At 45.2% G+C, this 70,781-nt stretch overlaps 1 long non-coding RNA gene, 6 other non-coding genes and 2 pseudogenes across 7 annotated transcripts; 6 read left to right on the forward strand and 3 right to left on the reverse strand.

The window, feature by feature from the left end:
• The first annotated feature begins 5,565 nt into the window (after positions 1-5,565).
• Positions 5,566-5,639, forward strand: TRNAN-GUU (transfer RNA asparagine (anticodon GUU)). The gene has a single exon. It is a non-coding gene; the product is annotated as a tRNA-Asn (tRNA).
• Positions 5,640-12,854: 7,215 nt separating this feature from the next.
• LOC135276448 (U1 spliceosomal RNA) lies at positions 12,855-13,018 on the forward strand. The gene has a single exon (XR_010343989.1). It is a non-coding gene; the product is annotated as a U1 spliceosomal RNA (small nuclear RNA).
• Positions 13,019-18,445: 5,427 nt separating this feature from the next.
• LOC135276348 (coatomer subunit gamma-1-like) lies at positions 18,446-24,199 on the reverse strand (annotated as a pseudogene).
• A 406-nt stretch (positions 24,200-24,605) lies between these two features.
• Positions 24,606-24,769, forward strand: LOC135276444 (U1 spliceosomal RNA). Its single transcript, XR_010343985.1, has one exon. It is a non-coding gene; the product is annotated as a U1 spliceosomal RNA (small nuclear RNA).
• A 4,417-nt stretch (positions 24,770-29,186) lies between these two features.
• LOC110567539 (uncharacterized) lies at positions 29,187-38,490 on the forward strand. Its single transcript, XR_010343916.1, has 3 exons — positions 29,187-29,274; positions 32,770-32,921; positions 37,975-38,490. It is a non-coding gene; the product is annotated as an uncharacterized LOC110567539 (long non-coding RNA).
• Positions 29,397-29,560, forward strand: LOC135276445 (U1 spliceosomal RNA). Its single transcript, XR_010343986.1, has one exon. It is a non-coding gene; the product is annotated as a U1 spliceosomal RNA (small nuclear RNA).
• On the forward strand, positions 34,859-37,417 carry LOC135276323 (uncharacterized; annotated as a pseudogene).
• A 6,218-nt stretch (positions 38,491-44,708) lies between the features above and the next one.
• On the reverse strand, positions 44,709-44,872 carry LOC135276446 (U1 spliceosomal RNA). The gene has a single exon (XR_010343987.1). It is a non-coding gene; the product is annotated as a U1 spliceosomal RNA (small nuclear RNA).
• Positions 44,873-56,289: 11,417 nt separating this feature from the next.
• Positions 56,290-56,453, reverse strand: LOC135276447 (U1 spliceosomal RNA). The gene has a single exon (XR_010343988.1). It is a non-coding gene; the product is annotated as a U1 spliceosomal RNA (small nuclear RNA).
• Positions 56,454-70,781: the final 14,328 nt, after the last annotated feature.

Here is a 70,781-nt window from a genome sequence, read left to right on the forward strand (position 1 = left end):
ATCAGGGCTAAACAGTGACTGGATATTTTGTCTAGATCAGCCATGGGTATTGGCAAATGTGACAAGTATATTATTTCTAAAGCTTCCACACTACAGAACACACTAGAGCTTACTTCCCATGTTAAAAGACAACCTGGAGGAGTGGTTGTTACATCTCAGGCCAAGCATTAATCCCTCTGGGATTACAACCTAGCTCCCGAAGTTGCCAAGCTGTTGCTTAGACAAATTCTTTAATCTCTGTCATACCTAAATTATTGCCAGGTCCCCACAATTTGCACCTGGCTGCTATATCTCTATGAAGACTAGAATTACCTGTGAGTAAGAGTCTAAAATAAGCCTTCTAAATCAATTCAGATCTGCCTCACATACTTTTTGGTTTACAATTGGTAACCATGAAGGGATTCTGAGTGGAGGTGCCCTGACCTTTGACAAATCTCCAGTCGGTGCTTGGTACCAGCCTGAGCCATCTTTATTGCTCAAACCAATAGGACAATTTGCTGAGGCCTCAGAGATCCCCACCTCCACAGAATTCCTGATTTCCTAAAACTTGGTTGAGATCTAAGGTTTATCTTGCCAAACAACTCATTTTCTGGAGTTTTATTTGCTTCCAACAGTGAAGGCAAGTTTTCCTGCTTCCATGATGGTGGAGAGCAGGCAATTCCTTTCTGGAGTTGCAGCTCACTTCTTTTTTATTTTTTTCTTTTTTGCACACACACCCCTCAGCTCACTTCTCACAGAGAAGGAGAGTTTGAGTTTTTTCCTGCTTCTAGGATGGTACAGAGCAGTCTTCAGCCTGGTCCCCATTCCTAGGTAAATAACCAAATCTGTGTTTTGTCCTGGAAATTCTCCTAGATGACTCAAGTTAATATTAAAAACCAACTGATCATAATTTCCCCTTATCACTAGGGCGCTCGGCAATCATATGAATCGTGTGATCACTGATTTTCCTAACTTTTTGGCTGGTTTGATTTTTGTTGTTTCCTTCTTCTTTTCCATTGGGTTTTACCAGTTCTATCTGAGTTGATCAAATCCAAAAAAAAAAGTTCCAAATTATGGGGAACAAGGCCTCTGAATTGGATAAATCTGTGCAAAAAAATTATTTAAAAGTAAAAATTACATAGCTGAAGTGTAGAAACTGGGTGATTAAAAAATGATAAAAATATTTTTAAAAATTTAAATTAAAATTAAAAAAAGAGGGAGAGCTGGGGAAAAAAAGCCGCCATCAAGAAAATAAAGCTTTTGACTACCTAAGGGTCTTTATTTATATCACAAGGCCAGTTTTGCTAGCCAAACCAAGCTAAAAGAGCAGTGGCTGTCACCTCATACCCAAGGCTACAGCTCAGTAGCTCAGGTTCTGCCCTTTTCCCACCATGACAACCTGGGTTTGCTTCCCAGATCAATTTCTTTCCAACTGATATTTGGGTTGCTTTTGAAATACCAGCTATTTGTCCCAGTTAAAATATAGTAATGAGAGTTAAAAAGATTTTTAATATGTATATTTCAATATATGTATATATATATAAAATATATTATATGAACACATATTTATATATGTTACTAGATATTAAAATATATATTTATTTAAAAGTCATTAATACTCTTTTGTCTTCTTGGACATTGTTGTTTGAGAAAATGTCCTTTTTCTTCTCAGCTGACTGAATTCTGTTTTCTCCGTTTACTTCTGTCTGTCTCTCCTTTCCCTGGCCACCCTCTGCTGCATGAGGGACCTGAAATAGTTTCTAACAGCCTGGGATTTCTTAATGGAAATGGAGGGATTGCCAGACTTTTTCTTTGTGTAGAAACCTCTGTTCTTCTTATGGAATCCCAAGAGTGTAAACAGAAAAGTTCCTCTCAGATCTGAAACTGCTTGCTTTTGTATTGTGCTACCTATTTTTTCTTTCTTTTTTTTCTTTTTTTTTTACCAAGTATTGACTAAAATAGTTATTACACAAAGGATACTCTTGGGGTGTTTAAGATAAGAAATGGTGTTGTTTAGACACTTAGAGAAATGTCTTTGAAACAAAATGCACTCTAAAATAATTATGTGGCCTAGCCCAGGATAATTCTATCTTTTGAAGACCTAGGATTCAGTGTGGGCTTTGCCAAGAGCTCAGATCTAATTAAAAGATAGAGACTAAATTTGGAACTATCCAAATAAAATCGGTCTACTTATGCAATCCTAGGATAGATTTCTATAATGTTCTGTTTGATTTGGCATCCGTTTTTAATCTCCCTCTAGTACACCAGACTCTTTCTCATTATACTTTGACATCTAAATTTTGCTATCTGATGCTTCACCTAAGGGTTGTTCCTTTAATATATAAAATAGGACTCTCTAGCTGACAACTGCCTAGAGCAATGAAACAGGTGATCAAAAAATTGGAAGTCTAAAATAGAAGGAAAAAGAAGAGTTCTTATTACTGTATGAGATCTACTTCTATCAGCATGTCTAATACATTATATAGTTATTTGTCTTATGTATGTTTCACTACTAAGAATATATTTAAAAACTCGATTTAATTGACTTAAAGGGAAAAAAAGCACTTAAATACACTATCAGACAAAATAGACTTGAACACAAACGCTTTTACAAGTTCATGTGATGTAAGTAAATCTTTAGTAAATAAACTGGTTTTAAAATGATTGGTAAAATAGAATCAGAAATGGCTTCAGAATTGACAGCATACATTTTCATTTAAATTTACCAGTCAAGTGGTTTTATATTTATCTCTGCTATGTAATATATAAGGTACCAAAATTTAAAATGAGGATTATAAAGCTATGAATGTGACCCAAAATAGAATTATCTTTGTTTGTGTAATTTTTTATAAATAAGGTGATTAATATTGTTTCTTTAATGGAAATAGCTAAGTCTTGAGTTATTGGTCCAAACAAACAAACAACAACTTATCTAATCTTAAGGGTTGTGTTTTTGTTTTTTATTTTTTTTATTTTTTGGTTTGGTTTGGTTTTGTATTGTAAGGCAGGGTTTTGAAGGGGTGGTCTTGAATTCCTGGGCTCAAGGGGTCCATCCACCTCAGCCTCAGCCTCTCAAAGTGCTGGCATTATGAGGTATGAGTCACCATGCCCAGAGTAACCTCAAGGTTCTTACTTAGGAAAATCTGAAATTCACAGATAATAAAAATGGTTAATAGGGAAATAACTTTAACTATCAGCCAGGCATGGTGACTCACACCTGTAATCCCAGCACTTTGGGAGTTTGAGGCAGGTGGATCATGCAGTCAGGAGTTCAAGACAAGCCTGGCTAACATGGTGAAAGCCCTACTCTACTAAATATACAAAAATTGGCCAGGCATGGTGGTGGGCACCGGTGATCTCGGTTACTCAGAGGCTGAGGCAGGAGAATCAGTTGAACCCAGGAGGCACAGGTTGCAGTAAGCCAGGACCGAACAATTTCACTCCAGCCTGGGGGATAGAGTGAGACCATGACTCAAAAAAAAGAAAAGAAAAAAGAAAAGAAAAAGAAAACATACAGGGGCCGGGTGAGGTGGCTCAAGCCTGTAATCCCAGCACTTTAGGAGGCCGAAGAGGGTGGATCACAAGGTCAAGAGATTGAGACCATCCTGGTCAACATGGTGAAACCCCATCTCTACTAAAAATACAAAAAAATTAGCTGGGCATAGTGGCGCATACCTGTAATCCCAGCTACTCAGGAGGCTGAGGCAGGAGAATCGCCCGAACCCAGGAGGCGGAGGTTGCGGTGAGCCGAGATTGCGCCATTGCACTCTAGCATGGGTAACAAGAGTGAAACTCCATCTCAAAAAAAAAAAAAAAAAAAAAGAAAGAAAGAAAAAGAAAACATGCAAAAGCTAAAATAATTTACCAACCCTCACTGCAAGAAATCTTAAAAGAGTCCTCCAGGCAAAGAAAAGGATACCAGGTAAAAATGTGGGCCTATACAAAGAAGTGAATATTGGAAATGGCATTTAGAAAGCATGCACTACACGTTTTCTTATTTAAATTAGATTAGATCAGATTAGACTAAATTAAATTAGAATTTAAATCATCTGAAAAATATTTGACATAATAAATAAAAGTAATAATAATGAATTACAAACTTATAACGGGTAAAATAAAAATACACGATAACACTAAGGTAAAGGTCAGCAAGGGAGGTGTCATGTCACTTGAAAGCTGACTGTGATCAATTAAAGATGTATCCCAGAAACCCTAAAGCAGTCACTGAAATAAGGAAACAGTTATAGCTAATAAAGCAACAAAGGAAGAAAATGGAATGACATAAAACCATGTGATCACTCTGCTGGGACAACCGCTCTCCAGGCCTCTATCCTAGAGAAACACACAGTGGCCAGTGAGAAGTGAACAAGAACGATGACTGCAGCATTGTTTGTAATCCTAAAGTAATAGAACCATCGGAATTTCAAAGATATATGAAAAAGGGTTTTATTTATTTGACAAACAGACAATTGAACAAACAATGGAAGCGAGTCCTTTGCCAAAAGGAACGCTGAGGGTCACGATGAGGCTGCTCCTCAAAAGATTTCAGCGTTCCCAGACGCCTAATTTTCGCCTAGTTCTTCTGGAAGATCTTATTCTTGAGGAGCAATAGGTCCTCGCGTTTGGGGGTTCTTTCAGGTTCTCTCTCCATTTCCTCATTCTGCTACAATTAAAACAAAACAAAATAAAAAAAAAGTCCCCCCAAAACCAAAAAAACAATTCTCACTTCCAGAAGATCCCGCCTGTGCCTCTGCAGGAGCCTTTTAGGGGGTCTGGATGTCTGGTTCACCCTCCCCGGCTTCTTTTCCTGCTTTTGTTTTTCCCTTCCCTGGCTCCCGCCCTCCCGCCCCGACCCCACCACCGTCCAGCTGCGCCCCCGCGGCTCCACGGCGCGGCTCCACAGAAAGTGCATTGGAGCCCCTGCCCGCTGCCGCCTGCGCGGTGTCGAGAAATCAACCTAAATAAACCCTTTGTGAAAATAACTTTCCCATCGAAAAATTCCTCATGATTTCCATTCTCAAGGTTCTTCAAAGAGCTAAAAGCTAAAGGCGACGATGGATTCATTCGACAAGTCCTAGTCGTGCGCCCTGCTGAGTGCCAGACCCTGCTCCCCATGAGGGGACCCACGAGCGACCTTCAGCCCCATGCCTGCTCTGGTGGAGCCCCCGTGCCGGACACAGGATCCAAAGATGGCAGCGGAAGCTCCGCAGCACCCCGAAAGCGACTGGGCAGGGTGGGCACAGGCTCCCTCACTGGGTGAAGGCGGCACAAAGAACCGGAGGAGCCATCCAGGGAGCCCACCGGGCGTTCAGCTTGCCTTGGGCCTCTAGGGGGCTCAGGCGGGGTCGGACCAGGGAGATTCCGGGGGCTTCCGAAACAGGCGAGGGGCAGCGTGGGCGAAGGCCATTAATGTGTCCTCTGGCTCCAGAATCTCCCAAAGCGCAGGTGTCCAACGTGACCGCTCTAATCTCTGGTCTTCCAAGGCCTTGCTCAATCGTCCTGCCGACGGGCTCTGAGGATGGACTAGATGGAGGAAGTTTAGTGAGTGCTCCCTACCTATAGTGCCCAGTAGAGACAGCAGCACCTGTCTCTGTGGCGCAGTGGGTTAGCGCGTTTGGCAGTTAACCAAAAGGTTGGTGGTTCGAGCCCACCCAGGGACTCTAGTTTGGAAATTTTAAAGCATTCACAAACTGCCAATCACTAGATAAGTGGGCACGATTTTATCTTCCGGAAGTCCTAAGGCACTAATTCATGACTGATTCACGTCAAAGCCCAGCCCACCTCCCCGACCAGATTCTTAACCAGATAGCTTCTGAAATGCCAGACTTACACCTGTGCAACTCAGGAATCCTGAAACAGAGAGGTAGGAACCCATTTCTGGTGTGATAAAATTCTAATTCAGTCCGTTATTCACTTAAACGAGTAATTTATGTGCCTTTAGTTTTTCACTTTTTACCAATAGGAGACCAGTAGTATCCCCAGAATGTGCCTGGATCTGATATTTCTGTAGTGTAGAGAACTGGATGCGCCAATGACACATTATAGAGTTTATATAATGCTTCTCATTTGAGTACATTCTGCAAATGTCTCTTTCATGGGAGCAGTACCAAATAATACCACAATATTATCTATAAAAGGAAATGTCTATAAAAGGAAAAATGTGCAGATGTGCAATTGAGCTTTACGCCTCTCCCTGGGACCCATGTTCACACTGATAGAGCAATCGCTCTTTCAATTATAGGCAACTGTAATCTCAGCTACTCGGGAGGCTGAGGAAGGGGAATTATTTGAACCTGGGAGATGGAGGCTGCAGTGGGCTGAGCTTGCACCACTACACTCCAGCCTGGGCAACAGAGCGAGACTCCATCTCAAAAAAAAAAAGAGTTTTTGAGATGAGGTTGGTTTCAGTTTTAGGATTACAATGAACCCTGCAGTCACCATCCTTGTACACCTGTCTGTGGTCATTGTGGTCGCGTCTTCACCGCAGGTATTTCTATAGTGTAAAGAACTGGATGCGCGATTGCTGCATTATAGTGTTTATCTCATGCTTCTAATGTGAGGACGCTCTGAGAATGTATCTTTCACGGGAGCAGTACCGAATAATATTCCCATATGAATATTTCTAACAGGAAAAATGTGCATATGTGCAATTAAGTTTCATGCCTCTCCCTGGGACTCATGTTCATAAAACGGTGGCATGAGCAATCATCTGAGGGTGGCATTTGTGGCCTTCTGACATCAAACGCTGAAGCAGAGGACATGAAAACCCTCACTCTACATCCTCTGTAGGCTGGCCAGATTCATTCCTAGGTTGGCGATCTCTTATCAGGAAGGAAAGCTGGTTGCTTGTTCTATCAAAACCACAAAAGGGAGGGAAAGCATCAGGCTGTTAGCTGGTAACAGTGGCGAAGCAAGTCTTTTCGAAGGGCTGGTTTGTTAACCCTTAGGAGAAACAAGCCTAATTGTTACCAGATGGTGCCGTGAAGTTCCAGGTTCTTGGTGTCCCAAACAAAGAACTACACATGACACACACAAAGCAGCAAAGCAAAGCAAAGTTTATTAAGCACAGCAATGCTCTCATAGAGGGGAGAATGGCCTGACCTCAGGGAGATGAGAACAGTATTAGTTTGGTGTACACTGGGTCTTTTTATGTGTGTTTTTTCCTTCTCTTCACAAGGACAGCTAATCTTTAGCCCGTATTTGCCTTTTGACTGATAGGTAGATTGCTTAGCTACTTTGGCCCTTGCACGCTTGCCCATTGCCTCCATCCCATAATTGTAAGTACATGCATGTATGCAGTCCATATGTATGAGCTTAAATGAGCTTATTATCATATGGGGTCATGTTAAGGATACTTTTTCTCTCTAATGTACATGCCTAGCTCTGAGGAGCTGCCCCTTTACTGGTTTGGATCTTGCCAGCCATGGGGTCTTCGCTTGCTTTTTTTTTTTTTGAGATAGAGTCTTGCTCTGTCACCCCATCTAGAGTGCAGTGATGCTATCTTGGCTCACTGCAAATTCTGCCTCCCAGGTTCAAGCAATTCTGTCTCAGCTTTCTGAGTAGCTGGGAGTACAGGCATGTACCCCTACACCCAGCTCATTTTTTTATGTTTTTAGTAGACATGAGGTTTCACCATGTTGGTCAGGCTGGTTTTGAACTCCTGACGTCAGGGGATTTGACTGCCTCCATTTCCCAAAGTGCTGGGATTGCAGGTGTGAGCCGCTGGGCCCGGCCTTGCTGGCTTTTTAAATCTTACTTTTGGTTTTGGCTGCTCGACTTCTGCCTCTCATGTTGCTTCTTGTCCACACGTCCCTTTACCTTGCTTGTTTTTGCTTTTGCTCACCCTGCCTTTTATCCAACTTCCAATTCCCTCTGCTGTTCTCCTGCCTCACAATGGCAGTTAGTGAGGGAGGGGTTTTAAGGGGGCACGTGCAATGTGCAACCTCTGATCCTGTTACAGCCAGAAACTCAGTTTTCAAGGTTTCTCTGCCATCCTGTCAGCCAAGAGGGAGTCTGTTTGAAAGGCTTAAAGCTTATTTTTAGTTCTCAATCCTCACAAGAGAAGGCTGGATTAATGCAGATTCTCTGCAGGTGTAAATTTCCCCTACAAAAGAATTTTCACTGGGAGCATGGCTCATGCCTGTAATCCCATCACTTTGGGAGGCCAAGGTGGGTGGATCACCTGAGGTTGGGAGTTTGAGACCAGCCTGACAAACATGGAGAAACCCTGTCTCTACTAAAAATACAAAATTAGCTGGGTATGGTGGTACATGCCTGTAATCCCAGCTACACAGAAGGCTGAGGCAGGAGAATTGCTTCAACCTGGGAGGCGAAGGTTGCAGTGAGCTGAGATTGCACCATTGCACTCCAGCCTGGGCAAAAAGAGTGAAACTCCATCACGCACACACAAACAGACACACACACACACACACAAAGAGAGCTTGGCAGGGTTACTTCTGTTTGCTGGCTCTCTGACAGCCACCTTGAAATATGCCAAAGAAATATATTCTGGGGTAAAATATTTTTATTTTCTTCATCTATCTACAGCCTCACCATGCTGACAGCCTCCATTCCAAGCTTACCTGAATGCTTTCTTTTTAAAAAGCTTTCCCACTCTTCTGGTTGCCTTCAAGTCTCTGCCAAAATGCAAGTAACCATGGCTGACTCCTTGCTATAGCAAGCTCAGAATATGTAGCCTTTGCTTTTTTTATTATTATTATTTTGTTCATCTTTGTTCTTTTGCAGAAGCTTCAGTGTAGAGCTGACAAGGACACCATCTTTGACAAAACCTCAGTTTCTTCTGGGCCCTTTTCTCTATTAGTTCCTGGACTGCCAAGTCCAGTTTTAGAAAAGAATCCTGTTGAGCCAAGTTTAGCAAAAAGCTTCTGAACCACCTTTGATAGTTAATCAAGTTCCTCTTGGTAATTTTCCACCCACTGACTTTATTATCTTGCCGGTTGGCCATAAAGTTTCAGGTTTTCTTGCTTTTTTCTTTTTTTTTCCGTTAAACTTTTTTAATGGATCTCAAAATTCTGTGACAAAATTTGGTTAAGTTGTATCCATTAAAAAGTACTGATTTTAAAAACTAATGACTTAAAACTGCCACACCCAAAAAAGCAAACCAAAGTGGTCCACAAAACATTCTCCTTTCCTTCTGAAGGTTTTATGATGCATTGTTATCATTAACCAGTCTTTTACTACTAAACTTAAATGACCAATTGAAAGAGAGTTGAGCTCAGTTCTCTGCTGGTCTCTCTTGCCTACTGTAGTACATACATTAAAATCTGCCTCATGTGTTTAACAAGCATCCAGTGTAGTCCCTCTGAAATGACTTTGAAAATTATGACAGTAAGAGAAATCTGACATGGCTGACTCCATCTTGGTTCTTGCCTCACAGGCTAACTATCTTCACTCATTCCTTTGCATTTTCTCCTAAGCTACTTTTGGGAAAAACTGAGTTTATAGTTTAAATTAGGAGTCCCCAATACCCAGGGCCACAGACAGGTACCCGTCCCTGGGACTGTTAGGAACCCAGCTGAACAGCAGGAGGTGGGTCGCAGGCTTTCAAGCATTACTACCTGAGCTCTGCCTCTTGTCAGATCAGCATCGGCATCAGATTCTTATAGGAGCTCAAACCCTATTGAGAACTGTGCATGTAAAGGATATAAGTTGCATGCTCCTTTTGAGACTCTAATTAATGCCTGATGACCTGAGGTGGAACAGTTTATCCAGAAACCATCCCCCACCACCTTCCGCAGAAAAATATTGTCTTCCATCAAACCAGTCCCTGGTGGCAAAAAGGCTGGGAACAGCCAAAAAGACTGGTTTAAATGATAACTTCCCCAAAATGAAATTACCCCTGTGAAATTAATGAAAGGCCACCAAGTTAGGAGGATGAAAGGGGCCTGAATTCTACTAAGATGTAGGCCTCGTTAGCTAATTTCTAGCCATTATTCCAGAGCTCACAACATTTGCAGCTTCCCCAATTACTACTGGGAAGAAAATCACTATTGTAGAACCTAAGGTTGGCCTCTTGAGATATCTTTCCAGGCTTTTGCATTTCTGACTAGTGGATGTCACCATTTGGCCCAAAAGTCAACCAGTCCCTCAGGCCCCACCCAGAAGCTGACTCAGTGCAAGAGGGCCATTTTCCATGCCCCTGAGATTTCATCCCCAACAATCAGAGACACCCAAACCCTAGACCCCTCCCCACCAAACTATTTTTGAAAAACCCCTTACCTCTGAGCCTTCAGTAAGATTGATTTGAATAATAACTCTGTCTCTCACATGTCATGGCTGGCCTGTGTCATTTAAACTTTTTACTGCAATTCCATGGTCTCCATGAATTGATTTTGTTTGTATAGTGGGCAGGAAGAACCCCTTCAGGTGGTCATATCTGCAGGTTGGTGCCAGTTCATTCCACGAAGCCTGGTCTGATACCCAGAAAATATTTCTCCGCTACTACCTGGACAATGTGTCTCCCTGTCAGTATCCAGGGAATGGGCCTGGATCAAGTATTTAGTATTCAGCAGTTGCTACACTGTCACCTAATCCCTCATTTTCAATATTTTGCCATGCCTTCCAGTGGCCTAACTGGACACCATGCCACGGAATCTGTGCTTTATGGTCTCTAAAGGAGAACTCACCACTCGATGTTTTGTGATTTGAGCAATGGAATAGAATCTGATACTGGTGGGCTGGGGGAGGTCCCTGAACACTGGTGGGATCTCGATCCCAGCTGTGGTGTCCAGGCTGTTGACACCATCTCAAGAAGGAAGTCAAAGATGAGTCAGTAAATAGTTAAAAAAGAGATTTAAAAAATGATGATTATAGCTTAAAAGAGAGAGAAAGGCTGAGAGCGGTGGCTCACAACTATAATCCCAGCACTTTGGGAGGCTGAGATGGGTGGATCACGAGGTCAAGAGATCGAGACCATCCTGGTCAACATGGTGAAACCTCGTCTCTACTAAAAATACAAAAATTAGCTGGGTGTGGTGGTGTACGCCTGTAGTCCCAGCTACTCGGGAGGCTGAGGCAGGAGAATTGCTTGAACCCAGGAGACGGAGGTTGCGGTGAGCCGAGATCACGCCATTGCACTCCAGCCTGGGTAAAAAGAGCGAAACTCCATCTCAAGAAAAAATAAATAAATAAAAGGAGAGAGAGAGAAAAAAGTAAGCATTTATTTAACAAATTCTGTACTTATTAACTGGTGACCATTTTCAAATGTATCAGATAAGAATCATCTAGAGAATTTGACAAAATGCAGGTTCCTGAGCTCTGCATATAACTCACTGAAACGAAATTTGTACAAGTGTGGCCTAGAAATAAAAATCTGTAACCAAAAAAAAAAAAGAAGAAGAGATTTACTGCAAAGCAAAAAGTACACACTCAAGAAAGGGGAGTTTGGGCAAACCCAAGAGAGAGGACAATGGGGTCTGGGGTTTCATCTAGATGGTTTCTTTAACCACGGAGTGGAATAGTCATGAAAATTCCTGGGTAAACATGGAGATGTCTTGGCAGTGATGCCACCCATTTTTATATGAAATATTGGTGGTCTCAGAACTGTCCTGGCACTGGTGGGTGTGTGATTTGGTATGTTAATGAGCATGTAGTGAGGTCCTAGGTGAAATCTACGTCAAATCCAGCACCACATGGGGTCCAGTCAGTCTCAGCCAGCTTGGTCTACACCCTAGTTTTGCAACGTCTTATCAGCCCATAGCCTCAAGTCATGTAAATCTGCTGCCTAGAATTCGTTATCCTGTGACCACTCTGTACTATTCCTGTCTCAGATCTACTTGTAAATATTCAAACGGTCTTTGACTTGGGCGTTCCAACCTTGCTTAGTTCACAGTATTTCCTGCGTTATCATCCAATGTAAGGAAAGATGATCCAGGCATTTGTTAAACACCTCACACAAGATATATCCCAGGTATTTGTGCCAAATGTGGATTATTTTGCTTTTGTCTTTGCAGAATATAAAATACGAACATGAGGTCAGCGCTGAGGTCTGGAGAAGACTATGCAGGAGATGACGTAGTCCAGCGCCATGCGTGAGAATGTCCAGTCATCTCTACTCGGGCAGCATATTTTTCTACAATTCTGAATTTGGAGAAAAAAATCTACAAGATTCATGAAACTGAACAACTGTCTTTACAACATTACTAGCGATAAAACCATTTTCACTGGTTTATGTTACTGGGAGGACTGTAGCATTCCGCCAAGACAGGTGAGACTGCGACTCTGACCTGGACGGCTGGTGTGCAGTCATCTGAGTCGCCTCTCTATTTTCATAAATATGGTTTCTCTCTGATACTGAATGGCTTCCAATTTCAAGGGGAATGCTACATCACAAGGATAAGGATGGGGAGACAACTGGTTTATTTTGTAATCCTAAACTTTCTAGTCTGCGAATTAAAAGCCATTATGTGAAGAAGGGTGCACAGGCTCCAGTTGACCGCTGAAAGGGTGCTCGGCAACACAGGATAAGGACGCGCTTCCTTGGGAGAGAAAAGACGCGGGGGACGGAGGGAGGGAGAGAGAGGCCGACGTCACTTCCGCCTCCAGCTCCAACAGCAGGTTGGTCGGCTGAGTGGTGGAGGAGCAGATAGGGACTGGAAAAGGCACTGTCGGTGACATCACGGATAGGGTGATTTCTATGTAGATGAGGCAGCACAGGGGCTGCTGCTTGGCCACCTGCCACTTCCCGAAGAAGAGTTCCCCGCTGTAGGAGCGAGTCCAGGACCACTGGTCAGACCTGAGAGTCCCAGCTCTGTGTCAGGGCTAGGAGGGCTGGAAGTGCCGTGTCCTCGACAAGTCACCATGTTTGTAAAGGGTGAGACATATGAGGCTGTGTCAGGGCAGAAGCATGTAAAGTCATACTTACCTGGCAGGGGAGATACCTTGATCACGAAGGTGGTTTTCCCAGGGCGAGGCTTATCCATTGCACTCCGGATGTGCTGACCCCTGCGATTTCCCCAAATGTGGGAAACTCGACTGCATAATTTGTGGTAGTGGGGGACTGCGTTCGCGCTTTCCCCTGGTCTTTCGCAGTTTGCAAAGAACAGACAGGCAACTATTCAAAGGCGTGCATGTTTTCCCGGAAGGATTATGTGACCGTTCATAGTTAGACTTAGCTTTTACGTAACTAGCTCTGGACAAAAACAAAGAAATCAAACTTGTGTTTTTTCTTTCCCCCTTTTTCGTTACAGGACGATACCTGGAAAGCAAGTACTCTTTTTCTTCACTACAATTGACTCTTTGCTGCCATCCGGGGTCTCCCAACTCAATCACCTCTATTTGCCTCTGGCAGAGCTGGGAGTTTTGGGATGCGCTGTTTATGCACAGATTGCTCTATGGACCTCGAGGCCAGCCTTCGAGTTCCAGGTTGGTCAGCCATGATTGCAACGCTGCACTCTAGCCCAGATAACAGAGGAAGAGGAAGACTCTGTGCCTTAGTATTATTATTTTGATACTTACGATAATTTATTTATTTATTTATTTTGAGACAGAGTCTTGCTCCGTAGCCCAGACGAGGGTGCATGGCATGATGTCAGTTCACTGCAAGTTCAGATCCCAGATTCAAGCCATTTTCCTGCCTCAGCCTCCAGAGTAGCTGGGATTATAGGCACATGTCACCATGTACAACTAATTTTTATATTTTTAGTAGAGAGAGCGTTTGACCATATTTGCCAGGCCGGTCCCAAACTCCTGACCTCAAATGATATGCCTGGCTTGGCCTCCCAAAAGCCTGGGATTATAGGCACGAATCACCTCACCCAGCATATTTATGCTTTAAATGTGATGTTTCATAGGGAAAAATTTTCTTGTTGAATTTCTAACATGAAAAAATAATAGATTGAACTGTAAATTAAATTAATGGTCTTGAGAGTTTGGTACAACAAAAGAAATCAAGTTGATAGCAGAGAGGAATTTGATGCTTTAGAAAAATTTAAATAATGTAAATAATATATAAAGACATCAAAAAGTTCATTACATTATTTTTTAAAAATCAGTGTGACTCTTTTGACAAATTAGAATGGTTTAATAATCTTTGTCATGCTGGGTGCAGTGGCTCATGCCTGTAATCACAGCACTTTTGGAGGCCGAGTGGGGTGGATCACGAGGTCAGGTGTTTGAGACCAGCCTGGCCAACATGGTGAAACCCCATCTCTACTAAAAATACAAAAGTTAGCTGGGAATGGTGGCACACGCCTGTAGTCCTGCTGCTTGGCAGGCTGAGGCAGGAGAATCGCTTGAACCCAGGAGGCAGCGGTTACAGCAAGCCAAGTGTGCACCACTGCACTCCAGCCTGGTGGCAGAGCAAGACTCCATTAAAAAAAAAAAAAAAAAAAAAAAAAACCCTTCCCAAAATGAACTCCTGAGAAGATAAAGAGGTTGTATACACAAGAAACAGTGTTATGTTGAAGATTTATAAGAGCATTGTGACCTGGCAAAGGACAAAGAGTTTTCACCACCTGCTTGGGCTCTTGCTGCAGCCCATAAGCCTGTCATTGTCAGACCTCTTCACCTAAACACCTCCTTCTTCCTCCCTTCCCTAACATACAAGGAGCCTGAAATCCATGTTAACTTAGGTTGATTCTTTAGGATGTTAGTTCACCATTTGCTCTGTTTGGTGGCTCTCTGGAATAAAGTCATCTTCCCTGCGCCTAAACCTTGTCTCCCCACCTCAACCCCCTTTCTTCCTCCATTCCCTAATGTACAAGGAGCCTGAAATTCATATTAAGTTGATTCTTTAGGATGTTAGTTCACCATCTGCTCAGTTTGGCGGCTCTCTGGAATACAGTCACCTTCACTGCCCCTACACCTTGTCTCTCGACTTATTGGCTGTAATGCAGCAAGAGATATGAGCTTTGGACTCAGTTACAAATGAAGTAGGTAATATCTTTAGAAGGGAATTAATTTTTATGATTCTACAAACCAGAAGACTCTACTATTCCACTTAGGATGCCTGGGTAAATATTTTTAGATATCATCTAATATATAACACTATCATTCTCTATTATATGGCAGCTCAATTTATAATTTCAAGATACATACTTTATTAAAAAATTCATGACGAATATGAAAAGGAGTTGACAATTTTGATTGCCTTTGGTTTTCTCTTACTTCATTGATTTACTGGGTGAATGCCATTGCTTGCTGGGTTCACATAGATTTCTGTGTCTTGTAGGTATGCCACTGGTGCTGTGGGAATTCTTATGTGTTCTCTTAACTCTTGGGAATTTTGTGAGTGTTCACTCAAGCCCTCTGTTTTTTTAATATTTTGACATTTTAAAATAATATACCTTGTTGTTGTGCACTCATAGCTTCTCAAACACTCTCAAATGGCCACCTTCATTCTTGGTTACATATTGATGTTTTTATTTGGTACTAGCTTTTTAATCAGAGCTACCATCAAAAGGCAAGTTTGCAAAGATAGATGTCATGAAAGCAATGTGCATAACGTAATGCTGGTGAATTTTAATTCATATTTCTGTAAAATTGACTGGTTTTTTTTTTTTGTTTTTTTTTTGAGTTGGAGTCTCACTGTGTCACCCAATCTGGAGTGCAGTGACACTATCTTGGCTCCCTGCAACCTCTGCCTTGTGGGTTCATGTCATACTCCTGCCTCAGCTTCTTGAGTAGCTGGGATTACAGGTACATGCCACCTTGCCCTGCTAATTTTTTTTTTTTTTTTGTATTTTTAGTAGAGATGGGGTTTCACCATGTTGGTCAGGCTGGTCTCAAATTCCTGACCTTGTGATTCAGGCAGCTGGGCCTCCCAAAGCACTGGTGTTACAGGTGTGAGCCACCGCACCCAGCTAAACTTGACTTAAGAAAAAACCCCACATTCCCAAATTTTGGCAGTATGAGAGCACTGGAATCTCCTACTTATTTCCAGCGGAAGTATAAATAAGTTCAAAAACTTTGGAAAGTTGGTTGGCAGTACCCTGTAATGACAAAGCACCAGGTAGGCACTGGTGGTTTCACTTTATGTAGCATGCCTTCTTGAACATTTGAACTTAGCTTTTCATCTGTGATGAACTCCTGTTAGTTCTTAAACCTGAAGAAAAGAAGTGATCTGCTCCCACTGACCCATTCAGGTGCTCCAAGTGACCCGGGACTCTGCAGAGGTAACAGGGTCACTATTCACTACGTTAAGGCTGCCTCATAGGGCGCTCTTCATCAGGAGAATATCTTCATGAACCCCCTTTCCTGCTCTTCTGGGATGGTATATGTGAGACGGGTCCCCCAAAACATATGCACTCTGTGGCCACCTGGTGGTTAGAAACAGTGGGAGCCACTGAGAGAGTGACAAATGACTCGGGTGACATCTGTAGGAGTGACTTCATAAGCAGCACACTGTGACCCAAAACCCATCTCAGGCTTTGGTCATCTTTGAAAAGCTCTGAATTATGGGAAATCAAGCTTCAAATTCTGTGCACGCTGTGAAAAATAATCACCTTTAGAAACACCAGCTGGGTTTATGTATAATACTTATGAAGTGTCCTTTTGTAAATATCCAAGAAACTGGATCCACCTAACCAGAAAAAGTCATGAGCAGAATGGAGAACATGGGGATCTTTTTGAAATGCCTAAAATAATTTATTAGTGATGACAATTAGAAATATTTGGAGATTTTATTATTATTTTTTATTGCATTTTAGGTTTTGGGGTACATGTGAAGAACATGCAAGATTGTTGCATAGGTGCATACATGGCAGTGTGATTTGCTGCCTTGAAATATTTGGTTTTAGGCTGGGCATGCTGGCTCACACCTGCAATTCCGACACTTCAGGAGGATGAAGTGGGTGGATCATTTGAGGTCAGGAGTCCAGACCAGCCTGAACAACATGGTGAAACCCCATCTCTACTAAAACCATAAAAATTAACCAGACAGTGGTGGCATGTGCCTGTAACCCTAGCTACCTGAGAGGCTGAGGTAGGACAATCACAGGAGCCTGGGAGGCAGAGGCTGCAGTGAGCCAAGATCACATCAGTACACTCCAGTCGAGATAACACAGTGAGACACTGTCTCAATAAAAAAATTTGTTTTAGAACCAGACAAATTAAATGGGAGACTTAGTTCCAATGATACCTAGAAATTTCTAAAAGAACTGTGAAAATTGCCTCCATTGAGGAGTAAACTGAAGGAGGTCAGCAGATGTTTTCTGAATTCAGAAATACTGAGGAGGCTTTGTCTCTTTTTATTTTTTTCTTTTTTGAGACGGAGTTTCGCTCTTGTTACCCAGGCTGAAGTGCAATGGCGCGATCTCGGCTCACCGCAACCTCTGCCTCCTGGGTTCAGGCAATTCTCCCGCCTCAGCCTCCTGAGTACCTGGGATTACAGGCGCACGCCACCAAGCCCAGCTAATTTTTTGTATTAGTAGAGATGGGGTTTCACCATGTTGACCAGGATGGTCTCCATCTCTTGACCTCGTGATCCACCCGCCTTGGCCTCCCAAAGTGCTGGGATTACAGGCTTGAGCCACCGCGCCTGGCCGGCTTTGTCTCTTTTGCCTCCACCTGCTCCTTCTCCTCCAGCCCCTGCACCTGCACAGTCTCCCTCACCTGAGCCCTCCGGTCCTGCCTTGCCTCTTCTTCCATCACCATCACCTGCAGAGAGTCCCCAGGGCTCTGGCCCCTTCCCTGAAACTTCTGTTCTGACAGCCCCTTTCAAGGTAATACCCACAGGCAGAGGGGAGCCTACCACTGTGTATTCCACTTCACCATTATGTGAATTAAAAATATTATGTAAGACTTCCCTGATATAAATGTAAACACATTTTCCCCTTCAGTTTCTAATGCAGGTGCCAAGATCCTATAGGGTTTGGGAGAAAATTTGACTTAACTGTTGAAACCTTTGAGCCCAAATATTCTAACCTTCATCGATTAATTCACCTGCTGGTGTAAGAAGGCAAGGCCACTAAACTGGATACAAAAGGCAAAATGGAAGGATTTTCAAATCAGACTGAAGTAGAACATGAAAGTGTCTGCATTTTGGCCAAATAACCACATGTTGCCATTCCCCAGGTCCTTCCTAGAAATGTAGAATGGAGGATAATTCAGCAATGTACTAAAAGTCAACAAATCTGTCTTTGCTGACTTAAAATGGCAAATCTGTCTTTGATTACTTAAAATGGTTTGAGAGCCAGGTGTGGAGGCTCATGTCTATAATCTCAGCACGTTGGGAGGCCAACACGGATGGATCACTTGAGGTCAGGAGTTCGAGACCAGCCTGCCCAACATGGTGAAACCCTGTAGCTACTAAAAATACAAAAATTTGCCAGGTGGCTGAAGCAAAAGAATCACTTGAACCCGGGAGAGAGAGGTTGCAGTGAGCCGAGATCCTACCAATGCAAATCAGCCTGGGAGATGCAGTGAGGCTCTGTCTCCAAAAAAAAAAAGACAAACAAAAACACAGTTTATAAACGTTTAGAGTAAAATGGTTTGAGTGGTTTGAGAATCTGTGTCTTTACTGGGGCAGGGTCCCACTCTGTCACCCAGGTTGGAATGCAGTGGCAGGATCATGGCCCAGCCCAGCCTCTGTCTCTCAAGCTCAAGTGATCCTCCCACCTCAGCCTTTGCAGTAGCTGCTGTGACCACAGGTGTGTGCCACCCTGCCTGGCTATATATATATATTTTTTGTAGTGATGAGGATTCTCTCTCATCTGTTGCCCACGCTTGTCATGAACTCCTGGGCACAAGCGATTTTCTTGTCTGAGCCACCCAGAATGCTGGGATTACATATACGAGCCACCACATTTAATGAAGAATTCTTTTTCTTTTTTCTTTTTTTAAATAGATACATGCTGATTTGTTACAGGGATAAGATGGTCTCTTGGGGGATAAATTCAGGAGGAGTTGAGAATGTTTGATTCCTTTATGATCCCTTTCCAGGAAGGGAGGGTAACAAGATTTAGGACAAGCTAAAATCATCCCCTATTTAAAAAAAAGTCACTCCGAAGTAGTCCTGAACAGGGAGGCAGAATAAAAATATTTATATCTGCAATGATTCCTAATTGTTTTTGAATACAGAAGCTTGGGAAGGGGTTTCTGCCAGTTTCATGAGGAAGGCACGACTTCCAGATAGTGTTGGGGAAGGGTATAAGGTCCTATGCAGGCTGGCACCTTAGCCCACAGATGCCAAAATGATGTCTACTGGCAGCACCTCCAAACTTCTGGCTGTCGCCTGCATTGTCACTGTGTCCAAAAGAAGGAGCTGAGAGCACACCAGGATGTCACGGCCATCCCAGAACACACCAGCCAGGAGCAACATGTGGGTGTCCTTGTCATCCAGCACCTTGTCTGACCTCTCACAAGGATGCATTCCCAAGAACTTCACGATGGTATCCACAGTCTCTTCAAGTGTCTTGATGGTAGACAAGGCGAACATTTCCTCCTTCCCAAATTCATCCCCTGCCTCATCCCAGGCTGCTTTTAAGTTCAGTTTCATGACCTTTTGAATGTGGTCAGCTACAGTAACTTCCAGATCTTCCAGCACATACTCATCCTCATAGCCTTCATCATCGGTCTCTCCAGTGGTGGGATCACAGTCCTTGACAGTGAACTTCATCATGCAGCTGAATGTGCAGGCCACAGCTATGGGCAGTGCCACCAGTGTGTAGCAGGTAGGTCCCAGGCTGCTTGTAGGACAAGCTGTGGGCAGGCATGTAACAGAGCACCTCATAGGCCTCAGTGGGCCCTATGTGCACTGTGACATTCTCTGGGCTCTGGTCAGTGAGTGTGTTTGTGCAGTCACACTGAAACACCATGTGGTCGGTGAAGGTGTGTTTGGTGCAAGCAATGACATACTCGGTCTCTGACTCAGTGATGGCCACAGGCTCAGGCGAGGACTTGAAGAGGGGCCCAAGTCTCTGGAACTCTGGCACTGCTGCCAACTGCTCCTGGAAGATCTCCTGGTAGCTGCCACTTTCTCAGGCTGTTTGCAGTGATGGGGGTGCTTTCCATTCTCTGCTCTGCCACGGGCGCAGTGGCAAGGGGCACAGACTTGAGGTCAAAAGGTTTTTCTGATGGTTCTAGCATGCACTGGTGCAGAGCCCTCTCCAGACCAGGGACGGACACAGTCAGACCATTTAGGATCTAGCCTGCATTGAGGGCCTTCTGCTGTGCTCCAGGACTTTTAGATAGAAGGTGGCTCAGTCCCTTATTTCACGGTCATCACCCATCACATACCTCTTCAGTAACATCTAGATACTGGGTGACAACACTTCATTCTGTGCTCCAGTCTTGGCCAGAGCACTCTCAGCTCCTGCCTGGGCCTCCTCATGCTCCAAGACCACTCAGCTGTAGATGAAGCAGATGTAATGTGTGGGTTGGTGGTCTTGAGGCCCTCCTGGCCCAGGAGATGCAGAATACAGATGGCCAGCACTGTGAACTCACAGTCCTCAATGAACTCGCACAGATGTGACAGCCCTGTCTCCTTGCTGAGTTCTCCTCAGTGATGCTGATGATGCCGTCTGCAATGGTGCACTTGTACTCACAGCCACCCTCTTCCCAGAGCATGGTGAGCAGGAAGTTCATGAAGATGGTGTGTTTGAAAGGATACTTCTGACAGAGGGCACTGACGGCCTGGACAACCACCACCTTGAATTCATCTGAGATCTCTGACAAGAAGGAGGACATCTGCTTCATAAGGCAGTCAATGCTGCTCTCACTGCCTGTCTTAAGGGGGGTGGCGATGGCCAGCGTGGCAGTGCTGTGGTTTGAATCTGTGACCGGATTCTCTAGATCCAGACTGCAAGCTGTCACAGCTGACAGATGCTTCATGGAAAACTTATTGAGGGTGCGAACAGCTGCATAACAGAGAGTAGCCTTGGGTGAGCTGCAGAAAAGCTGGAGCACTGGCACAGCTGGGGCAGCTCCTTGGCACTGCAGCCTGGCAGGTTGACGATGGCCGAGGCAGCTTCGCACACCACCGTCTCATGCCTGTGGCACAAGCAGTGCTCAATAAAGTCAAACAGTGGACTGTCATGGCTTCCATCCTCCTCTTCCAGCTGCTTGCTGGCCACCTGGATCATCATGCAGGAGGCAAAGGAAGACTTACAGCCATGCCGGGTGACCTTGCTGATCACCTTGTTGACAGCCAGGCCATCATTCTTACACACTTGTTACAGGAGCCTTAGTGTGTGGTGCTGGACCATGATGTTATCACTGGATGCCACCTCCTGAGCCTCATTCACCCAGCGCTTGACCACGTCAAAGCTGCATTTCAGCAGGTGCAAGGAAGACTCAAGGGCAGAGCTAGAGACATGGGCACCTTGCCTACAATGGCCTGTTTCATGAGTGCTCAGTGGCCTGCAGCATGGTGCTGTCGGTGATCTGGCAGAGGGCTCGCACAGCCGCGTCCCGATAGCTGTCTCCTTTCCCAGTCATGCCTTTTGTTAGGCTGCTGGTGACAATGATGACATCCTCTGCGATGCAAGACATCTCCTTGATGGTCAAGTAGCACATCCGATGGAATGTGAGATCATTGGACTGAAAGACCTTGGTCATAGCAAAGAAGGCCTCGGTCACTTCTGTGGTCCCAAGATGCTCCCCATGATTTATGAGATAAAGAATCTTGCTGAGGATGTGGGCACATTTCTGAAGATTGATCGGAGTTTCATTAAATACACGGGCCTCTTGGAGGATGACACTCTTCTCAAGGTGCTGGAATGGGCTGGAGCCTCCACTTGACTCCTCATCCTTCTTGTCGAATTTCTTCAATGTAATGGAGCCAGCGGGATGCAATGCAGCAACGCAATGCTTCCCAGGTGCGGCACGGAGTAGCGGTGCAACAGTGATTCTACAGGGACCCTCGATGGAGAATTCTTTAAACAGTATTCTGAAATGGCTGACACTAGCCTTTAAGGTCACGGAAATGATTCCCTTATAAATTGTGCTTTTCTCAATGACTTAAATAAGGACTTGGTTACTTTAGTTAAAACACACTAGCTTAGGCCAGGCACAGTGGTTTATACCTGTAATCCCAGCACTTTGGTACACCGGACACTGAGGTGGGTGGATCCCTGAAGCTTAGAAGTTTGAGACCAGCCTGGGCAACATGATGAAACCCTGTCTCTACAAAAAGAAAAAGAAAAATACATAACAAGGTATTAGAAATATAATGTGCACAAGAATGATAATCATGAAGTCAATCTGTATTCCAGAAGGGTAAGGGAGCCTATCCATTAGGGAGCCAGCTAAAACCGCAAATCCCAGTTCACACCCCAGGGTGTGGTGTCACATGCCTGCAGTCCCAGCTACTCCGGAGAATGAGTAAGGGGACTGCTTGAGTTCATGAGGTCAAGGCAGAAGTCACCCATGATCATGCCACTGAAGTCCAGCCTGGGTCACAGTGAGTCTCAAAAACAAACACACAGAACCCACAGAAACAAACAGCAACATCTACAGATTGTCACCTCACTCTGGAATGACTGTGGCAAACACCACTGTGCTATTGGGAAATTAAAAGGAAAACACTCCCTCCTGCTGTCAACCTGCCCTCTTGCTCTAATGTGTCTGACCCATGGGTTAAAATGCCCTAAAACTGATGTACTCAAATTATAATACACTTTCCTGTTCTGCACCAGCATTTATTTTTGTCTGGAGGAGATCACCTTCCAGGTCCTATAAATGTCTAAGGGCATGGAGTGATGAAGGGCAATGTCTTTTAGGATATTTGAATATATATATGGCTCTGAAGAAACCCAATGCTGGGCAAATTCCCTCAAACTTTTCACTAGGCCTGACCTCCACTCTATTTTAGATAGAGATTCTATTGGGGCAAAACCAGAGAATTATCTGCCTGGCCATCAAGAAGGTAACTCCTTGCATTTTGTGGGGAGAACACTTTTGCTTGAAGGGACTGTTTCTTCCCAGGATTACAAATCTTTCTGTAACCTCAGGAAACATTGCCGATGAAAACCAGGCATGGTGTCTCTGGCCTGTAATCCCAGTGACTCGGGGGCTGAGGCAGGAGAATCTTAAGCCCAGGAGTTTGAGGCTGCTGTGAGCTATGATGGTGCCACTGCACTCCAGCCTGGGCCACAGAGCCAGAGGCTGTCTCTGAAAGAAAAAGAAAGAAAAGTATTGCTGATAAAACTGCAGCGTCTTTTGTAGCTCAACAAAAAGCCATTTATTCACTGGCTAAGGTTGTACTAGATAATCATGTCGCTTTAGTGATAAGTTTAGCTGAGCAGGGAGATGTATGTGTGGTGGCAGACACCTTCTGTTGCATATACATAAACATTTCCCATGAAGTAGAACCTTCTCTCAAAAAAATCAGAAAAGAAGCCACTTGGCTATAAGAAACCACTGAAGAGGACCTGGGATTTGATGTTGTCCCTGCTGTTTTTGGCTGGCTGCCTAATGGAGCAGATTCCCTCACTGTTCTAGCACACAGATTCTCTTTGTGATTATCATTCTTGTGCGCATTGTATTTCTACTATTCAAATTGTTAATGCTATGTATTTCTCATTTCTTACTTATTCTGAGAAACTAAATTCATAGTACTCTGAAGGCTAGAGATAATTCAACAAGTGACAACAACTATAGAATTGATAGAATTGACCACGATCTTTTTCTTTTTTATTCTTTTTTTTTTTTTCTCCGTTCTGTGATGCTACACCAATTCAGCTATTGGGCGCTGTTCAAACTTCATCAGTGAGAGGACTCCTTTCCTCCCCAGCTCCCCATGTGGGACAGGACTATCTGGGAATGCGCGTTTCTGGCAAGGAGAAACACCTTGGCCCAGCTTTTATGGTCAACGCTTTCAAGAAAAACTTTCATCTAAAGGGAGAATGAGGAAAGAAGAGAAATTTTACATGAGGAATCTGAGCCTTTTCAAATTCTCAGGCCCAGGGCGGCATTACACTGAGACAGCAACCACGCTTTGCTATCTTTGTGTACAATACCGTATTTGAAAACAAAAGAAAAACAAAAAACCCAACTTACAAGACTCACGAAATTGACAATGGTCTTTATGACACTACTACTGGTAAAATCAGGGAGGATGGCTGGTGTGCAGTCATCTGAGCAGCCTCTCTGTTTTCGTAGATATGATTTCTCTCTGATATGGAAGAGCTTCCGATTTTAAGCGCAATGCTACTTCACAAAGATAACCATGTTTAAAAGGAACCGGTTTTCTGTAATCCTAAACGAATTAAAAGCCATTATTTGAAGAAGGGTGCACGCGTCCCAGTTGGCCGCGGAAAGTGTCCTTGGCAACACAGGATAAGGACGCGCTTCTTTGGGAGCGAACAGATGTGGGGGAGGGAGGGAAGGGAGGCGACGTCACTTCCGCCTCCAGCTCTGACAGCGGGTTGGTCGGCTGAGTGGCGGTGGAACAGACGGGGACTGGAAAAGGCACTGCCGGTGACATCACGGATAGGGAGACTTCTATGTAGATGAGGCAGCGCAGGGGCTGCTGCTTGGCCACCTGCCGCTTCCCGAAGAAGGAGTTTCCGGGCTGTGAGAGCGAGTCCAGGACCACTGGTCGGACCTGAGAGTCGCAGCTGTGCGTCAGGGCTAGGAGGGCCGGGGGTGCCGTGCCCGCGGCAAGTGACCATGCATGTAAAGGGTGAGCCGTATGAGGCTGTGTCAGGGCAGGGGCCTGTGAATTCATACTTACCTGGCAGGGGAGATACCATGATCACGAAGGTGGTTTTCCCAGGGCGAGGCTTATCCATTGCACTCCGGATGTGCTGACCCCTGCGATTTCCCCAAATGTGGGAAACTCGACTGCATAATTTGTGGTAGTGGGGGACTGCGTTCGCGCTTTCCCCTGGTCTTTCAGTTTGCAAAGAGCAGACCGGCAACTATTCAAAGGTGTGCGTCTTTTCCCGGAAGAATCATGTGACCGTTCATAGTTAGACTTAGCTTTTACGTAAGTAGCTCTGGACAAAAACAAAGAAATCAAGCTTGTGTTTTCTCTTTCCCCCTTTTTCGTTACAGGACGATGCCTGGAAAGCAAGTACTCTTTTTCTTCACTACAATTGACTCTTTGCTGCCATCCGGGGTCTCCCAACTCAATCACCTCTATTTGCCTCTGGCAGAGCTGGGAGTTCTGGGATGCGCTGTTTATGCACAGATTGCTCTATGGACCTCGAGGCCAGCCTTCGAGTTCCAGGTTGGTCAGCCATGATTGCAACGCTGCACTCTAGCCCAGATAACAGAGGAAGAGGAAGACCCTGTGCCTTATTATTATTATTTTGATACTTATGCTAATTTATTTATTTTGAGACAGAGTCCTGCTCCGTAGCCCAGGCTAGAGTGCATGGCATGATATCAGTTCACTGCAAGTTCAGCTCCCAGATTCAAGCCATTTTCCTGCCTCAGCCTCCAGAGTAGCTGGGATTATACGTACATGTCACTATGTACAACTAATTTTTATATTTTTAGTAGAGAGTGTCTTTCGCCATATTTGCCAGGCTGGTCTTAAACTCCTGACCTCAAATGATACGCCTGGTTCAGCCTCCCAAAAGCCGGGGATTATAGGCACGAGCCACCTCACCCAGCATATTTATGCTTTAAATGTGATGTTTCATTAGGGAAAATTTTTCTTGTTGAATTTCTAACATGAAAAAATAATAGATTGAACTGTAAATTAAATTAATGGTCTTGAGAGTTTCGTACAATAAAAGAAATCAAGTTGATAGTAGAGAGGAATTTGATGCTTTTGAACAATTTAAATAATGTCAATAATATATAAAGACATCAAAAAGTTCATTACATTATTTTTTAAAAATCAGTGTGACTCTTTTGACAAATTAGAATGGTTTAATAATCTTGATCATGCTGGGTACAGTCTCTCATACCTGTAATCACAGCACTTTTGGAGGCCGAGCGGGGGCGATCATGAGGTCAGGTGTTTGAGACCAGCCTGGCCAACATGGGGAAACCCCAACTCTACTAAAAATGCAAAATTAGCCGGCCATGGTGGCATGCACTGTAATCCCATCTACTCGGGAGGCTGAGGCAGGAGCATTGCTTGAACCTGTGAGGCAGAGGTTACAGTGAGTCAAAATTACATCACTGCACTCCAGCCTGGGTGACAGAGGGAGACTCCGTCTCAAAAATTCATCATCATCATCTTGGTCTAAAAAGTATTACTTACTATATTTTATTTCAGATTTTATTATAAGATATAAAATAGTGGTAGTAAAATATTCTAGTACATATAAGACTTAGGTTTATTTTGGCCTGAAAATCTTCAGGCTGCATGTGGTGGCTCACACCCATAATCTCAGCACTTTGGGATGCCAAGGTGGGCAGATCACAGTAGGCCAGGAGTTCGAGACCCAGCCTGGCCAACAGGGTGAAACCCTGACTCTACTAAAATACAAAAATTAGCCGGGCATGGTGGTGCTCACCTGTAGTCCTAGCTACTCCAGAGACTGAGACAAGAATTGCTTGAACCTGGGTGGCAGATTTGCGGTAAACCAGGATGATGCTACTGCACTTCAGCCTGGGTGACAGAGGGAGACTGTTTAAAAAAAAGGAAAGAAAGAAAGAAAAAGGAAAGAAAGGAAGAAAAGAAAAAGAAAGAAAAAGAAAAGAAAGTTTTAATTAAATAAATTGAACTTCCAAAATTTCTTGCACTGGTTGTACTATCAAAGAAGCAAACATTACTGCCAATATCTATTTATATGTATAAACAATTAGTTAGACCTGGCTCCATGGCTCACGCCTGTATCCCAGCATTTTGGGAGGCCGAGTCAGGCAGATCACTTGAGATCAGGAGTTTGAGACCACCCGGCCAATGTGGTGAAACACCATCTCTACCAAAAATACAAAAAGTTACCCAGGCATGGTGGTGGATGCCTGTAATCCCAGCTACTCAGAAGGCTGAGGCAGGAGAATTGCTTCAACCAGGGAGGCAGAGGTGGCAGTGAGCCAAGATTGCGACACTGCACTCCAGCCTGAGAAAGTGCAAGACTCCATGTCAAAAAAAAGTATAAAAATTAAAATTATATGTTCAGAAAATTAACTATACAACAATGAAAAGGAGGCCTAGCATGCATGGCTAACTCCATTTTGCTCCTTACCCTTCCTACCCTGTGGTGCTGTCTCTTAGGCTAACTGCTTTCCCTTATTTCTGTACATAGGCCACACTCTCTATCGGAGAGATTTAGTTTATTGTTTAACTTTAAGCACAGATGATGATAATCCCTTCTCCGCCAGGTGCAGTGGCTCACGCCTGTAATCCCAACACTTTGAGAGGCTGAGGTGGGTGGATCACAAGATCAAGAGACTGAGACCATCCTGACCAATGTGGTGAAAACTTATCTCTACTAAAAATACAAAAATTAGCTGGGCATGATGGTGCACACCTGTAGTCCTGCTGCTTGGGGGGCTGCAGCAGGAGAATTGTTGAACCCAGAAGGCAGCGGTTGCAGCGAGCCAAGTGTGCACCACTGCACTCCAGCCTGGTAACAGAGCGAGACTCCATCTAAAAAAAAAAACACCCTTCCCAAAACAAACTCCTGATAAGATAAAGAGGTTGTATACACAAGAAACAGTGTTATGTTGAAGGTTTATAAGAGCATTGTGACCTGGCAAAGGACAAAGAGTTTTCACCACCCCCTTGGGCTTTTACTGCAGCCCATAAGCCTGTCATTGTCAGACCTCTTCACCTCAAACACCTCCTTCTTCCTCCCTTCCCTAACATACAAAGAGCCTAAAATCCATGTTAATGATTCTCTAGGATATTAGCTCACAATTTGCTCTGTTTGGTGGCTCTCTGGAATAAAATCATCTTCCCTGCGCTACACCTTGTCTTCTCACCTCAATCCCCTCTTTTTTCCTCCATTTCCTAATGCACAACAAGCCTGAAATTCATATTAAGATGGTTCTTTAGGATGTTAGTTCACCATCTGCTCAGTTTGACTGCTCTCTGGAATAAAGTCACCTTCACTGCCCCTACACCTTGTCTCTCGACTTATTGGCTGTAATGCAGCAAGAGATATGAGCTTTGGACTCAGTTATAAATGAAGTAGGTAATATCTTTAGAAGGGAATTAATTTTTATGATTGTACAAACCAGAAGACCCAATTATTCCAATTAGGATGCCTGGGTGAATATTTTTAGATATCATCTAATATGTAACGCTATCATTCAATATGTTATGTCAGCTCAATTTTATGATTTCATGATATATACTTAATTAAAAAATTCATGATGAATATGAAATGGAGTTGACAATTTTGATTGCCTTTGGTTTTCTCTTACTTCATTGATTTACTGGGCGAATGCCATTGCTTGCTGGGTTCACATAGATTTCTGTGTGTTGTAGGTATGCCGCTGGTGCTGTGGGAATTCTTATGTGTTCTCTTGATTCTTGGGAATTTTGTGAAAGTTCACTCAAGTCATTTGTTCTTTTTAATATTTTGACATTTTAAAATAATATGCCTTGGTGTTGTGCACCTCATAGCTTCTCAAACACTCTCAAATGGCCACCTTCGTTCTTTGTTACATATTGAGGTTTTTATTTGGTACTAGCTTTTTAATCAGAGCTACCATCAAAAGGCAAGTTTGCAAAGATAGATGTCAGGAAAACAATGTGCATAATGTAATGCTGGTGAATTTTAATTATACCTCAATAAACTTGACTTTTTTTTTTTAAGATAGAGTTTCACTTTATTGCCCAGTCTGGAGTGCAGTGGCACTGTCTCGGCTCGATGCAAACTCTGCCTCCTGCATCAGCCTCCTGAGCAGCTGGGATTACAGGTGCATGCCACCATGCCCGGCTAATTTTTTTTTTTTTTAAGTAGAGGCGGGCTTTCACCATGTTGGTCAGGCTGGTCTCAAACACCTGACTTTGTGATCTGCCTGTCTGGGTAAGCGCGATGCTACTTCACAAAAATTACCATGTCTGAAAGGAACCGGTTTTCTGTAATCGTAAATGTTCTAGTTTTCAAATTAAAAGCCATTATTTGAAGATGGTTGCACAGGCTCCCAGCTGGCCACCACAGGACACAGATTAAGCAAACGCTTCTTTGAAGGAGACCAGTTGTGGGGTCTTGGCGCACCTCCGCAGAGGACAAGGGCGGGAGGGAAAGGAGGGAGAGGCAGAGTCACTTCCCGCACCGCCTCAGGCAGCGGGTTGGTCGGCTGAGTGGCAGAGGCTGGAGCGGAAGAGCAGCCCGCCACTGGGAAAGGCACTGTCGGTGACATCACGGATAGGGTGACTTCTATGTAGATGAGGCAGCACAGGGGCTGCTGCTTCACCACGAGGGATTTCTGGTGCTGTAGGAGCAGTCCAGGACTGGTGTTGGATTTGAGACCAGACCGGTGTGTCTTGGCTAGGAGGGCTCGGGGTGGCTGGGGGTGCGGGGAGGATGCGCCGGGCAAGTAACCGTGCGTGTAAAGGGTGAGGCGTATGAGGCTGTGTCGGAGCAGAGGCATGTGAATTCATACTTACCTGGCAGGGGAGATACCATGATCACGAAGGTGGTTTTCCCAGGGCGAGGCTTATCCATTGCACTCCGGATGTGCTGACCCCTGCGATTTCCCCAAATGTGGGAAACTCGACTGCATAATTTGTGGTAGTGGGGGACTGCGTTCGCGCTTTCCCCTGTCTTTTTGGAGTATGATAATAGAAATGTTTTTTTGCGTTTACCTACAGGCGTAGAACTTTTTGGTGCGTGAAAGGTGTGCTGTGCTCTGAGTACTTTGGTCAGACTGATAAGCAAGCTTATTTTCTTGGGAGGCAGCTTTTCCGTCGGGCAGATGGTTGCCTGTGGCGGTACTTGGTAGGTGGAGTTTAGGGAATCTAGACTTGCCTGCTTTGTAGATGACTCAATGGTCCGCAGGGCCTATTGGCTTTTAACGCTGCTTGAAAACCGTAGTGTCTTTCCACTGTTCCCAGCGTCACTTCTTACGCAGCCTCTTTTTTTTTCCTGAGAAAGTCTCACTGTATCCTTTGGAGGTTGAACCCAGATGCTGCCTTAGCCTCTGGAGTAGCACAAGCATGCGACGCCAGAGCTAATTCATTTTCTTTTCTTTTCTTTCTTACCATATTTCCCCTTTCTCTTTCTTTCTTTCTTTCTTTTTTTTTTAATAGTTGAGGGTTTGCCATGTTTCCCAGGTCGGTCTCCAACTCCTGGACTCAAGTGATCCACCTTGCCTGGGCCTCCTAAAGTGCTGGGATGACAGGTGTGATCCGTGACACCCGGCCAGCCCCTGCTTTTCACCACAGCATTCACGGGCGTTTGTAGGATTTCTGTGCTGGTGGGAACGTGTACTCAGCTCATAGAGCCGAGTAGAAATTGTACTCGGAGCTGGTGCGATTGGGTCGTAGACATAACACAGTTACTCTTTGTATGGGAAGGGCTTTGCCGATGCCCTGGTGCCCCCTGCACAGGGCATCAAGGCCTGCAGGTCAGAACCACAGTCTCACCAATGTGTTTGTGTCATATGCAGCAATTCTCCCTAGAATATAAGATGAGAGGTCTTGTGAGGTTCCTACAAGTAAGAAGAAAATTTCCGTGTAGTTTTTAATGACAAAATTCAAATTAACAATAACAGCCCAAACTCTTGGGTTTCAAATGTCCGTTACGTTGACAGCCTGGGACTGCCCCACTTGTCTCAGCACCTCCACAGGTGCAGCCCTCACTTCCCTCCACACTCATCATTTCCTCCCTGCCATCTCCAAAGGAGGGAGACAGCGGTTCTGCAGGACCACAGCCTTCACGGCCCTCCAGGGCCAAAAGTCTCAGAGCGAGTAGCCCTGTACCTCACAACTGACCCAGAAATGGCCTTTGCTAGGAGCAAAGAAGGGGAGGTGGTCTCAGAGCTGGGGTCTGAGTACTGGACCCCGTTGCCTGGCAGGAGGGGATGTGCCCAGGGTTAGAGGGGCCGAGCACCAACACCTCAGCATCCTCAACCTCCAAAAGGACTCAGATGCAGAAAACCAGACAGAGTTCCTCTTTCAAGGAAGAGGACCTTTAAGGAAGACCCCAAGGCTCTGAACTAAAATCTAGCTTTTTCCCATGTGCAGCTGAATTCCACCTTAGCTGGTGAACTTCATCCTCCCCTATGCTCAGGCCAAAAAACAGTTCTTCTACAGGCTGGTCGTTCTTTGGTCCCATACATTCTATTGGTCAGAAAATGATGCTTTTTCTTTGGTTAACTGTAGACTTTCTTCTGCACAATTTTTCTTTCTTGGTCTGAAACCCACCCAATAGTCCCATACGTAGCTTTTTTGGATAAACATAGAAATGGACCATTTTGGTCTTAAAGCTCAAAACTTAATATTTGTTTTATCTGAGTTCCTTCCTCAGGAAAGTACCTTCAGCCCCCTCAAAGAAGCTATCAAAGAACTGAAAGTCACCCACACAATGAGACGCTGGACCCTCATTCACTATGATGCTTCCTTGCCCTCCCTAGTTGCTGTTTTCTTACACGTTGTTACATTTCTTCTCTGCGATCTAAACCTCTGGTTTTGGTTGGTCGAGGAGATGGATTTGAGACTGAGTTCTCATCTCCCCTGCTGCAGCTCCCTATTGAAACCCCTTCCTTGGGAATAATCATCTCGGTGATTGACTTTCTGTGCACGCAGCAGCAAGAACCCCAGGTCTCTGAATTTTGGCAAAGGACTCCCCTGATTAGAAGTGGGATGATTCTACTGACCAGCCTGAAAATGATCAGACATTTGAAAGCCTTAATTTCAGGGTCGGGGTTTGGGCCACCCTTGAGCCTTTTCTTTGGGCCTACCCACCAAAATCAGCCTGGCCAGGCCTGTCTTCAAGGCCCGTGGCAGGGCCAGGTCCGCCCGATGCTTCTTGATGCACCTCCCGTGGGTCGGCAGCCACCCTCCCTTTTCCTGTGACATGCAGAGAAGCTTCAGGGGGCATTTATTCAATTTTCCAGGAGCCCAGGAGGTGCAGGGGCATGGTCACTCTGTACTTCTCATCCCACCTGCCACCCTCCTTGGTCCTCTTGCTGTCTGTGGTGGGCAGTAACATGCCGGGTGAGCTTGGACTCTGAAGACACCCAGGCAGGGAGGGACCCATAGGGAAGGGCACCACCCCCTTAGGTCCTGCACAGGAGGGATCCAAAAAAGGTTTTGATATAGAAAGGGAGAGTTGGAAGTAGATCAAAGGAAGAAAGAAATCATAGATTTCCTGTCTGAAGCACCATGAAGAGGAAGTGCGCCTCCTCTGGGCCGGGTCCTGTTGGGGTCCGTGAGATCGGCACGTCTGTCAGGGATCTCTTGACCAGCAAGAGGGTCCTAATACCTGGAAGAGAGAGTGCGCGGAAGAAAAGAGAGATAGAGAAAGAAATGGGTCTGGAGGTCTGATAAAAGCTATGCTCAGATCAGCGATTTATTCTTTGTGCACAGTTGCTTATATACGTTTTTTTCATACAGTGTCTGACGTAGGTCCCATTACAAAAGTTTTATCAGGAGGGAACAGAAAATTACAAAGTAAGTATGGGAGGGGGTAGCATACAGGTTAAGCTAAAGATCACTAAACCCAAAACAAACAAAAGATTCTAATCCTATTAAGATTCTTATCCTCTTATCAATGACTACAGTTACAGTAAATAACATCAAGGCGAGCAATAATTTGAGGGGTAGCATTTTTCTAGTAACATGTGAGCGATCACGGGATTTAGTGAATGCAGGTAGACAGAGTCATAAAACCAGCCCAGAATGGGAACTTCAAGAGACAATAGTCTTATAGATAGTCACGCAGGCCTCACCCAGACATGCCATTAGCTCAGTGGATCAAGAATAGGCTTCTGCAAACTCAGGCCTCTATCACTTCCTTCTTTTTTCCTCAGCTCAACTGCCCTCAGCGTGGGGAGAATATGTCCGGGCTCTAACTCCGTCATGGCGGAGACACGGAGGGGTCTCTACGCTGGTGGAGCGATCTCCATAGGGTCCTCCCATCACAAGTGAACCAGGTTCCAGTCTGCATTGGAGACCAAAGCAGGTAACTGCCCTGTCTCCTAGTGAGGAAGCCACGCTTGGTCCTCCCCTGATTAGTGCTTGTCTCTGTAGCACTCGATTGTCTCTCCCGGGCTTTCTATGGATTCCAGGGATGCAACTGAGAAACGCATTTTTACTTGAAGTAAGAGTATTTTAGGATGGGCTTGGTGGCTCATGTCTGTAATCCCAACACTTTGGGAGGCTAAGGAGGGTGGATCACGAGGTCAGGAGCTCGAGACCAGCCTGGCCAACATGGTGAAACTCTGTCTCTAGTAAGAATACAAATATTAGCCAGATGTGTTGGTACAGGCCTGTAGTCCCAGCTACTTGGAAGGCTGAGGCAGGAGAATCCTGTGAACCTGGGAAGTAGAGGTTGCAGTGAGCTGATCTCAAAAAGAAAAAAGTATTTTATAATCTTTGGCAAAGGAAATTGTTTCTGACAGGTTTTGCACTGAAGGCATTCAGGTGTGAGGAAAACACGAAAACCACTAGGCCGGGGAAAGCAAATGCTGTTAAGAATGTCTCACAAACACAAATTACACATCAGCAGGTGGGCTGACCCTCAGGGTGGGCATGTTTTAAGTGCACTGTTGGTGAAACTTATGATGAATCTAGGACATTCGAAAAGTATGTATGCCTGTGTGTGTATATGTGTGTGTATGTGTATATGTGTGTGTGTGTGTGTGTGTGTGTGTATATATATATATATGAGAGAGAGTCAGAGTCTTGCTATCTTTCTGTCTCCCTCTCCCAAAGTGCTGGGACTACAGGCATGAGCCACCTCATCCAGCCCATTTTAATTTAAATACACATTCCAAAAATTATATAACAAGCACAGGAAGCCCACTTTGTGCCAGTTTTACAGAAACAGGAAAGATGATGTATCAATGACAAGTCATCAAAGTGGCAACATCCTGAAGTGCTGAGAGAAAGAAAGAGACATTTTCCCAGAATTCTATGCCAAAATGAAACACCTGTCAAGACTGTGACTGAAATAAGGACATTTAAAGGCATACCCAAATAATGAAAGAATTCAGCAAGCCACACTACAAGAAATGCAAACGGAGTCCTCCAGTCCTAAGGATAAGGATGCCAGACAGAAATCTGGACCTGGTGGTGTGTGCAAAGAAATAGAGATGACTGAAAATTTCTATGTATATAGTCAAATGTATTGTTTTCTTATTACTTAAATCTTTTAAAATAATTTGACTGATTAAACAAAAGCAATAATAATGGGTTCTGGGGTTTATAACATGTCTAAAATCAAATTACATGACAACACTAGCATAATGGCCAGAAGGGGAGGTATAATGTCACTTGATGGCAAACTGATAAAGATATATTCTAGAAACCCTAAAGCCATCACTGAAAAGCAAAAGCAGGGAAAGAAGCCGGGGAGCGGTGGGCCAGATGAAAGAAGGAGTTATAGCTAACAAGACAACAAAGGAAAACAATGGACCGATATAAAAACCATGTCATCACCATGCTGGAAAACCGCTCTCCAGGCCTCTACCCTGTAGAAATACACCAGTGGCCAATGATAACTCTACAAGAATGATGACTGCAGCATTACCTGTGATCATAAAATTACAGAACCAATGTAATTCCAAAGATACATGAACAGAGTTTTATTTAACAAACACTAACAAACACAAAGAATTGAACAAACAAGGAAAGAAAGTCCTTTTGCCAAAAGGAACGTACAGGGTCCTGATGAGGCTACCCCTCCATGGATTTCATGGTTCTCAGACTCCCAGTTTTGGGTCTAGTACTTCTGGAAGATCTTATTCTTGGGGAGCTACAGGTCCTTGCCTTGCGGGCTCTTTCAGGTTGTATTTCCTTATCCCCTCAATTCCTCCCCATTCTTCTACAATAAAATAACAATTCTCATCTCCAGAAGATCCAGCCTGTACCTCTTCACCAGCCTTTCAGGAGGTCTGGATGTCTGGTCCACCGCTCCCCGGCTTCTTCCTCCACTTTTGCTTTATTCTTCCCGGGTACCCGCCCTCCAACCGCCCAGCTCAGCCCCCGCGGCCACGCCGCGCAGAAGGTGCACTGGAAACCCTGCCAGTTGACGCCGGCGGGAGGCCGAGAAATCAACCTGAATAAACGCTTTGTTAAAAGAACTTCCCCTTGGAAAAATCTCATGATTTCGATTCTCAGGGTTCTTCAAAAAACTAAAAGCTAAAGGCTACGATGGCCCCGGGAATTGTGGCTGCAGTGGGCCGTGTTTGCACCACTGCACTCCAGCCTGGGCGACAAGTGACACCCTGCCTCAAAAAAACAAAACAAAACAAAACAAAACTTCCCCATGGAAAAAATATTTCATAATTTCCATTTTCAGGGCTCTTCAAAGCACTAAAAGCCAAAGGTGACGATGGATTTATTCGACAAGTCCTAGTCGTGCGCCCTACTGAGTGCAGGACCCTGTTCCCCGCGAGGGGACCCACGAGCGACCCTCACCCCCATCCCTGCCCTGGTGGAGCCCCCGTGCTGGACACAGGATCTGAAGATGGCAGCCGAAGCTCCGCAGCGGCCCCGAAAGCGACTGGGCAGGGTGGGCACAGGCTCCCTCACTGGGTGAAGGCGGCGCAAAGAATGGGAAGAGCCATTCCGGGAGCCCGCCGGGCGTTCAGCTTCCCCTGGGCCCCAGGAGGCTCAGGTCCGGGGGCTTCTGAAGCAGGCGAGGGGCAGGGCCATCCTGGTTCCAGAATCTCCTAACCTGCGAGTGTCCAACGAGATCAACACGATTCACCGCTCTAATCTCTCCGGTTTTCGAAGGCCTTGCACAGTCGTCCTGTCTGGTGGACTCAGGGTGGGAGGGATGGGGAGTGTTTGGTGAGTGCACCCTTCCTCTAGCGCCCAGAAGGTCCACTCCGTCTCTCTGGGGCACAGTCCGTTAGCGCGCTTCGCTGTTAACAGAAAGGTTGGTGGTTAGACTCCATCCACAGACCCCTGCTCCAGTTTTTAAAGCGTTCATGAAATAGATAAACGGGGAGGATTCTATCTTCCCAGAGTCCTAAGCTGTCCCATTAGGGTTGTATCTCTGTGGTACAATCAGTTGGTCCATCTGAAAGGCCCGGCTTACTTGTATTTTTTGTAGAGAAGGGGTTTCACTATGTGGCCCAGGCTGATCTCCAAACTCCTGGGCTCAAGCACCTCCGAGGTCAGCCAAAGTGCTAGGATTGCACGCAGGAGCCACCTCACCGGGCTTTATATAATGCTTCTAATTTCAGCATATTTAGCAAATTTGTCTTCTGTGCGAAAGGTACCAGATCATATTCCAATTTATTTCTCAATTCTAATAATATCTCTTTCTTCATTTACTTGCTGACACAACAAATTTCCCCCCACCCTTTTTTGTTTTGAGACTAGCTGTCAACTCTGTCACCCAAGATGGAGTGCGGTGGCCTGATCTCAGCTCACTGCAAACTCACCATAATTCTCCAGAATACTTGGAACTACAGGTGTCCACCATCAAATCCAACTTTTTTTTTTTTTAAGAGATAGAGTCTGGGCTCAAGATATCCACCTGCCTCAGCCTCCCAAAGTGCTGGGATTTCAGGGTGAACGACTGCACATGGCCTAGCAAATTTTCTATACATTGGCCCCTGGTATTCTTTTCTTTTCTTTCTCTTTCTTTCTTTTTCTTTCCTTCTTTCTTTCTTTCTTTTTTTTTTTTTTTTGACAGAGTCTTGCTCTGTCACCAGGTGCCAGGCTGGAGTGCAGTGGCACAATCTCGGCTCACTGCAACCTCTGCCTGCCAGGTTCAAGCAATTCTCCTGCCTCAGCCTCCTGAGTAGCTGAGACTACAGGTACACACCACCGTGCCCAGCTAATTTTTACATTTTTAGTAGAGAAGGGGTTTCACCATGTTTGCCAAGATGGTCTTGATCTCTTGACCTCATGATCTACCTGCCTCAGCCTCCCAAAGTTCTGGGATTCCAGACGTGAGCCACCGCACCCAGGTCTTTCTCTTTTTCTGAGACACAGTCTTGCTCTGTTGCTCAGGCTGGAGTGCAGTGGAATGATCTCAGCTTACAAGCCTGTGCCAACACACCCAGCTAATTTTTGTATTTTTAGCAGAGATGGGGTGTTATCATGTTGGCCAGGCCAGTCTCAAACTCTGGACCAGCCTCCCAACATGCTGGAATTACAGTCAGGAGCCACCATGCCTGGCCATGTGCTAGTGACATTCTAAGGGGACAAGTGCCTTCCTGGCTTAACTGAGGGAGAGGCAAAACAGAAGGACGTGGTGGACGGTACACACAGATATTCTGTTGCACAAGATGGACAGCTAAACTTCTAAGACATTTTATTTTATTTTTTGAGATACAGTCTTGTTCTGTTGCCCAGGCTGCAGCACAGTGGCATGATCATAGTTTACTGTAGCCTCAGCCACCTGGGCTCAAGTGATCCTCCTGCCTCAGTCTCCCAAAGTGCTGGGATTACTGACCTGAACCACTGCACCTGGCTGAAATATATTAAAGTCCTTCAATATCTGCAATTGTTTATATATATATATATATATATATATATATATATATATATATATATGTATATATAATAGAATTAAAATAAAATAAAATATGTGTATATATGTATATATAATAAAATATATATTTTATTTTTATTATAATTACATAAGTATATATGATTACGTTGTGTATTTTTAAAATATGTATATATTTTATTATATAGATTATATACATTTATTTTAAATATGTATTTATGTATTTTTTAGAGATGAAGTCTCACTATGTTGCCTAGGCTGGTCTCGAACTCCTCAGCTCAAGTGGTACTCCCACCTTGGCCTCCCAAAGTTCTGGGATTATATGTGCAAGTCACCAGGCCTAGCCCTGTTTCTTTTGAAAATTTATTTATCTTGAGACATACTCTTACTGTGCCACCCAGGCTGGAGAGCAGTGGTGTGATCATGGCTCAATGCGGCCTCAACCTCCTCAGTCTCAGGTGATCCTTTCACCTCAGCCTCCTGAGTAGCTGGATCTACCAGCATACACCACCATGTCTGGCTAATTTTTGTATCTTTTTAACAGACAGAGTTTCATCACATTGCCCAGGCTGCCGTCCAACTCCTGAGCTCAAGAGATCAGCCCACCTCAGCCTCCGGAAGTGTTGGTATTACAGGCGTGAGCCACTGTGCTCAGCCTGTAATTGTTTCCTGTGGTGACCAAGTCACATGGGTCCAGAGAAGACAGGTCACAGTGATCTCTTTGATAGCTATATTATTCCTGACTGATTTTTGGAGGCTATGTCCACAAAACTCAGCCCATCTGAGAAACATCACTGGAGCCAACAGAATCCTGCAATGAACAGACCTGGATCCTTAGCGCTATTGGTTCTTGTTCCCTCAGCTCTGTTTTCATGAGCAGAAATTGAATCTCTTGATTTATATACTAAGTAGGATCATTGGACAAGTCCTTTCCTTCTCTCTCTCTCATGTTTGCATTGTTGTTTTCTGCCATCAGTGGCATCAGTGCAAGTTTCTGGTTTTGATGTTATGAAGTGCAATGCGCTTTAAAGTCCAAATAAATCTGCATTGATATTTTAAATGGTTGAGATTTATTTATTTATTGAGACAGAGTCTCACTCTGTCACCCAGGCTGGAGTGCAGGGGCTCCATCATGGCCCACCACAGCCTCAACCTCTTGGCTCTGGCAATCCTCCCACCTCAGCCTCCCAAGTAGCTGGGACCACGTGTGCATGCCACCATGCCCAGCTAATTCTTTGATGTTTTTTGTAGACAGGAGGGCTCACTGCTTTTCAGGCTGGTCTCGAGAGAACTCCTGGGCTCAGTCAATCCTCCCACCTCAGCCTACCATTTACACTGACTGCAGAGATGCATTTGGAGAAGGTGAGGATTTTGGAATACTTTAGAAGCAACATAGGTTTCTGATCTCATCAGGTCAACCCATCAAAAATGACCAACAAGTCTCTGCCCTCTTAGAAGCAACTCGAAAACCTGAATCTTTGGCCATCATCAAAATTCCTGGTCATTCAAAATTCAATGTGCCAGAGAGCAAGGACAACTATTTTGCTGATGCTGCAGCTAAGATGCAGTTCTGAAGGTGACATGAGACACAAACTCCTCAAAATGACCTTGCTGACTTATGACCCATTGAAGACTTCATTGGAAGCACAAGTAGGCCGGGCACAGTGGCTCATGCCTGTAATCCCAGCACTTTGGGAGCCTGAAGTGGGCAGATCACCTGAGGTTGGCAGATCACCTGAGGTGGGTGGATCACTTGAGGTAGGTGGATCACCTGAGATCAGGAGTTTGGTTGGGACTGGTCTGGCCAATGTTAATGAAACCCTATCTTTACTAAAAATACAAAAAGTAGCTGGTGTGGTGACACATGCCTATAATCCCTTCTACTTGGGAGGCAGAGGCATGAGAATCACTTCAACCTGGGAGGCAGGGATTGCAGTGAGCCAAGATTGCACCACTGCACTCCAGCCTGGGTGACAGAGCAAGACTCTTAAAAAAAAAAAAAAACGAAAAGACATAACTGGGAGCTCCCAAGCAGGAAAGCAGTCTCCAGAAAGGTAAAGGAAACAAGTGTTTTCCAGAAACAGGCACACAGTATGGGCCCGGTGACACAGTGATCCACCCCTTAGGCTTCAATTACCCTGTTTACAGTAGTTCATAAGCTGACTTATTGGAATTCAGACAAAATGTTAGCGGGGGAAAGCAGTGGCATCCATCATCATCTATGACTGCACAGAAGCTTTATTCTAGCCATACTGTCTGTCCCAAACATAACCCTGGAAACCGCTTCATGGGTCGCAGGGACATTTTCCCTTTATGACCCTTCAAGACATGGCTGTTAAATTTATCCAGCTCTCTCTATCTGGGGGTTATAGATACCTTCTGGTGCTAATTCATATGTGCGCTCACTGGGGTGAAGCATTTCCATGCTGATGGGCCACAGCCCAGGTAGCAGGTAGGTTGTGATTAGAAAAGGTCATTCGTCATAAAGTGCCATCTGAGCTCCATAGCAACCGAGGAACTCACTTCATTGGTCAGGTAGTTGGATATATTTGTAAGGTTTCCCTATGTCCCAGCATTTCCATCGTGCCTATCACCCCTAATCTTCTGGGCCAATGGAGTGTACTAATGATACAATACAAACCCAATGGTCAAAGCTAACAGAAGTTTTTAACCTTTCTTCACCAAGGATCTCCCATGAGTTCTGGAAAACTTCCACTCTCTCCCTTTGAAATAATAACAGGAAGACCCATGCAGAGGTTAGATGAAGGCGCCTGTGAATCTGCACTTCCCTTTCTCTCTTTCCTTCTTTCTCTTTCTTTCTTTCTTTTTCTTTCTTTCTTTTTCTTCTTTGTTTTTACTCCATCTTGCTTCTAAGAATCTGCACTTCTTAAATGTGACATTCTCCATTATTGCTAAGATCTCACAAAACTTCTTATGAAGAACTCCACATTAATAAAGGATTCCTTTTATGATGAACTCGTGGGAGATGAAAATGTCAAAAATCATGGCCTATGACCTGGAGATGTTGTTGGCTTGAAGCAACAACCAATAAAATATTCCCTCCAAGCCTGTTGGAAGGGACTACATCAGGTATTATTATTATTTTATTTGTTTATTTATTTTTTGAGATGAGATCTCACTGTTTTCCCCAACCCATAATGCAGTGATACAATCATGACTCACTGTGGCCTCAAACTCCTGGGCTCAAGCCATCCTTCTGCCTCATCCTTCCAAGTAGCTGGGACCACAGGCACGTACACTACCCCTGGCTCACATCAGGTCGTATTGACCAATCTCGGTGCCAGTCAACCTAAGGGCATTGACACATGGAGTCATGTTGCTCTTATAAAAGGCAACCCTACCAGAGCGGACACCTGTCAGTGGAGACAATCTTCCTGACTGAGATGGCAAAGAGCTGAAATTTGCTGAAATTTACAGCATTTCGTCCAAGATACCAGCCTGTATAACCAGTTACAATTCCAGTACTTACTACACCTGAAAGAGCTGATCTCTTTTTCTGTTGACTGGAATGTGTACACCGTTAGGGCCCCTTTAAGTTGTAGGAGTCCTCTCTTGGTGGTTTTGGTAAAATCACACTATGTGCATATTCTCTTAACATCTGACACACTAGTCCTATTGTGTATGTGTGTATATACATTTACATACATACATAGCAAAATGGGTCTTACCAGGTTTCTGTTTTACTGTCCCTAATTAATGTGATTACAGCATGGAGGGATAATTCTCTAATTGGAATCTCACAAACTATTTCCACTGTGGGAAATTTGATAAGGTGTCAGGTTTGCCACTCAAAACCACAAACCACCTTTGACCATAATGACCTATTGGTATGTCCTGTGCTAAATTTCACTGGTATTCCACCTCATCGCAGTCACAATGCAATTCAGTGTCATATCAAGTAAAACCTGTTTATCAGATCTGTCTGAGTCATCCTAACCTCAGTTTAACCCATATAATCATACTGTCAAAATAACTGCCTGTGATCCCAGCACTTTGGGAGGCTGAGGCAGGAGGATCACTCGAGCCCAGGAGTTTGAGATGAGCCTGGGCAAAATGGTGAAACTCTGTCTCTACAAAATATATAAAAAGTAGCTGGGTGTGGTGGTGCTCACCTGTAGTCCTAGCTATTCAGGAGTATGAGGTGAGAGGATCACTTGAGCTCAGGAGTTCAAGCTTGCAGTGAACCCTGATGACGCCACTGCACTCCAGCCTGGACAAAAGAGTGTGATCCTGTCTCAAAAAATAAATAAATAAGCTGGGCCTGTTGGTGTGTGCCTGTAGCCCAGCTGCTTGGGAGGCTGAGCCATTGAGCCCTGGAGGTCAAGAGATCAAGGCTGTACTGAGCTGTGATCTTGTCACTACACTCCAGCCTGAGCAACAGAATGAAACCCTGTCTTAAAAAGTAACAATAATAAAAATAAAAAGTACAAAACCAACCAAGCAAAAAGTTATTGCTTCACTTTGAAATAACGGTGGTAAACACCATGATGCTGTTGGAAGGCTGAAAAGAGAAACACTCCCTCCTGCTATCAGGATCCAACCTGCCCTCTTGCTCTAAATTCCTGACCCATGATTTAAATGTCCAAAAGCTGTTGTACTCAAATTACAGTGCACTTGCCTGTTCTGCACCAGCATTTATTTTTGTCTCTTGAAAAGATCACCACCCATGGCCACATAAGTGTCTAAGGGCACGGAATGATGAAGTGCAATGTCATTATTGCTACATGTTTCTCATCGCTTTACTTCTGAGAAAACTGATTTCGTGGTATTCCGAAGACTAGAGATGATTCAACAAGTGATAGTAGCTGCAGACTTAACTGAGGCCTCTCTCTCTCTTTCTCTGGCCACTCTGTGATGCCCTTTTTCTTTATTTTTTTCTTTTTTTTTTTTTGAGACAGAGTCTCTCTCTGTCACCCAGGCTGGAGTGCAGTGGCACAATCTAAGCTCACTGCAACCTCCGCCTCCCAGGTTTAAATGATTCTCATGCCTCAGCCTCCTGAGTAGCTGGAATTACAGGCACATATGGCCACACCTGGTTAATTTTTGTATTTTCAGTAGAGGTGGGGTTTTGCCATGTTGCCCAGTCCAGTCTGGAACTCCTGGACTCAGGTGATCCACTCACCTCAGCCTCATGAAGTGGTTGGATTACAAGTGTGAGCCACTGCACCTGGTTGTAATGCCCCTTTCATTGGACTTTTGGGTACTCTTAAAAATTCCTCAGAGAGGTGGCTCCTTTCCTCCCCTGTCACCAGCATGGGACAGGACTATCCAGGAATGAGCCTTTCTGGCAAAGAGGGACACGTTAACTAAGCTTTTGATCATCAATGCTTTTAAGAAGAAAGATTGTAAAAAAGTTTTTATCTGAGGAATCCGAGGCATCCCAAAGGCAGACAGAAGCGCAAGTCTTTGTCAGAACCTCGGTATGTTTGATGGGCCTGGAAACCAATATCCAAGCAGTTCTTAGTCACTGGATTGGTGGGCTGCATTTGCTCAGAAACTTCTCCGTTAGGAATCAGAAGCATACGTTAGCGATGACAGTCCCGGATCAAGGGACATTTCTTACACATTCTAAAAACAAGGCCGGGCGTGGTGGCTCACGCCTACAGCACTTTGGGGGGCCGAGGTGGGTGGATCACCTGAGGTCAGGAATTCAAGACCAGCCTGGCCAACATGGTGAAACCCTGTCTTTTTATTAAAAAAAAAAAAAAAATTCTAAAAACCTGTTTGCTCATCAGTAAAGCACTGAAAGTTGCTTTTGGTTTTGGTTCATATATTTTATATTTGAGCAAGGCAATGTCTGCTGCTGGGGTTAGAAGTAAATGGCTCATGTTCATCCAACTACATCAGTCCATAGGACATACGGCTTTCACTCGCAGTGTCCTGAACACTCACTGGGCATCCTGTGCGTTCTAGTCGGTTTTGTTTGGAGCCGCGGGTTTCTGCATCCGCACCCTGGTTGGAATGGCAGAGGCTTCTCCGGACGTGCGGATCTGTGAGTGCCATTCCCGGGGTAGCCACCAGGGGACATCATAGGCCTCCCCCCCAACACACACCTCCCCCATACCCGGCACCCACCCCGACCCCGTTCTCCCCGTTTTCAGTTTGGGCCCGGTAGTTTCTGTTCACCAGGACATTACAAATCAGAAGTATGTGGGGTCAGAAAACACACCCTGGGAGAGGCTGGGAACATGCCCAGAACGGCCATCACTAGGCCTGGGGCTTTTCTGTGTAGTGGAATTTTCGTGTTCACGTAGTGCAGGGACAAAACCAATGAGATACTTGTGGGAGGTAAAAAGAGATGAATTTACAATGCCATTTGAGAAGGGGTATTAAGGAATCTGCCAGGTGCCGATGCGTGTCAGGTGCAAACCGCAGGTTGAGAGAGAGCTAAGTATTTTCTGTCCATGAAGGTGATCAGCGAGGGCCTGAAGCAAGCGGGAAGGGGAGGACACAGGCGGCAGAAATAGGAAGAGGCGGCTGGTGGGTGGGAAGGATGGGTCAGGGTGCTATCTAGAAAGCTGGCTGGCAATGGATGTGGGATGTGGAAGTGAAACATCAAACAAGGAAACTGCTACTTAGGTGAAGTCTGAAGAAAGACGAGCTATGTAAATGACAGGAGATAGTAGGGGAACTAGACCGGCTCCTCATCAAATGTCCCTCCTCTTATTTCAGGGAGGAAGGCAGCGCATTTCCTCTAAGACAAGATGAGACTGTGGTTCTGACATGTGGGCCTCAATGAATCTGCACAAGGGCACCTGGGCGCTGGCAGAGCCGTTCCCCTACACGAAGCAAGCCTGTTATGTCCCCCGAAGGGGGACACTAAGAGACAAAGGCCCTGCTTTGATCCCAAAGAAAGCCGCCCCTCTGCGTAGTTTCTACCTGGCCCTACGAGGTGAGAACCCATTTCTCAGTAGCACATAAATTCCGGGAAGTCTAAAAGGTGACTTGAGGGGTAGGGAAAACGTGAAGGTTCTCAAAGAGCGTGAAAAGCCAAGAGGCTGGGGGCCGTAGAGCAACTTCTGTAAGAAAAAAGCCCCCATGGAGGAAGACGTGTGCAGCCATCACGAGAGTAAGGTTGTGTTAAAGTATCTCACCACGGGCGACGATCCTTAATTCTACAGCAGAAAAGACAGCGACACGTTTCTCACTGTTTCCCAGCCTTACTGATTACAATAGCATGACAACTCCCAGAATGAGAAAGCTAACTAAATGAGAATTAGCCGCTCGTGCAGTCTTTCTTTAGTACTACCAAAAAGACAGGGGAAAGCGCGAACGCAGTCCCCCACTACCACAAATTATGCAGTCGAGTTTCCCACATTTGGGGAAATCGCAGGGGTCAGCACATCCGGAGTGCAATGGATAAGCCTCGCCCTGGGAAAACCACCTTCGTGATCATGGTATCTCCCCTGCCAGGTAAGTATGAATTCGTATGCCTCCGCCCCGACACAGCCTCATACGGCTCACCCTTTACATACATGGTCACTTGCCGCGGACATGGCACCCCCAGCCCTCCTAGCCCTGACGCACAGCTGGGACTCTCCGGTCCGACCAGCGGTGCTGGACTCGCTCCCACAGCACGGAAACTCCTTCTTCGGGAAGCAGCAGGTGGCCAAGCAGCAGCCCCTGCGCTGCCTCATCTACATAGAAGTCTCCCTATTGGTGATGTCACCGGCAGTGACTTTTCCAGTCCCCGTCTGTTCCACCGTCACTCAGCCGACCAACCCGCTGTCAGAGCCGGAGGCGGAAGTGACGTCGGCCTGTCCCTTCCCTCCCTCCCCCACATCTGTTCGCTCCCAAAGAAGCGCGTCCTTATCCTGTGTCGCCGAGGACCCTTTCGGCGGCCAACTGGAGCCTGCGCACCCTTCTTCAAATAATGGCTTTAAATTCGCAGACTAGAATGTTCAGGATTACAAGGAAAACTGGTTCTTTTCACATATGGTTATCCTGGTGATGTAGCATTCCACTTGAAATTGAAAGTCCTTCAATATCAGAGAGAAACCATATTGTTTCAAAAAACAAACCACCACCACCAACAAAAGAAAACCACCGCGAATCCTAATGCCTTCGCCTTAACGTAATGTATTATACATTATTAATTAATGTATTAAACATTAATCCTTTAGAGGATTCCTTTAGCAAACTGTCTCTAACTGTGATCGGGAGTTCAGGAATTCCTTCATTTTTGTTTCTGTCTTACTGTCTTCAGTTAAGTTAATGCACTATTAAATTAAATAATAGTAAACTAAAAATAAAGGCTAAGCTCAATTTTACAAAAACATATATTTATATATGGCCTCCTTTATTGATTTTTCTTCTGCAGGGTTAGCAGGGGGCAGTCTAACTAAAATATACATTCCTCTCTCTGTAGATATCCCAGAAGAATACGACTCCATTAGCGTTGCCCTAATGTTAGCAAAAGTGATTTTGAACTTAAGGTGATCAGAAATCTTACATATCTGTACTTTTTCTGTACTGGTGGTATAGTCTATGCTAAGCATGTATGATTTTAAAAAATTGAGTAACTTTAAAATGGTTTGGAAGAAAAATATGTACATACGCAAATAGTACTTAATTCCAGGTGGTGGATATATGGATGACTGGTTATCTACTTCTTTCTGTATCTTTTATGTTTTTAAATGGAAAAACTCAATGACCTGGAAGTGAAAGAACAGATTAGATATGGAAGGGGTGTGGGGCAGGTGAGAGGAAAATGTAAAGGGGTGGACACACCCAGTTCTGGCAGGAATCGTGTTTAAAGTGAAGATTTCTGGGGAACAGTTGTTGGGAGAAGAAGGATATGTGGGAGGCAGGAGAATCGTGAAAATATTTAGAACAGTGTACTGCCTGTCATAGCATTCCTCCTCCTTTTGCATTTCTGCAAAAGAAATACACAGACTTACATTTCTTTTCAAGCATAGGTGCCATTTGTGTTTTTCTTTTATTAATGTCACTGGTGAGTTTATCTTGCTCATTGCTCAGAAAAGTGAATGGAGTTGAGAACAGCAGGCTTCCTTCAATAGAGAAAGAATCTAATGCATGCAGATCCAGCTGAGCAACAGAACAGAGGTTTATTATTAAGCAAATCTGTCTCTCCCCAAATTCAGTGACTAGGGTTTTTCTAAAGGATAGTTTCGCTTGCAGAGGACTAGGGAATGGGGAAAACCGATTGGTTGGGTTGGGGGTGAAATCACAGGGAGTTGGGCTCTGTCTTCTTGCACTTAGTCAGTCCCTGGGTGGGGGCCACAGGACCATATGAGCCAGTTTACCTGTCTGGGTGGCACCAGCTAGTTCATCATAAGGCAGGGTCTGAAAAACACCTTGAACACCAATCTTAGGTTTTATGTGAATGATGGTGTCTATAGGCACTACTGGGGAGCTTAGGAATCATGTGGGTTCTGGCTGCATGGCTCCTGAGCCATAATTTTCAATCTTGTGGCTAATTTGTTAGCTTTACTAAGGAGCTCTGATGCCCAAGAAAGGGAGGAGTTTGTCTCAGGAAGGGGCTATTATCATCTTTGTTTCAGACTTAGAGTTGAAAGTAAATTTCTCCCATATTTAGCCTGGCCTCTGCCCAGGAATAGACAAGGGCAGGTTGGAGGTTAGAAGCAAGTGCAGTGCTCAGGGTCACTTAGCCGGGGAAGGAGATTTGAAAGTAGGACTTTGAACGGAAGGCAGCCTGGCTCCAGAAGGCATTCTGAGAACCACTGCATTTGTACTGCTCCTGATGAAAGTGCCCTTGCAAAAACTGTGACAGTGAGAAAAACCTGACATAGGAAAAGTATGACTGTCAAAGAAATCTGACCTGAGTGACCCTGAGCAGCTTACTTAACATCTCTGCATCTCAGTCCTCTCATATGGAAGATGAAGATGATGGTGTGGCCTTGGCCTGTAAGGTCTAAATAAGTAATCACACACACTCATCAGCTGTGCCTGCCATGTGGCACTTTGCATATCAGGCACAGTCGGGGACTGTGGATCTGTTACTCATTTGCATGTTCGCTCTTGTCGTTTCCTGCAGCAGTGCACAAAGAGCAGATGTGGCCAGGTGCCGGGGCTCATGCCTGTAATCCCAGCACTTTGGGAGGCCATGGTGGGTGGAGAACCTGAGGTCAGGAGTTCGAGACTAGCCCGGCCATCATGGTGAAACTCCATCTCTACTAAAAATACAAAAATTAGCCCGGCAAGGTGGTGTGCCTGTAATCCCAACTACTCAGGTGTCTGAGACAGAAGAATCACTTGAGCCAAGGAGGCAGAGGTTGCAGTGAGCTGTGATTGTGCCACTGCACTATAGCACAGGTGACAGAGTGAGACTCCGTCTTGAAAAAAACAAACAGAAAGAGCAGATGTGATGAACATGGTTGTATTGAAGTCACGGCAGTGATACTTTCCAGTGGCCGTGCACACTCCCAGGGAGATTGTGACAATCCTCTCACCAGCAGTGATCTCCTGGGGTGGGAGGTCCCAGGAAGGCCCCTCAATCTTCAGAGGTTTGGCCCTCAAGGAGCTTCAGGGAATGAGCTATAGAAGTGTTTCTCTGGCTGTGCATGGTGGTTCACGCCTGTAATCCCAGAACTTTGAGAGGCCAAGGAGGGAGGATCACTGAGTTGGGGAGTTCAACACCTGCCTGATCAACATGGAGAAACCCCATCTCCACTAAAGATGCAAAATTAGCTGGGCATGGTGGTGCATGCCTGTAATCCCAGTTACTTGGGAGGCTGAGGTGGGAGAATCACTTGAACCCAGGAGGTGGAGGTTGCGGTGATCCGAGATCACACCATTACACTTTAGCCTGGGCAACAAGAGTGAAAATCAGTCTCAAAAAACAAAACAAAGCAAAATGCTATTTCTCTCTGGGAGGAACTGGGACTTTATTAGCTCATCTGTTCAACTCATCTGAAGTGGATTAGTGATTCCATTTCTTACTTCAAATCAGCCTCAATAAAATTTGTACAGTTTTAAAGTGGAAGACATTTGTACACATAGAGGAGGAAATATGACTTTTCCTCACCCAGCCTAGGTTCACTGCTGAGACCCTTACAGCAAAAGACAGACTAACAAGAGAACAGCATACCTCGTTATTTAATGTCAGTTTTACATGATGGGAGCGAGTTCCAAAGGAAATGAAGGCCCATGGAAACAACTAAGCCTCAGGGTTTTTTCGTTTTTTTTTTTTTTTCTTTAAAGTAGGTTAGATGAAGAGTGGATAGTCATAGAGAAGTGTGATGGAATAAAAGGAGTACAATGTGGGTAACCCCATACAGGCACCGAGGAAGGAGAGCTAAGCAGAATCCTGGCACAACTAAGACCTGGAGATATCTCAGTTTATGTGTTACTACTCGGTTATTTCCTTTTATATAATCCTTTATATGATCATATATTAGTTTATAGAATTAGAGCTTGGTTTATATTAGTTTGTAGAATTAGGGCTTGGAGAATATCTCAGTTTATAGTGTCACTACTGTTATTTCCCTTTATACAATCCTCTCTATATAATCGCATATTATTAGTTCATAGAATGAGTGCCTGCAGCTTATAATCAGAGGAATGCCTAGAGCAAACAGTACACAGCATGATTTAAGGGAAAAAAACTTATACCAGGACAAGAATCCATGGCCCAGGTGGCAACATTCAGTATTGTAAAGATACCCGCTGTATGGCAGGCTTGGGGCAAGAGCCACTCCTGATAAAGGCGTTGCAGGACCTTGCTCCAGTTCTTGTGGAAGGCTGCCCTCAGACCGGCAATCACACCTTGGTGACTGTGAAATTTATAAGCTCTTGTTACTGTGCTGCTGGAAAAGAATTCCTCTATAGAACTCATTGGAAGCTGCCAGTAGGTGGGGTAGACCCTGACAACTCTGTCACTGCTATGTGACTTAAAGCATCTTCCTATAAATCTTCTTAGTAGCTTGCGCATAGATAGAGTTATTGCACACTGCACCCTCTTCACTGCGCACGGCCCACCTCCATGCCTTGGTGACCTAACGGGGGTGGACCCCTTACTGCACGGGGCTGTTTCCTCGATGACCTAATGGGAATGGACTCCTTGCTGTGCACTCTCCCCCTCCAAGCCTAGGTTACCTAATGGGGGTGGACCATTTGTTTTATTGCTCATGACCTTATCACTATCCTTAAAGATGACTTGACTCACTGCCCTGCCCCCTAATCTATGCACAATAAATACTCATGCTTCTGGACATTCAGAGCCTCGCCTGACTCCACTCATAGGTGGCATCGCCCCCTGAGCCCAGCTGCATTTTCTTTGTACTTCTGTGTCCTGTCTCTTTATTTCTCGGATCCTCCACCTCAGCACTGCATAAGGGACACCCCACGACACTGTGGGGCCATCAGCCCTACATCTGGTGCCCAACTTGTGGGTTTCTTATTGCTGTGCTTAGCATAGCCATTGGAGCTACTACAGCGGGTAAGTCAGTGCTGGATTCCTGCGCGTTTGGTAAGAAAAGTGGGAGTGACTTTTTTTGTAATGCTCACAGTAATCTCGGGGTTAAAATGGGACAAACAAACTGTCAGTGTGACGCCTATATTTCTTTTATTAAAATTCTACTGAGGCAGGGGCTGCTTCAGACAAGCTTGCTGAGCTATTTCCTCCCTTTTCTGATCTTATCACTGATCTTCATCACCCTCTGAATGGTCTGCTCCCCCTCCTGTTGCTTCCTCAGAGTGTAAAACACTTCCAGCCTTTTCCCAAGGAGTAGCGTGTGACTATATGCTTTCTCACCACCCTGTCCTGCCTCTGCTCCTTTACGTGCCTCTACTTTTCAATCTACCGGCGTGGAACTCTGCACCCCCGTGACTCTGACTCTACTTTTCAATCTACCGGCGTGGAACTCTGCACCCCCGTGACTCTGACTCTACTTTTCAATCTACCGGCGTGGAACTCTGCACCCCCGTGACTCTGACTCTACTTTTCAATCTACCGGTGTGGAACTATGCGACCCCATGACCTCTGACTCTACTTTTCAATCTACCGGAGTGGAACTATGTGCCCCAGTGACTCTGACTCTTCCTTTCAATCTCCCAGCGTGGAACTCTGCGCCTCCATGACTCTGATTCTACTTTTCAATATACTGGCGTGGAACTATGTGCCCCCGTGAACTGTGACTCTTCTTTTCAATCTACCGGCGTGGAACTATGCACCCTCAAGACCTCTGACTCTCTTTTTAGTCTACTAATGGCTTGAAACTATGCACCCACAGTTACTAATAGCACCAGAAACACTATACTTGAGAATAATCCAACAGTCTGTGCCCCTGTCATTGTCCACATGACCCAGGTAAACTCAACTGGGACTGGGAATGCAGGAGGTGATTCTTCTACTACAGTGGGGGAATTCTCCTATGGTATCAGGTGTTAGTACCATGGCTCTGTTAATCGTGGGCAATCTCCCCTCTAACACAGGGTCAAGAGTTCTTTCCCAAAATTTAAATATGATGCCCCAAGCTTCCTCGGGCTCTGGAAAAACTTGGCAATTCCCAGTTATAGTACACCCCCCTATTCAGGGAACCCAGGTATTGCTAGTGGCTGATAATCAGGCTAATCCCCCGGCTCCCCCTGCAGCGCCGTTACAACAAGCTCCAGCTCCCAATGTTGGTGCAAGAGCCGCTGATGAAGCAGAACCACCACAACAGCTGTTACAGCCCCAGGCAGCCACCCAGCCCCAGACTGCACATCAGCCTCCGAGGACAGTGCAACAGGTCGCTCCCCAGCAGGTGCCACCGACTATCTCGGTCATTACTAGACCCGACACTCTTAACCCTCATCAACTACTTGTTCATCCAGTTAAATAGCAAAGTTTCACACTTCCTTTCGTCAAGGATTTTAAGGACTCTGTAAAACAGTATGGCACAAATTCTTTTCATTCGTGCCTCCTTAAAGGCTATTGGGGAAGGGCAGTGACTCATTCCTTATGACTGGGAAACACTCATACAGTCAGCACTCTCTCATGCCCAATATTTACAATTCCTTGCGGGGTGGAGGGATGCTGTTACTAGGGGAGTCCACCTCAATGCTGCCACTAACCCACTTATTCCGGTTACAGCAGACTGGTTGCTGGGGAGGGTCAGTGGGTGCCCCTGTCCATTCAGTCTAGTTTACAGCCTGGTCTCCCTTCCCCCTCTATGATACCAGGCTCCTGGCCTTTGCTCATCATTGACTTAAAGGATTACTTCTTTGATATCCCCCTGGCCCCCTGAGACTGCTATAAATTTGCTTTCACAGTGCCATCCATAAACAATGTTGCCCAGGCTACGAGATTCCAATGGAAAGTCTTGCCAACTTCATAAATAGCCCCACAATTTGTCAGTTCTATGTGGGAACTGTTATGCATTCATGAATAATAGCCCCACAATTTGTCAGTTCTATGTGGGAAAAGTGCTGTCCCCAGTTTCTCCAGTGCTATTTGATCCATCATATGGAGGATATTCTGTGTGAATTTTCTACACGTGAGACTCTTGTTTCAGTATTCTCTACGCTTAGGGAGCTCATTACAGCAGCTGACCTGACTATTTCAGTGGAGATGATCCAGCTGTCTACCCCTTATCAGAATTTAGAAATGTGGCTTGAGGAGCGCATATTTAAGTCACAGCTGGTGGAACTGCGGAGAGATGGGTTAAAAACTTTGCATGACTTCCAAAAACTCCTTGATTATATAAATTGGATTCATCCAGTATTAGGGATCCCTACCTATGCTCTTTCTAACATTTTCTCCACCCTGAGAGGAGATCTAACCTACACAGCAAACACAGCCTCTCTAACAAAGAATCCGAGAGGCTCAGGTGTTTAGGATTCAACCTCTTTGCCTTTCACTGTTTTGATTTTTGCTACCCCGCACTCCCCTACGGGGGTGATTACACAAAATGACAGCCTTATTGAATGGTGCTTTCTGCCTCATGCTGCTACATGAATGCAATCAGTATATTTGAGTCAACTTTCTATCTTCATAGGGCTGGCTCGTAATAGGCTATTATGTCCAACAGGCTTAGAAGCACACGGGTTGGCTGTCCACTTCTCATGAGAACAAGTTCGCCAGGCTTTTGTTCATTCCACTTCCTGGCAGGTTAATCTGGCAGGATTCCTGGGTGTCCTTGGCAACCATTACCCCAATGTTAAACTTTTTTAACTTCTTCACCTAACCTCTTGGATATTGCCAAAAGTTACCCGAAATGCCCCCCTAGAGGGAGTAGTGACTGTTTCTGCTGATGCTTCCTCTAACAACAAAGCTGTATACGCTGGCCCCAAGGAAAGGGTCTTTCACACCACAGCTGTTTTGCTTCAGCAAGAACAGAACTAATTGCTGTAATTGCAGCCTTGGAAGATTTTCCAGGTGCTCTAAACATTGTTTCGGATTCTGCTTATGTGGTTCATGTTAATCATAACATAGAAACTGCCTTTGTCAAATTTCTGTCTGATGATTCGCTTCACTCACTCTTCCTACGCTTACAAACAGTTGTATGGTCCAGGACCTCCCCTTTTTATATTACACACATTAGAGCCCACACCTCTTTGCCTGGCCCATTAACCACAGCTAATTCCTGGGCAGACACCCTTGTAGCAACGGCTCTACAGGAAGCCCACAACTTTCGTGAATTAACTCATGCTAATGCTTCAGGTCTTAAGGACTGGTACGCTATTACATGGAAACAGGCAAAGGGGATCGTCTGTCATTGTCCCTCCTGCCAGGTTGTCTCCCTTCCCTCACAACCGGCTGGGACCAACCCCAGAGGTCTTGCTCCTAATGCCTTATCGCAAATGTATGTGACCCACTATCCTGCCTTTGAAAACGTTTCTTTTGTTCATGTCTCTATATACACATTTTCCCATTTCATATGGGTACCTGACAAACAGGGGAACGAGCTGCCCAGATTAAAAGGCATATGCCCTCATGCTTCGCTGTGATGGGCATACCTGCAAAACTAAAAACTGATAAGGGACCAGGATGTGCTAGTAAATCATTTCAACGTTTTCTAGAGGAATGGAATATTCAACATACCACCGGCATTCCGTGTAATTCACAAGGACAGGCCCTGATTGAAAGGGCTAACAGGACTCTCAAGGAACGGTTAAATAAACAACAGAAACCAGATGACTGTGGTCTACTCCCCAGGCCAGATTGCATCTAGTGTTGTTTACTCTAAACTTTCTGAACCTTAGCAGGTCTCAAGCCTACACGGCTGTGGAACAACATTTTACAGCAGTTCAGCAAAACCCCCATAAAGAGAAACAAGTGTGGTGGAGACTCATCACTGCAAAATGGACGTCATGTACTCTTATAACTATGGGCTGAGGATTTGCTTGTATTTCCACAGATAACTCTCCTGATCCCATTTGGATTCCATCACGGCATCTTAAGCTCATCCCTGAAGAACAACATGAGCTCCCAGCGCTGCCCCCGTGGAAATCACAGGAGAGCCCCAAATCCGATGGACCAACTTCTGGATGATCATATCGTCCATCTCCCTCATCACAACGCTTCTGGCTGCCATGCTTCTCGCCACCTTGGCAGTTTCCCCCCTCCTCCCGCTCCTCCCCTTCCTGCCCCTCCTCCCCCTTCTCAACACCATCCTGTTAATCAAAGCCCGCTTCATTGACCACTACTCACTTTCAATCAAATTGATCAACTTGTCAATATGGCTTGTCATATTACAGAACGGTGCAACATTCCACCTACTCCCAGCCATACTCTCACTGCTGCTTCATTATCCTTTTCATTCTGATGGGTTTCACTGCTTCTGTATCTCCCAACTCTGGTAATTTTTCCTACTGGGCATATATGCCTTTCCCTCACTGGTACGCTCTGTTTCTTGGGTGGACTCTTCCATAGAAATCTACACTAACAATAGTGCTTTCCTGCCTGTCCCTAATGACAACCACCTACCTGTTCATCAAAATGAAAAAGGCACCCCTTATAATGCCTCTATTGGATTTAAATTTCCTCCTCTTTGCCTTCGGCCCACTCCCGGTTGTCTCCCTATTGGTCCCCACGCATGGATGTGGGTTGCACCTGAGGCCAGTAATGCTTCTTTCCAGACCCAGTATATGTTTGTGTCATTTTCTCTTCACTTATCAGTCCCACTCCTGTCATTGCCTTTGGTTCACTGCGACCACTGCAATGCACACATTGGAACCATACTGGGCCCCCTTGATAATGCTGTCATTGTTGACTGGGCTCCCAAAGATTTTTATTGGCATAATTGCACTGGACAACACCCACACTGTCCGAAATATCATCACCTCTTCCCGGAGGACATGACACACTCAGCACTGCATCAAGTTCTGCATCACGTTCCTCACCTATGGACCTCACCACTCCCCTACAGATGGCCTCAGTCTGGCATCATTGCACAATGTCCTAAGGTGATTCACCCTCTTGTTGGACCAGAACATCCTGAACTGCGGAAGCTGGCTGCTGCTCTCAGTGGACTTCACTTTTGGAATGTTTCCATGGACTCTTATGGTCACAGCTCTGGTGATACTCTACACCGTCCACACTTTACTCCCAAAGACATAATACCTATTCAGAGTCGTGTTAAGACCCCTTATATGTCACTGGTTGATAACTTTTCTGTTTCCTTTGTCACCAACTCTATTGACTGTAACAATTGCAAATTGTTTTCTTGTCTAGACGCTACCTTTTCTGTTAACTCTAATGTATTGCTGGTCAGGGCTAGGGAGGGAGTTTGGATTCCTGTTGTATTACATCATCCATGGGAGTCCTTTCCTTCTATTCACATTTTAACTCAAATCCCCAAGGACATTTTACATCACACTCATCACTTTATCTTTACCTTGATAGCAGCGGTCATTGGACTGATTGCTGTCACAGCCTCAGCTGTGACTGCTAGCATGGCTGCACACAACTCAATTTAAGCAGCTCACTTTGTTGAATGTTGGCAAAATAATTCAACTACTCTCTGGAATTCCCAGTCCAAGATTGATCAGCATTTGGCTAATCAAATTACTGACCTTCACCAAAGTATCATTTGGCTGGGTGATAGGTTTTAAACCTTGAGCATCAGAAACTTCTCCGTTAGGAATCAGAAGCGTATGTTAGCAATGATGGTCCCGGATCAAGGGACATTTCTTGCACATTCTAAAAACCTGACTGGGCATGGTGGCTCACACCTACAGCACTTTGGGGGGCCGAGGTGGGCGGATCACCTGAGGTCAGGAGTTCAAGACCAGCCTGGCCAACATGGTGAAACCCTTTTTATTAAAAAAAAAAAAAAAAATTCTAAAAACCTGTTTGCTCATCAGTAAAGCACTGAAAGTTGCTCTTGGTTTTGGTTCATATATTTTACATTTGAGCAAGGTAATGTCTGCTGCTGGGGTTAGAAGTAAATGGCTCATCTTCAGTCAACTACATCAGTCCATAGGACACACGGCTTTCACTCGCAGTGTCCTGAACAGTCATTGGACATCCTGTGCGTTGTAGTCGGTTTTGTTTGGAGCCGCGGGTTTCTGCATCCGCACCCTGGTTGGAATGGCAGAGGCTTCTCCGGACGTGAGGATCTGTGAGTGCCATTCCCGGGGTAGCCACCAGGAGACACCATAGGCCAGGCCTTCCCCCCAACACACACGTTCCCCACACCTGGCATCCACTCCGACCCCATTCTCCCCGTGTTTTCAATTTGGGCCTGGTAGTTTCTATTCACCAGGACATTACAATTCAGAAGTATGTGGGGTCAGAAAACACAGCCTGGGAGAGGCTGGTAAAATGCCGAGAATGGGCATCACTAAACCTGGGGCTTTTTTGTGCAGTGGAATTTTCGCGTTTACGCAGTGCAGGCAGTTGCTTGTCTGTTTTTTGCAAACCGTGAAAGTACAGGGGAAAGCGCGAACGCAGTCCCCCACTACCACAAATTATGCAGTCGAGTTTCCCACATTTGGGGAAATCGCAGGGGTCAGCACATCCGGAGTGCAATGGATAAGCCTCGCCCTGGGAAAACCACCTTCGTGATCATGGTATCTCCCCTGCCAGGTAAGTATGACTTCACATGCCTCTGCCCCGACACAGTCTCATACGGATCACCCCTTACACACATGGTCACTTGCCCCGGGCACGGCACCCCCAGCCCTCCTAGCCGTCACACACAGCTGGGACTCTCAGGTCCGACCAGTGGTCCTGGACTCGCTCTCACAGCATGGAAAGTCCTTCTTCGGGAAGCAGCAGGTGGCCAAGCAGCAGCCCCTGCGCTGCCTCATCTACATAGAAGTCTCCCTATTGGTGATGTCACCGACAGTGACTTTTCCAGTCCCCGTCTGTTCCACTGTCACTCAGCCGACCAACCCGCTGTAAGAGCCGGAGGCGGAAGTGACGTCGGCCTGTCCCTTCCCTCCCTCCCCCACATCTGTTCGCTCCCAAAGAAGCGCGTCCTTATCCTGTGTCGCCGAGGACCCTTTCGGCGGCCAACTGGAGCCTGCGCACTCTTCTTCAAATAATTAAATTCACGGACTAGAATGTTCAAGATTACAAATAAAACTGGTTCTTTTCACATATGGTTATCCTGGTAATGTAGCATTCCGCTTGAAATTGAAAGTCCATCAATATCAGAGAGAAACTATATTGTTTCAAAAAACAAACCACCACCACCAACAACAAAAGAAAACCACCGCGAATCCTAATGCCTTCGCCTTAATGTAATGTATTACACATTATTAATTAATGTATTAAACATTAATCCTTTAGAGGATTCCTTTAGCAAATTGTCTCTGTGATTGGGAGTTCAGGAATTCCTTCGTTTTTGTTTCTGTCTTACTGTCTTCAGTTAAGTTAATGCACTATTAAATTAAATAATAGTAAACTAAAAATAGGGTCTAAGCTCAATTTTACAAAAACATATATTTATATATGGCCTCCTTTATTGAATTTTCTTCTGCGAGGCGAGCAGGGGGCAGTCTAGCTAAAATGTACATTCCTCTCTCTGTAGATACACCAGAGGAACACGACTCCATCAGCGTTGCCCTAATGTTAGCAAAAGTGATTTTGAACTTAAGGTGATCAGAAATCTTACATATCTGTACTTTTTCTGTACTGGTGGTATAGTCTATGCTAAGCATATATGATTTAAAAAAAGAGAGTAACTTTAAAATGGTTTGGAAGAAAAATATGTACATGTGCAAATAGTACTTAAGTCCAGGTGGTGGAAATATGGATGACTGGTTATCTTCTTCTTTCTGTATCTTTTATGTTTTTAAATGGAAAAACTCAATGACCTGGAAGTGAAAGAACAGATTAGACATGGAAGGGGTGTGGGGCAGGTGAGAGGAAAATGTAAAGGGGTGGACACACCCAGTTCTGGCAGGAATCGTGTTTAAGGTGAAGGTTTCTGGGGAGCAGTTGTTGGGAGAAGAAGGATATGTGGGAGGCAGGAGAATCGTGAAAATATTTAGAACAGTGTACTGCCTGTCATAGCATTCCTCCTCCTTTTGCATTTCTGCAAAAGAAATACACAGACTTACATTTCTTTTCAAGCATAGGTGCCATTTGTGTTTTTCTTTTATTAATGTCACTGGTGAGTGTATCTTGCTGGTTGCTCAGAAAAGTGAATGGAGCTGAGAACAGCAGGCTTCCTGCAATAGAGAAAGAATCTAATGCATGCAGAGCCAGCTAAGCAACAGAACAGAGGTTTGTTATTACTCAAATCTGTCTCTCCCCAAATTCAGTGACTAGGGTTTTTCTAAAGGATAGTTTGGCTTGCAGAGGACTAGGGAATGGGGAAAACTGATTGGTTGGGTTGGGGGTGAAATCACAGGGAGTTGGGCTCTGTCTTCTTGCACTTAGTCAGTCCCTGGGTGGGGGCCACAGGACCATATGAGCCAGTTTACCTGTCTGGGTGGCACCAGCTAGTTCATCATAAGGCAGGGTCTGAAAAACACCTTGAACACCAATCTTAGGTTTTATGTGAATGATGGTGTCTATAGGCACTACTGGGGAGCTTAGGAATCATGTGGGTTCTGGCCGCATGGCTCCTGAGCCATAATTTTCAATCTTGTGGCTAATTTGTTAGCTTTACTAAGGAGCTCTGATGCCCAAGAAAGGGAGGAGTTTGTCTCAGGAAGGGGCTATTATCATCTTTGTTTCAGACTTAGAGTTGAAAGTAAATTTCTCCCATATTTAGCCTGGCCTCTGCCCAGGAATAGACAAGGGCAGGTTGGAGGTTAGAAGCAAGTGCAGTGCTCAGGGTCACTTAGCCGGGGAAGGAGATTTGAAAGTAGGACTTTGAACGGAAGGCAGCCTGGCTCCAGAAGGCATTCTGAGAACCACTGCATTTGTACTGCTCCTGATGAAAGTGCCCTTGCAAAAACTGTGACAGTGAGAAAAACCTGACATAGGAAAAGTATGACTGTCAAAGAAATCTGACCTGAGTGACCCTGAGCAGCTTACTTAACATCTCTGCATCTCAGTCCTCTCATATGGAAGATGAAGATGATGGTGTGGCCTTGGCCTGTAAGGTCTAAATAAGTAATCACACACACTCATCAGCTGTGCCTGCCATGTGGCACTTTGCATATCAGGCACAGTCGGGGACTGTGGATCTGTTACTCATTTGCATGTTCGCTCTTGTCGTTTCCTGCAGCAGTGCACAAAGAGCAGATGTGGCCAGGTGCCGGGGCTCATGCCTGTAATCCCAGCACTTTGGGAGGCCATGGTGGGTGGAGAACCTGAGGTTAGGAGTCGAGACTAGCCCGGCCATCATGGTGAAACTCCATCTCTACTAAAAATACAAAAATTAGCCCGGCAAGGTGGTGTGCCTGTAATCCCAACTACTCAGGTGTCTGAGACAGAAGAATCACTTGAGCCAAGGAGGCAGAGGTTGCAGTAAGCTGTGATTGTGCCACTGCACTATAGCACAGGTGACAGAGTGAGACTCCGTCTTGAAAAAAACAAACAGAAAGAGCAGATGTGATGAACATGGTTGTATTGAAGTCACGGCAGTGATACTTTACAGTGGCCGTGCACACTCCCAGGGAGATTGTGACAATCCTCTCACCAGCAGTGATCTCCTGGGGTGGGAGGTCCCAGGAAGGCCCCTCAATCTTCAGAGGTTTGGCCCTCAAGGAGCTTCAGGGAATGAGCTATAGAAGTGTTTCTCTGGCTGTTCATGGTGGCTCACACCTGCAATCCCAGAACTTTGAGAGGCCATGGTGGGAGGATCATCTGAGGTCGGGAGTTCAACACCAGCCTGATCGACATGGAGAAACCCCATCTCCACTAAAAATGTGAAATTAGCTGGGCATGATGGTGCATGCTTGTAATCCCAGTTACTTGGGAGGCTGAGGTGGGAGAATCACTTGAACCCGGGAGGTGGAGGTTGCGGTGAGCCGAGATCACACCATTGCACTTTAGCCTGGGCAGCAAGAGTGAAACTTGGTCTCAAAAAACAAAACAAAACAAAACCCTATTTCTCTCTGGGAGGAACTGAGACTTTATTAGCTCATCTGTTCAGCTCATCCAAAGGAGATTAGTGATTCCATTTCTTACTTCAAATCAGCCTCAATAAAGTTTGTATAGTTTTAAAGTGTAAGACATTTGTACACGTAGGGGAGGAAATATGACTTTTCCTCACCCAGCCTAGGTTCACTGCTGAGACCCTTACAGCAAAAGACAGACTAACAAGAGAACAGCATACCTCATTATTTAATGTCAGTTTTACATGATGGGAGGGAGTTCCAAATGAAATGAAGGCCCATGGAAACAACTAAGCCTCAGGGTTGTTTCCTTTTTTTTTTTTTTTTTCTTTAAAGTAGGTTAGATGAAGAGTGGATAGTCATAGGGAAGTGTGATGGAATAAAAGGAGTACAATGTGGGTAACCCCCATACAGGCACCGAGGAAGGAGAGCTAAGCAGAATCCTGGCACAACTAAGACTTGGAGATATCTCAGTTTATAGTGTTACTAGTCAGTGATTTCTCTTTATATAATCCTTTATATGATCATATATTAGTTTATAGAATTAGGGCTTGGTTTATATTAGTTTATAGAATTAGGGCTTGGAGAATATCTCAGTTTATAGTGTTACTACTGTTATTTCCCTTTATACAATCCTCTCTATATACTCACATATTGTTAGTTCATAGAATGAGTGCCTCAAGAATATCTTACCACTCAGTTATTTCCATATATATATAAAAAACTATATCTTAGTATATAAACAGAGGATTGCCTAGAGTAGATACAGTAGAGAGCATGATTTAAGGAATAAGCAGCTTATAATTGGAGGAATGCCTAGAGCAGACACAGGCACAGCACATTTTAAGGGAAAAACAGTTATACAAGGACAAAAATCCATGGCCCAGGTGGCAGCATTCAGTATTGTAAAGATATCCACTGTATTGCAGGGTTGGGGCAAGAGCCACTCCTCCTGATAAAGGCATTGTAGGACCTTGCTCCAGTTCTTGTGGAAGGCTGCCCTCAGACCGGCAATCACACCTTGGTGACTGTGAAATTTATAAGCTCTTGTTACTGTGCTGCTGGAAAAGAATTCCTCTATAGAACTCATTGGAAGCTTCCAGCAGGTGGGGTAGACCCTGACAACTCTGTCACTGCTATGTGACTTAAAGCATCTTCCTATAAATCTTCTTAGTAGCTTGCGCATAGATAGAGTTATTGCACACTGCAGCCTCTTCACTGCACACGGCCCACCTCCATGCCTCGATGACCTAATGAGGGTGGACACCTTACTGCACAGGGCTGTTTCCTCAATGACCTAATGGGAATGGACTCCTTGCTGTGCACTCTCCCCCTCCCAGCCTAGGCAACCTAATGGGGGTGGACCATTTGTTTTATTGCTCATGACCTTATCACTATCCTTAAAGATGACTTGACTCACTGCCCTGCCCCCTAATCTATGCACAATAAATACTCATGCTTCTGGACATTCAGAGCCTCGCCTGACTCCACTCATAGGTGGCATCGCCCCCTGAGCCCAGCTGCATTTTCTTTGTACTTCTGTGTCCTGTCTCTTTATTTCTCGGATCCTCCACCTCAGCACAGCATAAGGGACACCCCACGACACTGTGGGGCCATCAGCCCTACATCTGGTGCCCAACTTGTGGGTTTCTTATTGCTGTGCTTAGCATAGCCATCGGAGCTACTACAGCGGGTAAGTCAGTGCTGGATTCCTGCGCGTTTGGTAAGAAAAGTGGGAGTGACTTTTTTTGTAATGCTCACAGTAATCTCGGGGTTAAAATGGGACAAACAAACTGTCAGTGTGACGCCTATATTTCTTTTATTAAAACTCTACTGAGGCAGGGGCTGCTTCAGTCTCCTCAGACAAGCTTGCTGAGCTATTTCCTCCCTTTTCTGATCTTATCACTGGTCTTCATCACCCTCTGAATGGTCTGCTCCCCCTCCTGTTGCTTCCTCAGAGTGTAAAACACTTCCAGCCTTTTCCCAAGGAGTAGCGTGTGACTATATGCTTTCTCACCACCCTGTCCTGCCTCTGCTCCTTTACGTGCCTCTACTTTTCAATCTACCGGCGTGGAACTATGCGACCCCATGACCTCTGACTCTTCTTTTCAATCTACCGGCGTGGAACTCTGCGCCCCCGTGACTCTGACTCTACTTTTCAATCTACCGGCGTGGAACTCTGCTCCCCCGTGACTCTGACTCTACTTTTCAATCTACCGGCGTGGAACTCTGCGCCCCCGTGACTCTGACTCTTCTTTTCAATCTACCGGCGTGGAACTCTGCGCCCCCGTGACTCTGACTCTACTTTTCAATCTACCGGCGTGGAACTCTGCGCCCCCGTGACTCTGACTCTTTTTTTCAATCTACCGGCGTGGAACTCTGCGCCCCCGTGACTCTGACTCTTCTTTTCAATCTACCGGCGTGGAACTCTGCGCCCCCGTGACTCTGACTCTACTTTTCAATCTACCGGCATGGAACTCTGCGTCCCCGTGACTCTGACTCTTCAATCTACCGTCATGGAACTATGCTCGCCCGTGAACTCTGGCTCTGCTTTTCAATCTACTGACATTCAACTATGAGCCCCCCTGACTCTGACTCTACTTTTCAATATACCGGCGTGGAACTATGCGACCCCATGACCTCTGACTCTTCTTTTTCATCTACTAATGGCTTGAAACTATCCACCCACAGTTACTAATAGCACCGGAAACACTATACTTGCAAAGAATCCATCAGTCTGTGCCCCTGTCATTAGCCACATGACCCAGGTAAACTCAACTGGGACTGGGAATGCAGGAGGTGTTTCTTCTACTACAGTGGGGGAATTCTCCTATGGTATCAGGTGTTAGTACCATGGCTCTCTTAATCGTGGGCAATCTCCCCTCTAACACAGGGTCAAGAGTTCTTTCCCAAAATTTAAATATGATGCCCCAAGCTTCCTCGGGCTCTGGAAAAACTTGGCAATTCCCAGTTATAGTACACCCCCCTATTCAGGGAACCCAGGTATTGCTAGTGGCTGATAATCAGGCTAATCCCCCGGCTCCCCCTGCAGCACCGTTACAACAAGCTCCAGCTCCCAATGTTGGTGCAAGAGCCGCTGATGAAGCAGAACCACCACAACAGCTGTTACAGCCCCAGGCAGCCACCCAGCCCCAGACTGCACATCAGCCTCCGAGGACAGTGCAACAGGTCGCTCCCCAGCAGGTGCCACCGGCTATCTCGGTCATTACTATACCCGACCCTCTTAACCCTCATCAACTACTTGTTCATCCAGTTAATTAGCAAAGTTTCACACTTCCTTTCCTCAAGGATTTTAAGGACTCTGTAAAACAATATGGCACAAATTCTCTTTTTGTTCTTGCCTCCTTAAAGGCTATTGGAGAATGGCAGCGACCCATTCCTTCTGAGTGGGAAACACTCAAGCAGTCAACACTCTCTCATGCCCAATATTTACGATTCCTTGTGTGGTGGAGGGATGCTGTTACTAGGGGAGTCCACCTCAATGCTGCTGCTAACCCACTTATTCCAGTTACAGCAGACTGGTTGCTGGGGAGGGTTAGTGGGTGCCCCTGGACATTCAGTCTAGTTTACAGCCTGGTCTCCCTTCCCCCTCTATGATACCAGACTCCTGGCCTTTGCTCATCATTGACTTAAAGGATTACTTCTTTGATATCCCCCTGGCCCCCTGAGACTGCTATAAATTTGCTTTCACAGTGCCATCCATAAACAATGTTGCCCAGGCTACGAGATTCCAGTGGAAAGTCTTGCCACCTTCATGAATAACAGCCCCACAATTTGTCAGTTCTATGTGGGAAAAGTGCTGTCCCCAGTTTCTCCAGTGCTGTTTGATCCATTATATGGACGATATTCTGTGTGAATTTCCTACACGTGAGACTCTTGTTTCAGTATTCTTTATGCTTGGGGAGCTCATTACAGCAGCTGGCCTGACTGTCTCAGTGGAGAAGATCCAGCTTTTGACCCCTTATCAGAATTTAGGAATGTGGCTTGAGGAGCGCATATTTAAGCCACAGCTGGTCGAACTGCGGAGAGATGGGTTAAAAACTTTGCATGACTTCCAAAAACTCCTTGATTATATAAATTGGATTCATCCAGTATTAGGGATCCCTACCTATGCTCTTTCTAACATTTTCTCCACCCTGAGAGGAGATCTAACCTACACAGCAAACACAGCCTCTCTAACAAAGAATCCGAGAGGCTCAGGTGTTTAGGATTCAACCTCTTTGCCTTTCACTATTTTGATTTTTGCTACCCCGCACTCCCCTACGGGGGTGATTACACAAAATGACAGCCTTATTGAATGGTGCTTTCTGCCTCATGCTGCTACATGAACACTATCAGTATATTTGGGTCAACTTTCTACTTTAATAGGGCTAGCTCGTAATAGGCTATTATGTCCAACAGGCTTAGAAGCACACGGTTGGCTGTCCACTTCTCACGAGAACAAGTTTGCCAGGCTTTTGTTCACTCCACTTCCGGGCAGGTTAATCTGGCAGGATTCCTGGGTGTCCTTGGCAATCATTACCCCAATGTTAAACTTTTTCAATTTCTTCACCTAACCTCTTGGATATTGCCAAAAGTTACCCGAAATGCCCCCCTAGAGGGAGTAGTGACTGTTTCTGCTGATGCTTCCTCTAACAACAAAGCTGTATACGCTGGCCCCAAGGAAAGGGTCTTTCACACCGCAGCTGTTTTGCTTCAGCAAGAGCAGAACTAATTGCTGTAATTACAGCCTTGGAAGATTTTCCAGGTGCTCTAAACATTGTTTCGGATTCTGCTTATGTGGTTCATGTTAATCATAACATAGAAACTGCCTTTGTCAAATTTCTGTCTGATGATTTGCTTCACTCACTCTTCCTATGCTTACAAACAGTTTTATGGTCCAGGACCTCCCCTTTTTATATTACACACATTAGAGCCCACACCTCTTTGCCTGGCCCATTAACCACAGCTAATTCCTGGGCAGACACCCTTGTAGCAACAGCTCTACAGGAAGCCCGCAACTTTCGTGAATTAATTCATGTTAATGCTTCAAGTCTTAAGGACTGGTACGCTATTACATGGAAACAGGCAAAGGGGATCATCTGTCATTGTCCCTCTTGCCAGGTTGTCTCCCTTCCTTCACAACCGGCTGGGACCAACCCCAGAGGTCTCGCTCCTAATGCCTTATGGCAAATGTATGTGACCCACTATCCTACCTTTGAAAACGCTTCTTTTGTTCATGTCTCTATATACACATTTTCCCATTTCATATGGGTACCTGACAAACAGGGGAACGAGCTGCCCAGATTAAAAGGCATATGCCCTCATGCTTCGCTGTGATGGGCATACCTGCAAAACTAAAAACTGATAAGGGACCAGGATATGCTAGTAAATCATTTCAACGTTTTCTAGAGGAATGGAATATTCAACATACCACCGGCATTCCGTGTAATTCACAAGGACAGGCCCTGATTGAAAGGGCTAACAGGACTCTCAAGGAACGGTTAAATAAACAACAGAAACCAGATGACTGTGGTCTACTCCCCAGGCCAGATTGCATCTAGTGTTGTTTACTCTAAACTTTCTGAACCTTAGCAGGTCTCAAGCCTACACGGCTGTGGAACAACATTTTACAGCAGTTCAGCAAAACCCCCATAAAGAGAAACAAGTGTGGTGGAGACTCATCACTGCAAAATGGACGTCATGTACTCTTATAACTATGGGCTGAGGATTTGCTTGTATTTCCACAGATAACTCTCCTGATCGCATTTGGATTCCATCACAGCATCTTAAGCTCATCCCTGAAGAACAACATGAGCTCCCAGCGCCGCCCCCGCGGAAATCACAGGAGAGCCCCAAATCCGATGGACCAACTTCTGAATGATCATATCGTCCATCTCCCTCATCACAACGCTTCTGGCTGCCATGCTTCTCGCCACCTTGACAGTTTCTCCCCTCCTCCCCCTCCTCCCCTTCCTGCCCCTCCTCCCCCTTCTCCACACCATCCTGTTAATCAAAGCCCACTTCATTGACCACTACTCAATTTCACTCAAATTGATCAACTTGTGAATATGGCTTGTCATATTACAGAACGGTGCAACATTCCACCTACTCCCAGCCATACTCTCACTGCTGCTTCATTATCCTTTTCATTCTGATGGGTTTCACTGCTTCTGTATCTCCCAACTCTGGTAATTTTTCCTACTGGGCATATATACCTTTTCCCCGGTATGCTCTGTTTCTTGGGTGGACTCTTCTATAGAAATCTACACTAACAATAGTGCTTTCCTGCCTGTCCCTAATGACAACCACCTACCTGTTCATCAAAATCAAGAAGTCACCCCTTATAATGCCTCTATTGGATTTAAGTTTCCTCCTCTTTGCCTTCGGCCCACTCCCGGCTGTCTCCCTATTGGTCCCCACGCATGGATGTGGGTTGCACCTGAGGCCAGTAATGCTTCTTTCCAGACCCAGTATATGTTTGTGTCATTTTCTCTTCACTTATCAGTCCCACTCTTGTCATTGCCTTTGGTTCACTGCGACCACTGCAATGCACACATTGGAACCATACTGGGCCCCCTTGATAATGCTGTCATTGTTGACTGGGCTCCCAAAGATTTTTATTGGCATAATTGCACTGGACAACACCCACACTGTCCGAAATATCATCACCTCTTCCTGGAGACATGACACACTCAGCACTACATCAAGTTCTGCATCACGTTCCTTGCTTATGGACCTCACCACTCCCCTACAGATGGTCTCAGGCTGGCATCATTGCACAATGTCCTAAGGTGATTCACCCTCTTGTTGGACCAGAACATCCTGAACTGCGGAAGCTGGCTGCTGCTCTCAATGGACTTCACTTTTGGAATGTTTCCATGGACTCTTATGGTCACAGCTCTGGTGATACTCTACACTGTCCACACTTTACTCCCAAAGACATAATACCTATTTGCAGTTGTGTTAAGCCCCCTTATATGTCACTGGTTGATAACTTTTCTGTTTCCTTTGTCACCAACTCTATTGACTGTAACAATTGCAAATTGTTTTCTTGTCTAGACGCTACCTTTTCTGTTAACTCTAATGTATTGCTGGTCAGGGCTAGGGAGGGAGTTTGGATTCCTGTTGTATTACATCATCCATGGGAGTCCTTTCCTTCTATGCACATTGTAACTCAAATCCTCAAGGACATTTTACATCACACTCATCACTTTATCTTTACCTTGATAGCAGTGGTCATTGGACTGATTGCTGTCACAGCCTCAGCTGTGACTGCTGGCATGGCTGCACACAACTCCATTCAAGCAGCTCATTTTGTTGAATGTTGGCAAAATAATTCCACTACTCTCTGGAATTCCCAGTCCCAGATTGATCAACATTTGGCTAATCAAATTACTGACCTTCGCCAAAGTATCATTTGGCTGGGTGACAGGCTTTTAAACCTTGAGCATCCTGCTCTGTTACAATGTGACTGGAACATGTCTGATTCTTGTATCACTCCTTTCAATTATAATTCTACACTTCACCCCGGGACACTATACATCACCACCTGCTGTCCTGGGATGATAACCTTACCTTGGACATGAACCACCTGAAGCAACAAATTTTCAGAAACTTCTGAAGGCTTTGCACAAGGCCTCTCTGACCTTAATCCAATTAAGTGGTTTAGAAAATGGTCTGTTCCTTTAGATGGTTTCTTCTTGTTGCCATCATTGTGATTATTACTTGCATTTGTGCCTTGTTAATTACATGTTTCTGTATTCATAAATTTCACAAACATAATATGCAACAACCTCAGGCCATGGTGGCCATAACTGCACTTGTAAAACAAAAGAACGGGGAAATGTGGGTAACCCCCCATATAGGTACTGAGGAAGGAGAGCTAAGCAGAATCCTGGTACAATTAAGACCTGGAGAATATCTCAGTTTATAGCATTACTACTCAGTTATTTCCTTTATATAATCCTTTATATAATCATATATTAGTTTATAGAATTAGGGCTTGGAGAATAATACCTCAGTTTATAGTATTATTACTCAGTTATTTCCCTTTATACAATCCTCTCTATATAATCACATATTAGTTCATAGAATGAGTGCCTAAAGAATATCTTACCACTCAGTTATTTCCATATATATATATATATATAACTTTATCTTAGTTTATAATCAGAGGAATGCCTAGAGTAGATACAGTACAGAGCATGAATTAAGGAATAAACAGCTTATAATCAGAGGAATGCCTAGAGCAAACACAGTAAACAGCATGATTTAAGGGAAAAACACTTATACCAGGACAAGAATCCATAGCCCAGGCAGCAACATTCAGTATTGTAAAGATACCCACTGTATTGCAGGCTTGGGGCAAGAGCCACTCCTCCTGATAAAGGTGTTGTAGGACCTTGCTCCAGTTCTTGTGGAAGGCTGCTCTCAGACTGGCAATCACACCTTGGTGACTGTGAACTTTATCAGCTCCTGTTACTATTCTGCTGGAAAAGTGTTCCCCTATAGAACTCATGGAAGCTGCCAGCAGGTGGCGTAGACCCTGACAACTCTGTCACTGCTATGTGACTTAAAGCATCCTCCTATAAACCTTAGTAGCTTGCCCATAGATAGAGTTATTGCACACTGCACCCTCTTCACTGTGCATGGCCCACCTCCATGCCTCGGTGACCTAATGGGAATGGACTCCTTGTTTTATTGCTCATGACCCTATCACTATCCTTAAAGATGACTTCACTCACTGCCCTGCCCCCTAACCTATACACAATAAATACGCATGCTTCTGGATCTTGGGGGCCTCACCTGACTCCACTCATAGGTGGCATGGCCCCTGAGCCCAGCTGCATTTTCTTTGTACTTCTGTGTCCTGTCTCTTTATTTCTTGGATCCTGTGCCTCAACACATCATAAGGGACACCCCACGACCCTGTGGGCCATCAACCCTACAGTACGATCTAATGGTAATAAACTGGGGAAAGCATAGCAGGCCTATATGTTCATACTCTTCTCTGTGTCCCTGTATCTTCAGACACAATGATGGACCTTTCCTCTGGGTACAGAGAGGGCACCTGTCACATGAGAGCTGTATGATTGGCTTCAGGGAAGAAGGGCAGGGGGAGGGTGACAGTGGCCTTCCTGCTCCTGTTGTTTTCTCAAATTCCTTTAGTATAAAATATTTAAGAGCCCAAGGAGTAGCGTGACCTGAACCCCATCATTCACACGCTAAAAAACCCAGAATCTTTGAGGAATGATACATGTAAATATAAAATATTTAAATGCAAAATGTAAATGATGGCTGGGCATGCAGGCCAGGACTTAATCCCAGCACTTTGGGAGGCCAAGGCAGGCAGATCACTTGAGTCCAGGAGTTCGAGACCAGCCTGGCCAACATGGCAAAATTACCATCACTACAAAATATACAAAAATGAGCTGGACATCATGTTGTACACCTGTGATCCCAGCTACTTGAGGAGGGTTGGCTGAGGATCAACTTAAACAATATCATAAGTAAAAACAAATGTTTTTTTTTTTTTCCCTTAAGTTTAGACAAGTGAAGCCTTTGGAGTGGGGAAGGAACAAAAATCTGTAAGGAACTGTGGTCAGTTGGTTGTAAACAGGAGTGATTTGCATGCACTGTACACTGTTATGAAATTCACACATGCTGCAAAGCTGGTGGTGAACAGCAGCAGTGATGGCAGCATCTTGGCCCCACACTTCTCTCTAGGGGTAACAATTTTCAATGCACCTGCTACTCTTTGGATATGCAATTTTCCATCTCAGGCCCTTGAGTCCAGCCTGCAGGAGGAAATGGAGCATGTGCATTTTCCTTTCTGCCGGTCCACTCCAAGGAGCCAACAAGGCATCTCTCTCCCACCCCCCCACCACCCCTTCCCACACCCTCCAAACTGACCCCCTCAAAGACTGCAGTGTTTTTCAGTCCTTTGTAACTGCTGAAAATTTTCATATTTTCAAAATATGGAAATCAGAACGATGGTCCTGAGTGCCTGGAGGGACATCTTAGCTCACTCTCAACACCCACCATGAGCCTCATCCAAAGTGTTCTTCTGAGTGGAAGAAAACATTTTTGCATCTGTCTCATCCTAAGGCATCATCTTCTCCTTAGGGCGGGGTCCTAGCCAGTCAAGGGGGAGCCCCACCGTCTGACACTCATCCTTCTGGGCTACTCAGCCTCCTCTTCCCTGTGGCCCTGCAGGAGTTCCTTCCAGGCTGCGGAGGATCAGGACCAGGGCTCCCAGTCCGCGAGCTTGAGAGGCTGCTGCATGGATTTCTCTTTCTGGCTGAGATCTTGGGAACAGAGAATGAGATTTCCAGAGTCAGGTTCCAGAGCTTAGTGAAACAGTGACAAAGGGCCCACAATAGAGATGTGGGAGCTAGAAATTCGGCATAAAAATCTGAATATGAAGAACAGAGTAAATTAACATTCGGAATAGGATGAGCCATCTGAATAAAACAGTATTACTCCTAAATTAGGTTTCCAATCATCGACTCTAAACCCTGACACAATCACCAATGACTGACTGAGCTAAACCCATCAAAATTTCTCATACCACCGATCCTTACAAAAAAGACAATGGGTGCCATTACGAGATTTTCTGGGTGAAAGGAATCTCTGGGTCTAGGATTGAGGCATGGCAGCCATTTTAGTGGAGGAGACCTCTCACTCCAAAACCCAGTGTCACGGGGTGTGGGACTTACTGGGTTGCTGGGACGCTGGCTGTGGGCTCTGGGGCCAGGAGGCTCGCACAGGACGGGGATCCTCCAGGCTTGGTGACTCTGATTGGATGTTTCGTCAATTTCCCTGTGGACCAGGCCACTGTGAGAACCCAGTTTCTGGGACCCGGACCGCTGAGGAGAGGATAGGAGATCGCAAGTGATACCA

This window comes from Aotus nancymaae, unplaced genomic scaffold, assembly GCF_030222135.1.
Source record: "Aotus nancymaae isolate 86718 unplaced genomic scaffold, 86718_ANA_hifiasm-v0.15.2.pri h1tg000022l_1, whole genome shotgun sequence".
NCBI classification, from domain to species: Eukaryota; Metazoa; Chordata; class Mammalia; order Primates; family Aotidae; genus Aotus; species Aotus nancymaae.